Raw genomic sequence first — 70,418 nt, forward strand, 5'->3', positions numbered from 1 at the left:
TGAAGCCTCCCCCCCCCACCGACGCCCCCTCCCCAGGCTCCCAGATGCAGCAGCGCGCACGGCTTCCCAGAGGACCCCTCGCACTGGGCCCCAGGCACCCCCGCCCCTGCACCCGCGGGGCCCGTCTCGGGGCCCAGCCCGCCTACCCGCTCGGCGGCCCTGGCGCTCTCTGCCTGCGGAGCGGAGCCTCCCTGCCGCTCTGCCGCTGGCCAGCTGGGCTCCCTCCTCCGCCACCCCGCGCTCCCGCGCCCGCCCAGTCTGCCGCCGGTGACCGCCCACGGGGACGCTCCCGCCGCCCTGAGACCCAGGCGCCCGCTGCGGGAGCCGCGCCTCGGGCCCCACCGCCCTCCCTGCACGCGGGTCTCCCCCACGCCCACCCCGGCTCTGCACGGCACAGACTGGAACTGCGCTGCTCTCTCCCTGCCTGGGCCTCAGTTTCCTCATGTATGAAATGGGCCTAAGAAGACCTGCTTTTCATAAACTCCTTCACGAATATTAATTGCAGGCTTCCTATGAGCCTGACTCTCCAGGTGGGCACACAGAACTGAAGAAGACGGGGTGCCTGTCCTGGGTCATCCTGGAGCTCCCAGTCCTGAGAGGGAAGACAAACAAGGGACAAGTCAATGAGTTAGTGTGGAGTGACATGCTGTGGGGAAATAGGTCAGCTCAAGATGGGTGGTCCGGGCAGAGGGCACAGCAAGAGCAAAGGCCCTGAGGCTGCAGGCATTTGGCCCCTGGAGACCACAGGAGGCAGTGTGGCTGGAGAATGTTAGCAAGGAGGCTTCCAGAGAGGCACAGGTGATCAGTCGGGAGGGACTTCTAGGTCCTGGAAGAGCCTCCAAGGTTGTTGCAACGAGAATGAACAGAGAAAGTGCTTTTCCGTCAGAACCCAGGTGACACAAGGCTTGGCCAAAATGGAACAGGATTTGTTATAAGGGTTGCTCCTGTTTTAAATACGCTAACTTATAATTTTCTTTCCCAGGGAGGCCACAGGGTAAAATTAAGTATGTGCTTGGAGAATCTCCTGAGAATTAGCAGATCTGCTTCAAGATTTTGGACATGGACCACTCTCCTATAACATGACACACGCCTCCCAGCCACTCTTCCCAAGTAACCCCAGAGGTACTATTCATCTGTGGATATGGCCCTGGAGTTGTGGGCAGTGGCTCTTTCTGGAATGGCAGCTGCCACTCAAGGCACATGTGGACTCTGCAAACACTACCTTATTTGATCGTCACAATAGCTTCAAGAGGTGGGCATTTGTATCCCTGCTTTACTGATGAAGCCAAGTGAGACTCAAAGATTGAGCACCTCCCCCACAGTCACTCAGCCAAGCAACAGACCCAGACCCACGCCTCTGCTCACAAGGACCCTGCAATGACCCTTCTGCTATGATCCATTCCTGCAGCCCTCTGTGCTCTGCGGCAGAGGCAGATGACGCTTGTGGCCCCATCCCCCATCACTAAGTCACCAGTGTCTCCAAAGGAAGGCAGGTATGCATTTAATGGGACCTAATCATAATAGTGGCTTCCTGGAGTCTAAAGCAAAGAATATTGTCTATCCAGAAACTACCCAACTGGCAGGAAGCCCTAGAGACACCTGTTCTCTGTAGAGGCAAGAATTCAGATGCTGTCACCGCCTTCTCGTGGAGCAGCTGTGTAGGCCTTGCTGCTGAGCCCTTTCAGGCAGGCTGCCACATGGCCGCATTTGAGAACCACTGCCCCATGGGTCAGACAAGGGCCGAGGAGCAGAGACAGCAGGCCAGGCAGTGGCTCCTCTGAGAGGGGGAGGGAGCGCCTCAGAGCAGAATTCCTAGTTAGACGGACACTAAGGGAGCTGGCAGTCAGACCCCGCGCCTCTGCTGGAGAAGGAAACAGCGCCCTCTGGCGGCAGAGCTGGGCACCCAGCAGAGCAGGAGCATCTGAAGCTCCCCTCCGAGAAAGCCGAGGCCTCAAGCAAGAAGCTGGCCACTGTACCTCCCCTCTCGTGGGAGCCTGGGGCCAGGACCCCAGACTGGGAGGTCTGGCCGGCCGGGCAGGCTACATTCTGCAGTTTCTGAGGAAGGGGCTCGGTAAGGTTCTCCCTGTGCCACAAAAGTGGCTGGCTTTTGGTCTGACCTCCTAGACGTGGAGTCTCCTTAACAGCCTGGTGATGGACCTCACTTCCTGCTCCCTGAGGTATGTTCCACGTGAATCACCCTGGAGATGAGCGCAAGTACTAATCCATCAGGCATGAGTGGCCCTCAACAGCTTGCAGATTGACCCCTTGGTCCACTGCAAGCTCTCCTTGGTCTGATGAGAAAGCTGAGGGTCAGGAAGGGGGGGGGGGGGAAGGATCCCCACTACTTCCTTGCTGGCAATGCACTGAGACTTGAAATCAGGCCCATTTCACTGTTACTGTCACCACCTTAAGATCCAGTGTGGCGGATGGTCAAGAGCTGGGCCCAGGAGCCAACTCTCCAAGCCTCAAATTCTCTTCTGTAAAATGGAGCTAATAAAATCCACCTCTAGGGCTGTTGCTGGCACAAACGAGATGAGATGTGACCGGCTCCTAGCACAGGAAACATGCCCTAGAGATCTGTGGCTGCCATCATTCCGCCCCGGGCTTCTGTGTGCTCGTCCACCTCCCTGAGCGCCGCCCCCACCCCTCTCCAACCCAGCAGTCTCCAGACCCACACTCCCACCAGAATTAGTCCGACATGGTGCTGACAGGCCCCATGCACATCCATGGCTTTTCACGCCAGTCTGTTTCTCCTTAAACCCTTCCAGGGTGTCTCCCCCAGACTCCTTCTCCACTCACACTCTTCATTTTTAGAGAATATCATGCATTTGACATATCCAGGCTTGTATAGATGTTACTTCCACAGCCGGGACTCACTGAGCTCACTTTTCACTTGGAAAACTCCCACTCATTCTTGGAGACTGAGCCCATACAGCCAGGCCTCTGTGAAATGTTCCTGCCCCACCACGTGCTCATTCTTTTTTTTTTCTTTATTTTTTAAATGTCCTTTTTATTTATTTTGAAAGAGAGAGAGAGAGCACGCAAGCAAGGGAAGGGCAGAGGGAGAGGGAGAGAGAGAATCTGATAGTGCAGAGCCTGATGTGGGGCTCGAACTCGCGAACCGTGAGATCATGACCCGAGCTGAAATCAAGAGTCGGAGAGCCTTAACTGACTGAGCCACCCAGGCGTCCCCACCGCGTGCTCATTCTAATGGCAAGCTGACACAGAGAGCTCCTGGGCAGCTGTCCTGCTTTGCTCCTGGAAGAGCTATAGCAAAAGAAAGCCACAACAGCTATCCAGGAAAATCTGCTTGTTTTCCCATTCTTGTGACAAAACCAAAGAATCCCATACATTTAGGAAATCAATAGCACAGAGGAGACAGGTCAAGATAAATAAACAAAATAACTGACCCCAAATAAAACTGAAGTAACTAGGGGACCAGAAAAGAACTTTAAGAGATCAAACACTTTCATTAATCCTTAGAGATTAAAAAAGTTGCTGGAGTTGTAAAACAGGAGCAGATTGCCAGGAAACAAGAGCGATCTAGAAAACAAGAAAGAACCTTTAGAAATGAACTATATGATGGCTGAAGTTAAAAAAAAACAAAAACATTTTATTGGAAGGGATGGTTGGGACAAGGTAGGGAAATGTCACATAATATGGAGCCAAAACCACAAAAAGATGGAAAACCTAAGAGCAAAAACAAGAGACGTAGATGATTAATGCAGATGATCTATTATCCAATTAATAAAATTTCCAGAAGGGAGAACCAAGAAAATGAAAGCACATCAGTGATAGACTCAGTGGGAAGCCGAATTCACTCCCAGATAGTCAAATGAAGAGACATTATTCGAAAAGTAACTTCTAGAGGTGTGGACAGGGGTAAGGGGAAATACAAGAAGTGGTGAGGCACTCAGAGGTTAGCAAAGGCAGTAACCACCCTCCAGCTAAAAGAATGAGGGGAAGAAAATCGTGTCATCAGAGCCAGGGGACTGTGGAAGAAAGGCCACCCAATGAGCTACTGTACTCTGGAAGCATGCCACTGTCGCCAGAGACTCAGCATTGACACAAAAGGAAGTAGGGCAGAAGTATACCAACTTGTCTCGGTCCACTTCTGCTCTCCTGTGGGTTCCTGCCATTGATCAAAGCCACCCAGAATCCAGCCTCTCTGGGCATAAAGAAGGCCAGAACAATGGTGGAGAATGGACCTGGGTGGAGTGTAAACAGAGAGTACCCAGCACAGGGAATTCTCAGTAATAAAAGAAACTTTCCCAGAGATGCAAATTGAAAAGATCTCCTGGGTGCTGCTCAAAAAAAAAGTAGGGGGGTGGGGGGGCCCGGGTGGCTCAGTCTGTTGGGTGTCCAACTTCAGCTCAGGACATGATCTCATGGTCTGTGGGTTCCAGCCCCATGGGCACTGTGCTGACAGCTCAGAGCCTGGAGCCTGCTTCAGATTCTGTCTCTCTCTCTCTCTCTCTCTCCACCCTGCTCACCTTCTGTCTCCCTCTCTCAAAAATAAATAAATAAATAAGCAATAAAGAAAATTTTTTTAAATAATTTCAAAGCACATGTGTTGTTCTTCTTCCATTCCCTTCCCTTCCGAACACCCATATCCATATCCAAAATTAGTTCCAAATGCCTGAGTGTAGTCCAAAAGCCATTAGGTAGGGCTGAGCAAGATGGTGTCCCATGAGGGAAGGTGAGGCCAGGGTTATGGAGACTGGTGGCCAAGAACAAAGAGTTGGAGCCCAAGCAGAGTGCAAAGATGTCCCCACCCCCCCCCCCAACCAAGGGACATGCCAGTGGGTGTTGGAACCTGGCAGGGGAGGAGTATATCTGCAGAGGGCAGGACAGCAGCCCCAACAGCCCAGCACTGTGGGAGCCAAGCCCATGGAGAACGGCACCCCATGGAGGGGCCTGGCATAGGGTGTCAGAACAGGACAAAGAGAGTGTCCACGTGGGGAGGCGGGGAACCGGCAGCCCAACACAGGGCATCAGAGCTCAAATACAATGTGAGAGAAGAGGACAGCCGAGGTGGAGTGCCAGAGCCCAAGTAGAGTGAAGAGCTGGTGGGAGGGAGTTCTGCTACGGCAGCCTGGCTCCACGCAGGGGGGTCAACCAAGTAAAGGAAGTGTATCAAAGATAATGGAGCCGGGTTTCTCACCGATGGAGAAGGTGGTTACAAACACAGAAGGGGAAAAATAGAATGAGCCCTGTGGCTTGAAATTAGAATTGAAGGTAGCGTATCAACTCACAGCTTTCAACATACAGGTGGTCCCCAACTTATAATGGTTCATCTTAAACGAATTTTCAACCTTACGGTGGTGTGGAAGCCATACACATTCAGTAGAAACAGTACTTCAGATTCCCAATTTTGATCTTTTCCCGGGCTAGCAATATGTGGTACCGTACTCTCTTGTGATGCTGAGCGGTGGGCAGCTCCCGGTCCGTGACGCAATCACAAAACTGAACAACTGATACCCATATAGCCATTCTGTTTTCACTTTCCGCACAGTATCCAATGAATTACATGATATTCCCTTTATTATATCCCTTTATTATAAAATAGGCTTTGTGTCAGATGGTTTTGCCTAACTGTAGACAAATGTTAAGGGTTGTGAGCGTGTAAGCGTCGATGTTTGATTTAGGTGTTAGTTAAATGTATATTCAATTTACGTTATTTTTTTAATGTTTACTTATTTTTGAGAGAGAGAAAGAGTGCGAGTGGGGAAGGGACAGAGAGAGAAGGAGACCCAGAATCTGAAGCAGGCTCCAGGCTCTGAGCTGTCTGACAGCCCACAAACTGCAAAATCATGACCTGAGTCGAAGTCGGACACTTAACCATCTGAGCCACCCAGGTGCCCCAATTTACGTTATTTTTAAATTACAATGGGTTTATCAGGACATAGAACCATTGTAAGTCAAGGAAGATCTGTATATATAAATGAATGAATGTAGTTGTGAGATACACACACACACACACACACACTCATCTCCTTGCTCTGTCCACTGACAGAGCCTTGGAGTGGTGACACCAATAACAATGAGCACTCCTAGCACCCATACATGGCTTCCAATGTCATTCTCCATTAAAAGAATCCAAAGGACAGGGAACGTACAAGAGGAGCCCGAGAGATCCTTGGAAGCTAGAAAGTAACAGAGTGCTCTAAGAATGATGGGGGCATGTTAAAAGGACCCAGAATCCAGCCGGAAGGCACCTTCACTGGCCAAATCTGGGAGACTGTGAGCAGTAAAATAAATAACGATTGTGATAGATAATAGCCCATGGAATAAAATAGGAACCAATGAGTCCACTCCAATATAAATAATTAAATGAATAAAGTGAAAGTTTGATGAATGACAGGATATTTGCACGGCTTCAGTGTCCCTCAGCATAAAATGATCATTAATTACAAACAGAAAATTAGTTGCTTTTCAGTGGAGAAGCCCAGAAGACACCACCCTAATCAAAGCAATCAAAACAACCACCTCACTAATGCTACAAATTGAAATCATGTACCCACGATAGGATACAAAAAGAGCACATCATTGCCTATGATACTCCTGCCAACCGGTGCATAAAAATGACCCCAATCCTGAGGAAACATCAGACTAGCACGAAGCCAGGGATGGGCTACCAGTAACTGGCCTCGTAGTCTGGAACATGTCTCAACCATGAAACTCAAGGAAAGACTGTTCCAGACTAAAGGAGGCCAGATTCAGGAGACCTAAATCTGAACACTTTGGGACCACTGATAGATAAAGCCTAGGGATGAGAGGGTAGTTATATGTCAATGCTAATCTCCTGAATCACAAGGGTTGTGTTTTGGTAAGTAGGAGAATGTCCTTCTCTGTAAGAAATATACAGGGGGCGTCCAGTTGGTTAAGCATCCCATGTTAGCTCAGGTCATGATCTTAGTCTGTGAGTTCGAGCCCCGCGTCGGGCTCTGTGCTGACAGCTCAGAGCCTGGAGCCTGCTTCGGATTCTGCGTCTCCCTCTCTCTCTCTGCCCCTCCTCAGCTCACACTCTGTTTCTTTCTCTCTCAAAAATAAATAAACATTTTAAAAAATGTTAAAGAAATATACAATTAAACCAATCTTTGTGGGAGACGCATCTTGTCGCAGCTTACTTTCACATGGTTCAGAATTTTTTTTTTTAATGTTCTTTATCCTCACTTGTAACTTTTCTCTAGGTTTTAGATTGTTTAAATCAGAAAGTTTTAAAATAATAAAAGAATCTTGCACCTTCATGGAATAAGACAAAAATAAAAGTTGAAAGTAGTAACCTCTAGAAATAATGGGGAGGGGGGTGTTAACATCAGTTATCTAAGCAATAGGAATATAGCCCATTTGTTTGTTGCAGTCTCTCTTTTAAAGAAGAATAATTGTAAGTATTGAAGAAAAGAATAAATCAAAGAAATGAAATAGCATTCCACAGCACAGAGGGTAAAGAAGCTTGGTAACAACCATCCCAGCCTCAGTTTCATCATCTGTGAAACGCAGCCGAGACTGGTTTCCAGCTCATGACAAGCTGGCAAGGATGCAAAGGTTTAAGGGATGGGGATACATTCAAAGCCACCTGAAAGGAAGATATAAACGAGGGACCTCAAGGTCAGGCAGCCCCTAAGGCCTGGTTTTCCACAAAGTGCTTCAGGTAGCAGGCAGGGCTGCTAAAGAAAGCACATCTGCTGTGGGAGGTGGCTCCCTAGACCCTGCAGGATCACTCCTTCTTTGTTTGCCTTTGCTCCCTACTGAGGCCATAAAGAGGCTAGGCTGTAAAATAACCTATACTGGCCGCAGGAAAGAAAGATAAGGGATGCCCGCTGGCAGCCAACACCTTTCCTGTGACCCACCCCAGGCAGCTGGCCTTTCCCTGGCTCTCTCCAGGTTAGGCTGGATGTCCGCTGCCTTTTCCCTGCCTCTCCTTAGCAATGCTTCACTCTTTCTCTACTCCATCTCCAAGAAAGGCAATGCGAGACATCCCCACCAGCCAGAGAGAAAGGAGGAAAAGGGCACAGTTGCCCCCTGTCGCTAAAGCTCCATTTCCCCAATACAATCCATGATCTTGAAGATGACCAACTCAGAACAGCATTTTTTCCTCCTTAGCAGAGATTAAGAAAAAGATGAGGGAAAAGGGACATCATTCCCCTAGAGGCTTATAGTCCTTACCTTTTGCTACCCCAATGGACTTACTAGCCCACAGTGCATCGACTGCCCCTCTGTGGAAGACAGGGGAGAAATTATCAAAGCAGTCCATCCTACACTGTTTACATCAGCCCCCCAATCCCCATCCCTGCCTTCTGGGACCTTCTGGGATTCATTCAAACAGTCCACAGTTATTTAACAAGTATTTTTAAGTAGTTCTACATGTGCTGTATGCTGGACATACAGTTAGCTCCCCAAGACATGTTACAAAAGGGATTTTGAGGGGCGCCTGGGTGGCTCAGTCGGTTGAGCGTCCGACTTCAGCTCAGGTCACGATCTCGCGGTCCATGAGTTCGAGCCCCGCGTCGGGCTCTGGGCTGATGGCTCAGAGCCTGGAGCCTGCTTCCGATTCTGTGTCTCCCTCTCTCTCTCTGCCCCTCCCCCGTTCATGCTCTGTCTCTCTGTCTCAAAAATAAATAAACGTAAAAAAAAAAATTTTTTTTTTTAAAAAAAGGGATTTTGATCCAGAAACTCCCAAAATGGATACAGATGGGATTTTAAGTATAATATCCACCAGATTACCATATGTCTTGGATGAAGAATCCACTCTTTCATCTGAAATTGTGCTCAGCTGTGCTGTCCTAACATGTTTACTTGATACAATGATGTATGGGTCAGCTATTGCTGAGTAACAAATAACCACAAAACTCTCAGTGGCATACAAACTACTACAGGTCACCTGGGGTTTAGCTGACCTAAGATGGGCTCGATGGGGAAGCTCTGCTTTGAGCTGCAGGTCTGACAGGACTTGGTTGCTCACTGAGGTTAAGGCTCCTCCATCTGTGTTCATTCTGGGCCCTCAAGAGATGGGCAAGTTCAAAAGCTTCACTCATGGAGACCACAGAAGGGCAAGGGGATAAGCCCAACTATGCAAGTTCATCTCCAGCCCTATTTGAGTCACATTTGCTAACATCCTTTGGCCAAGCAAGCTGCATGGCTGAGCACAAAGTCAGGGGGCAAGGAACTGTATTCCACCCACTCTAAAGCCAAAACAAGTCACAGAGCTGCCACCAACATTAACAGAACCAGGAACTCTTCTCATGAGATGTGGGGGGGAAAGAGTAAAATATATGAACAATAATTTATATCCCACCCAAACGAGAAGAGAACCATAATGCCAAAGATAAAATTCTTAATCGGGTTATATGTATAGAAATTCTCAGAAGCACATTTTTAATTGAAACTTATTTGAGGGGCACCGGGGTGGCTCAGTCAGTTAAGCATCTGACTCTTGATTTCAGCTCAGGTCATGATCTCATGGTTTGTGAGTTTGAGCCCCACAAGGGGCTCTGTACCGACGGCGCAGAACCTGCTTTGGGATTCTTTCTCTCTCCCTCTCTGTCTGCCCCTCACCTGCTCACTCTTGCTCTCTCTCTCAAAATAAACAAATAACCTTTTTCTTTTTTTAAAAAAAAAGAAACTTTCATTTGAGATAATTATAGAGTCACATGCAGTTCTAAGATACAACACAGAGATCCCTGTGCCCTTTATCTCCATCCATCATGGTGAAACCACAGTGTAATACCACAACCAGAATATCGCCATTGAAGCAGTCAAGGTACAGAATATTTCCACCACCACAAAGATCCCTCTGTTGACCTTTGATAGCCACACCCACTTGTTCCCACCCTCTGCTCCCACCACCTCCTTAACCTCCGACAAGCACCACAGTTCTCCATGTCTACAATTGTGTCATTTCATGAATGCTATATAAATGGAATCATGCAACAGATAAGCTTTTAGGATTGGCTTTTTCATTCAGCATAATTCTCTGGAGATTCACCCAAGTTGTTGCACGTAGCCATAGTTTGTTTCTTTTTATTGCTGAGAAGTATTCCATAGTAAGGATGTACCATGTAACTAACCGTTGACTTGTTTGTTGAAGGACAATGGTTGGTGGGTTGGTACCAATAGTTTGGGTCTACTACAAATAAAGCCACTATAAACATTTGTGTTGCATTTTGGGGTGAAAATGTTTTTATTTCTGGGGTGAATGTACAGTAGTACAGTCCTGGTCCAAATAGTAGTTGCAAGTCTAGCTTGCTTGTTTGTTTGTTTGATTATTTGTTTGTTAAGAAACTGCCAACCTGTTTTCCAGAGTGGCTGCACCATTGTATGTTCCCACCAGCAATGCATGAGTAATCCAATTTTTCCACATCCTTGCCAACATCTAACATTGACACTACTTTAAAAAAAAAAATTTTTTTTTTAATGTTTATTTATTTTTGAGAGTGAGAGACAAAGTGTGAGAGGGAGAGGGGCAGAGAGAGAGGGGGAGACACAGAATCCGAAGCAGGCTCCAGGCTCTGAACTGTCAGCACAGAGCCCAACGTCGGGCTCGAACTCACGGACTGTGAGATCATGACCTGAGCCAAAGTTGGACGCTCAACTGACTGAGCCACCCAGGAGCCCCAACACTACTTTCTTTTTATTTTGCATTTGTTTTTAACTCAAGTTTATATTAAATATGTATAGCCAGGAGAACTAGCAGAAAAAACTATTGCAACTCCCAGCAATAACACCGTAGGAAAACAAAACGTTGAGTGCTAACCTGGAAGGAAGGAAAGGAAGTGAGTCAATTATGTCTGGAGTGATTAACACTAGGTACAATTTTTGAATAACCACTGTCTCCTTTGGTGGTCATGTGTTACAAAATTGACTAAAATGTTTCAAAAGCCTTGAAGTGCATACCATTTGTAAGTTAAGAAATTACACTTTTGATGAGTAAAGACATGCTCAGTAGAAAAACAAGTAGATAACAAGGGACAACTTTATAATGAAGATAATTGTTATATCTTTATATTGAACATCAGGAAACACAGCAGGGAGGATCCATGACTTGTGATAAAGTTAGAGCAGAATAAAATTTCATTTGACTTGAGACCTTGCCATCAATCAGATTTGTCAGCAAATTGATTCTATGTTTTAGTTCACCAAGTCATAAATATACTACATCCTTCCATTTTCATGGTAGCACAGAGAAGGCAACTTACAATATATTGAAGTGATCTGCTTCATAGTTTCCCTTTAATTAAATATGACTCCTCTTTTTTTTTTTTTAATTTTTTAACGTTTATTTATTTTTGAGACAGAGAGAGACAGCATGAACAGGGGAGGGGCAGAGAGAGAGGGAGACACAGAATCTGAAACAGGCTCCAGGCTCTGAGCTGTCAGCACAGAGCCCGACGCGGGGCTCGAACTCACGGACCGTGAGATCATGACCTGAGCTGAAGTCGGACGCTTAACCGACCAAGCCACCCAGGCGCCCCATATGACTCCTCTCTTAAAAAGAGACTTGTGTTTCTGATCTCATATTTTTTCCTTTTTGTAAAAAGGGGGATTACTACTTCCTTTTTTTTTTTTTTTTTTTTTTTTTTTAGTTTTACTTTTTTATTTTGAGAGAGCAGGCAGAGAAACAGAGAGAGAGGAGAGAGAGAATCCAAAGCAGGTTCTGTGCTGACAGCACAGATACAGCCCCGGTGGGGCTCAATCTCACAAACCCCGAGATCATGACCTAAGCCGAAATCAAGAGTCAGACGCTTAACCGACTGAGCCATCCCGGAGCCTCCTATTATAGCCATTTTTAACATGTTTTTATTTTCCTCATCACTTCCCCCCAATGTTGAGGTTATTTAGAATCTTTGTTCCAGATTATTATAATCATAAGCAATATAATCAATACATTATACTGACAGTATCATCAATGATTTGGAATTATTGAGTTTTACTGGTAGCTTTATCCATATATTTCTTGTAATACATTATCTTTTTCTTGGGTTCATACCTCATTTTGCTGAAGTACATCTTGCAGCAACTCTTTCAAATAAATTCACAGATAATAAGATCAGTGGTAAACAGAACTTTCTCCCTTCAGATATCCTTACTTCGCCCTTGCACTTGACTTACCAGACTGGCTGGGTATAGAGAGCCTTATAAATTCAAAGCAGTTTTCCCCAGAATTTCAAATATACTGCTCCAAAACTTTTGTATTCAGTTTTGCCAAGTGAGAAAATTGACGTTAGTTTAATCCTTATTTCTTAAGTTTATTTATTAATTCCTTCCCCTTCTTGGGATGTTCTCCCTATCCTTTGTGTTTTTAAATTTCACAACAAAGATTTAAGTCAGGCTTTCTTTCTCTTTTTCTTTCCTTTCATCCTGCTTGACCCTCAATGGGTCCTTAAATTTAGTGTTGCCTTTCTTCACATCTTGGATATTTTCTTCCATTTTCTACTTGATTATTTCTCCCTTCCCCCCCTCCCCAGGGGGACCAGCAGCAAGGGAGCAGACCCTCAGTCCAGAAGGGGCCCAGCCCCTCCTCTTGCGTCCATTGGACAGAATTTAGTCACGTGGCCACATCAACCCACTGTGAGTACTGGGAAACCTTCCAGCCTGAGCTCTGGAAAAGGGGAGGCTGGAATGCGGTAGACCTCCAATGGTCTCTCTATGATGTTTGCCCTGGGTTCTGGAAATACTTCCTGTCTTGTTCTTCCAGCTAACTAACTCCCTCTTCACTACTGTGGCTAGGAGTCCTTCCCTTTCATTTTTTAAATGTACTTTGACAATCATATTTTTCATTGCCCAAACCTCATTACTTACTTTCAAAATAAAATTGCTTGCTCTCGTTTAATGGGTTAGATAAACCCATCCCTCTTAAATATTTTTTTTCTTTTAAATCTCCTGCTTGCTCATTTAACTCGATTTCTTTGGTGTCTCTATTCAATTGTCATTTTTTTCCCACAAATATTTGGAGGGTGTTGTTTGACGGCCCATCTTAGACTTCAACTAGAAGCCTGCAGTGAGCATTATCAGCTCTGTTGCCTTAAGGGAATGAAGGTGTCCTCCAGGGCTGGGGGCTTATAGAGAGTGTTGTTGGACTGGATGTGCCAATAGTTAGCCTTCTGGCGGGGGGTGCTCCCCACTCCTCCTGGGTGCTGCCCTCATGCTGCCACCCTAGTATCCACTGCCTGCTGTTCAGGGAGGGAGGTGAGAGCCAACAGTCCCAACTCTGGTTCCCAGGCAGCCTGCCTGCTGCTGCTCTAGGGCCCGCTGTTCCCTCTATGAGTGTCCTCCAGCTGGAAGCCGCCCGACAGCCGCTCCTGCCCCTCAGCTGTCCCCCACGACACACAGTGGGTGGTGATTTCTGCTACTCACCAAATCCCACGTTTCATAATTCAGGCAGCCCTCGTACATTCTGGGCCGTCAAAGGTAACATGACATAATTACATCTGGGGACATAGGTGATGAGTCCAGGATGCCCCCGATTCAATCTCATCCCCACCCCATCATAATGTTTAGACCAGCATTCCCACCGCCAGCCAGAGACCTTGGTAAATATTTGGTGCCATTTTGGTAAGAGGTCAGACAGAGGGTATGAAAACAGCTCCTTGGTATCAGCTTCACTAGGGTGCCAGTCAATGCACGACAATTGCCAGGAGCCCACCCACCATCTGTGAGCCTAAAGCTCCAGTGGAAGAAATGTCCTATCGGGAGGAAAACGGTGACACTTTGCCTTTCTTCTGGAGATCACTGTCTCCACTCTTAAAGAGAGTATCTGAAAGGCTCCATTCATGTTAAACAATTTAGAAAAAACAATAGCTCAGAGAAGGTAACTCACTTGCTCAGAGTCATGTAGCTGCAATGAGACAGAACCCAGACTCAAACCTCAGCCTCTTCTGGTTCCTGAGGTAGTGCTCTCTCCACTCACTCTGTCCTCTACATTCAACATCCCATAACAAGACCACGGTGAACCACAGTGCCGGTCACACTCAGGCATCGTCCATCTGTGGTATCTCCTCCAGGGGTTCAGGCCGAGAATACGTAACGACGGCCTCCATCTTGGGTCTGTAAGGTGCCAAGCGCTTCATACTGTATCTCTCACTTAATCTTCACATCATCCTGGGAGTTGATGTTATTACCCCCATTTTACAGGTGAGGAAACAGACTCAGTGAACAGAAGTGATGTGTCCAAGTGCGGTCAGTAAGCGACAGCCTGGAGCTATGGCACTCGGCCCCCCCCACCTCCCCGGCCGACAACACCAATAGTGTGCAACCCCCTGCTGCCTGGACCTCTGCAAACAGCAGAAGCACCCTCCCCTCTCCAAGGTCACTGCTGTTGCTCTCTCTTCTCACCTGGCAGGGAAAATGCTTTGGAAACAGCCAGCATCTCTGCCTCTGCTGTGAGGAGGAAGAGGAGAAGGATGCCGGGAGGGACCCTCAGGGTGATACAAAGAGGAAAGACGGGAGCCCTTCACTCCCACCTACAAGCGTTGATCTCCATGTCCCTGGGGTGCTCCCTTTTCCTTCTCCCTCCCGCCCTTGGCAAGGCACCCTGGCGCTCCTGTCCAGCACTGTGCCCGGCACTGAGGACTCAGAGGGGGGAGGGGGCTCCTAGATGACTCATCCTCTCAAGGCAGAGACCTAGTAATGAACGGTTCACTCTAGAAGGTTCTAAGTGCCCCCAGGAGAGGGGCAGGAGGCCCTCTGGGAACAGGGCCAAGGCTGCTCACAGCCTGCAGAGGCGAGAGGCAGCCTCTGGGAGGAAGACACATTTGTGCAGGGCAGTTAACTCAAGTAGATGCAGGGGGACAACTGCTCAAAAGAGGGACAGCTAACGAGCAGTTAACGTATCTGTCAAATGAGCCTCCATGATGTTCAAACCTGCAGACAAAAGGGATTCCTCCTGTTCTGCAGCTCTGTCAGCACGGACAGGTAAGAACTTCCTCCTGCCCTACACAAACCCTGGGAATACACCACGTCTGCCACGTTCTGTCACCGCAGCGGAGGGCGGCCCGGCCCCTGGCCCCTGGCTTCAGTCGCTCCTCCCTCCCACTCTTGCTGCCTCTTTCCTCTCCCAAGCCCCAGCCCGCCTCACCGCACAAAGGCTTCTTTCCTGCATTCCTCTCATTTCCCCTATTAAGTAGCATTTTCTCTGCAAGTAAACTACACTCAGAGGAGCCAGGGGAAGACCAGTCTGACTCTCAGAATGTATGTGTATAGAAACACTGAAATCCAGCCCCTCGCTCAGAAACCACAGCTTTGGGAGGGTCCCAAAGAGACTGCTCCAATCAATAGACGGTGATGTGCTTTAATCACCACCTAGGACTTTCCACCCCACATGATTTCTCCGCTGTGGCCATGAGCTCCTTGTGGGTGAGGCCTGCTCTGAGTCATTTCCAGGCGGCCAGGCACACAATAAATGTTTGCTGAATGAGTAGTTCACAAATAGGTCAATTGATTATTTTATGAATAAATGTTTTGGAAATAGAAGCTGTCATCAGCTTCCTCATGTTCCACTTTTTTATTTATTTCTTTTAATGTTTATTTATTTTTGAGAGAGAGAGACAGATCAAGAGCAGAGGAGGGGCAGGGAGAGGGGGAGACACAGAATCCAAAGCAGGCTCCAGGCTCTGACCTGTCAGCACAGAGCCCAACGCGGGGCTTGAACTCACGAACAGGGAGATCATGACCTGAGCCGAAGTCGGACACTTAACCGACTGAGGCACCCAGGCGCCCTGTCACATGGAAATTCAAATGCAGGGACTTTACTGATAAGTGACAGGTAAAGTGGACATTCCGAGGCCGGTGGTCACTATAACCATGGCTCTTCTGTGGAGCTGAGTTGTCGGATTCTTGGCAAAGCTGGCTCTGGAGTGTAAGAGCCTAGGGGCTGCCCTGGACAGAGCCAGGCTCCCACGGGCCAGCCCTGTGGACCCCAATGCATTTACACCTCATGCTTTGCCTACTTGCTCTGTGCCTTTGGACCTGTGCCCAGTGCCCCAGGCTTCCTTCCCTGTCCCGCCCCACCCAACGCAAAGCCTCTTGTTTTTGAATTAGGCCCCACACGTTCTACTTTTAAACGACCTGCCCTTTAGTGTATCTGGTATATGGTCTTGCCTCTGCCTGATTCAGACTTTCGCTCACAGCTGTGGGAGGGGATGGGGGTGTTGAGTTCTACTTGGCCCAGCCCATCCAGACTGAAGACCTCCACGTCTGTATAGCTGTATTTGTCCATTATTCCAGTGCTTTATTTCTTTTCCCCTGGTTTTATTAAAATAATGGAAAACTCTGGGGGCACCTGGGTGGCTCAGTTGGTTGAGTATCCGACTCTTGATTTTGGCTCAGGTCATAATCCAAGGGTCGTGGGATCGAGCCTCATGTCAACATGGAGCCTGCTTAGGATTCTCTCTCTCTCTCTCTCTCTCTCTCTCTCTCTCTCTGCCTTTCTCTCTCAAATAAAAAGATTTTAATAAAATATTAAAAATAAATAAATAATAAAATAAAATAGTGGAAAACTCTAAATTAAAGTGCTCAGGACTCAGGAAGGATGCATTCAACTGAGATGAGAGTATAGGTCTTCAGGCATGCCAGAGCAGAAGTCCACAGGCCACACGTGAAGGAAAAGAGTAAAATTAAACTGTACGTATGAAATGCTAGCAATGCAGCCGGGAGTCCTGTATCCAGATGTGGAGGAAGAAGCAGGGACTGTACCATCGTTCATCTCTTCCTTACCTCCCTGAAAGGGTCCCCCTCACCCCCACACACATCGGTCTGTTCTAGGCCTCCACGCATTCCACTCCCTGCCCACTCCATGTTTGAAGATTGTTCATGCCTAGGGAACACATTACACATGGCTGGCTGTGCAGTACTGTATACATTCTTCACTTACTCGGTAAACTCTTTGTTTCTGAGGAACAAAGGTCATTGGCAGCCCAACCTCTGTCTGGACAAGCAGAAGGGCAGAGGCCGGAAGAGCCCAGGAAAACAGCCGTAGTGCGGAGTCCTGGTTCTGCCCCCAGGAGCTCGGGGATCTCGGGTGATATGTTCCAATTCTCCAAACCTAGGTTTTTTCCAGCCTACAAAATGATTACACAAATAACATCCTCTGTGGCTATTATAGGGATTAGATGAGATAACAAATGTGAAGCACTTTGGAACCCATAAAGTGTTGTATCAATATTAGTTGATCCTGCTGCTATTAGGGCTATCCTTCTATTAATAAATCATTGCCAATAACATATTTATGGAGAATGAGCTTGCACCTCCATTGGGCCAGCCGTTCTCCAGGTATGGAAGCCAGAAAGATCTCATGGGGAAGCTGGTCCTCAAACATCCCTGGGCGCTGAGCATGGTCTGAGCAGGCCTCTCCCAGAGGGCACACAGCTCTCTCACACTGCCCCCAGGCACGATGACCCCAAGAGCAACCCTCAGAATCGGCAGCAGGCCTGGCCAGCCCAACCAGAGACGGTCATGAGCTTGTCCATGGCCATTTCCCAGACTCCACTCTAGTGATTCTCATGTCTTGCACCCTGGCCATGCACTAAGACATGCGCACCGATTTCTCCCAGCACCGACTTACTCACCGGTTCTTAAATTATTAATTGCCACATGTTTACTGAGCACCTTTTCGACACCATGCACCACACCACCTGAGTACCTGCTGCATGTAAAACCCAGACAGGGGCGCCTGGGTGGCTCAGTCAGTTGAGCATCCGACTTTGGCTCAGGTCATGATCTCGTGGTTTGTGAGTTGGAGCCCTACATGGGGCTCTGTACTGACAGATGGGAGCCTGGGGCCTGCTTTGGATTCTGTGTCCTCCTCTCTCTCTCCCCCTCCCCCACTCACTCTGTTTCTCTCTCTCTCTCTCTCTCAAAAATAAACAAAACATTAACAACAAAAAGTAAAAATAAAATCCAGACAGACATGGAACCAGATCACCTCTTGAACAATCATGACCTGTGCCCTGGTATCTACAAATGAGGAGGAGAAGGTGACCTGAGGTTGGGAGGGTGGGGGGACTAACCTGGTCTTGGCGGGGTCTCTCTCTCAATTTCCTTATGTTTATCCTGTTCAGCATCCTGTGCATGCTTTTACTCTGAAGTCATGTCTTTCTTAAATTATAGAAGATTCTCAGTCATTCCCTCTTCTACTCCTCTGTCACTTCTGCCCTACCTGCCTCTTAAATTCTTTCCCATCTTTTCATCTCCTTGTACCTGTGAGTGGTTGTCACTAATTCTATCTTTGACTCTTTCATCTATTGATTTGAATAGCATGGCTTTTATACCCAGATTTCTAATCAGTTCTTTCCCAAAGCCAATCTGTTCTGGATTCATAGCTTTCTGGCTTCCTTTTATCAGTTCTTGTTATTTTTGTAAACACTCTTTCCTCTTTGAAGGTCTCAAAATGCTTTTTTTCCCCCATTTCCATTTCCCTGCAGTGAATTCATCTCCTCATTGTTGATTTTATTTCTCACTCTTCTTATGATTAGTTTTCCTGTGTGCTTTGGAATTTTAGTTGGCAATAGAAGTTCTGTTTTCTTGGGGCGCCTGGGTGGCGCAGTCGGTTGAGCGGCCGACTTCAGCCAGGTCACGATCTCGCGGTCCGTGAGTTCGAGCCCCGCGTCAGGCTCTGGGCTGATGGCTCGGAGCCTGGAGCCTGTTTCCGATTCTGTGTCTCCCTCTCTCTCTGCCCCTCCCCTGTTCATGCTCTGTCTCTCTCTGTCCCAAAAATAAATAAAAAATGTTGAAAGAAAAAAAAAAAAAAAAAAAAGAAGTTCTGTTTTCTTTACTGTTCTCACTACATTCACCTCCCGTGCCCACACACATCTTCCCAGATCTTCTCATTGCTCCCATCTGGCCTTCCAGAGTACTCATCCCCAAACCAACTTTTGCAATGGCAAGTTAGAGCTTCCAAAATGCCAATATTGGAGGACAAGACTGATCCAGTCATTGGCCCAGGGCCTGACCCAAGAGCTGTCTTCCCAGCTCTTCCTCTGGACCACTTGCCCTCTTACGGATGCAGGCTTTTCAAGCCTTAACCCCAAGTAGCAGTTCCAGTTTGTTCCAGACTCCCTGCACAGGTGGCTCCCAGTTCCTGACATCCCCACCACAAACAAGCTGCCTTTAGTTCCTGGTCCTGCCCATGTCAGAGCCCAGAGCCAGTAAATCCATGGTCTCACTGCTCATGCTGTGGAACCCCAGAGGACAGAAGCACTAACTGTCCAAGGGAGTCAAAAGGGGCAGAGGAGAGAAGACAGGTTAGTGTAAAGGTCCCTACTCTGAGCCATGACCAAAGCAGTTGTGACCTGTGGAATGGACCTATTAGAAGCCTATCAAGTGAAAAGACGTGAAAACCAGAAGCGCCTCTCCATCTTTGGATGGGGAAACAGCATGAGCTGTTTGACACTCCAGAGTTGGAAGTGGGAGGTTCATACAGGCTCCTTAGCCAATCATCTGCCCTGAGGCAGGAAGACAAGAAAAAAACTACACTTTGTGAAAGCGCCAGAAACGGACTGGTGACACTATGAGGCCAAACCACAGAACTGCACCCAGGAGGCTGCCCTTCTGCTGACCTGAGACCTCCCATCATCACCTGCCACATCATCTTGGGCAGGTCCCTTGTCCCAGGTATGTCATGACATCTGGGCTAGTCACCCAGGTCATTAAAATCTTTAAATAACATCCATTGACCCGTTGACATTTGGATGAACACTTTTTCTGTAATACGTGTGGGCCATCCCCCATCTGGGACGGACCTGAAGGATACACAGGAGCTCTTTGGGTTTGGGATGGTGCATTTCAGGAAGACAGAACACCAGGAGTTGGAGTACTGGACAAATGATGGGATCAGAGAGGAGCAGTGCGGGTAATGGGGCTGACACCAAAAAGGCAGACAAGATTCAGAATTCTAAGATTTATCCTGCATTGTTGAGAAGATTTGGAGCCTTTTTAGCAGAGAAGCAACCAGACAATATTTACATCTTAGAAATAAAACTGCAAGGTGCATGGGTGAGCTGTCAGAGGTGGGAGGTGAGAGGCAGGGCAGTTGCTACAGTCTAGATGAAAGTTGCTGAGAACCCCCCATTCTGGGGAGTTGGGGAGAGAAGGAAGAAAAGGAGGGAAGGGGAAGGAGAAGTAGGAAGAAGAGGAGGAGGAAGAGAAGGGAGGAGAGGAGAGACTTAGTAGAAAGTGTCTGATCCTATACCAACCCAAGCAGGAGACATCGTGTCTGCTTTCCCTTCCTAACCACGCCCTATTTCTCCCCATCATCTGTCTCTTGGCTCCTAGCCCAGCCCTCATCAGGAAGTGGCCTGTCACATGCCTCCCCCCAGAATCTGGATCTGGGTCACAGAGTCAGGGCTGGAAAGGGTTGGCTTTCTTCCAGCCACTCCTTCTAGCATCCTCACCTGCTGACGAGACTGCTCATGAATGAGGCCATTCCCCACATTGCCTTCTGTAGTGCCTTGGTTCCGACCCAGGGCCCAGTTGGCCCATCTCCCTGCTGAGTCTGTGAGCTAAATTCCTTCCTAAATTCATCAACATTTCCATGGCTTGAACTCAAAGTGGTCTAACAGACCCCATCCTTTATGTATATTATCCCCCTTAACTGTCACATCTTCACAAAGGGGGAACTGAAGCTGGAGAGAGCAAGTCGCTTGCCCAAGGACACCGCTGTCAGAGGGATGTCTGGGATTGTGAATTGCTGCATTATTCCTCCCTCTTCCTGATGCAGATGCTGAGGACAGCAAGGCGAGGGTGGGGGGTGGGGGCTTCAAGTGGTGATGCGATACTCCTGCTGCAGCCTAAGGTCAGGTTCCCCTCCAGATCCTGATGCTGATTCAAAACCTAGGACAACTAGAGAGGCCCTGGTCAGCCTCCTCTCCATCACGCCCTTCCAGTCCTGTGCCCCTCCCCTCCCCCAGCCCAGCCAGCAGTCACTGAGACCACGTATCTCCATCCCTCGGCTTTGCCTGAGTCTCCTGTCTAGGCTGTCCTCCCCACGTATCTGCCTGGAGGACTCCTGAAGACACAACTTCTGTTTTCAGACTCCAGAGTGGGGAGGTAGATGCTACACATGTGGCCTCCATCTGAGTTGGGATCCTGGTTCAGCCTCCATCCAGGGAATGCGGTCATGGTCACGTGACTTCACCTCTCTGAACCTCAACTGTTTCATCTGTAAAAGGAGAACAGCAGAAGCTCTCCTAAAGTGGTTTTAAGCTGCTGCAAAGCGCTCTGTATTTGCTAAGAACTACTGGCATCTGCGAAGTCCTGAGTCAGGGTTAACAGCTTTGGTGAGCATTCATTGTTTGCGCACCCTCCCCCCATCCGCCTGTGCCTTCTTCGGAAATAGCAACCACGTTTGATTGACACTTGCGAGGCACACCCCAGATCTGCTCATTAAACAAATCAAGAAAGGCACGAATACATGATCAGAACTCTCTTTACCAAACACATCACCAATGGAAGCACTGACAGCTATGCCCTTGGGAAAACTGATAGCAATATGGTGAGTTTCATCAGGCATAGGAACAAGTAGGCGTTGCTTCCTTCTGTGCTTTGGTGGGTGAAGAAAAAACCAAGGCAGAGCAGGACAGTGAGGACCGTTCCAGTCCACAGCTCCTGTCAGGAGCCCTTCCTTCTCTCCTGACTAGAACTTTGGGAGCGTGCACTCTGAGAAGGTTCCAGGCTTCTCCTCCTCCCCAGCTGCTCCAGAGTGACCAGGCTCTGGGCTGACCCTCCCCCAGCTCCCACCTGTGGCGTTGTAACTGGCTCCCAACCAAGGTTGACTCTGAGGCAGGAGCATTGCCCAGGCTGGACCCTGACAGTCTCTGCCCTTGACCAAACTCTAGTCAGTCTCCCCTAAGCCCTCAGGGCCTGGACCTTGGCATGTGTCCTTCCAGCCTGCATTGCCCAGTTTCAGCCAAGAGCCTTGCCAAGTCAGCTCAGTGAGAATTCCCAACCCTTGATATCTGATCACCCTCAATGTCTGATCAAATTCTTGCTGCCCCATGTTGCTATCTGCTCACCCTGGCCTGCCTTCAGCAGAATCCTGTCAGGTAGGTTTAGTGGAACCCCCACCCTCACCCCTAAGGCTTCCTCTCCATAACTTTCCATCCACTGACCCCCACCCTGCTCCTTGGCAGTAAATTCCACTTGTCCATGCTGTATTTGCAAGTGAGCTCACTTCTATTTACTAAGTTCTCTTATCCCCAATTGCAATAGTTCATGAACCAAATCTATCTTTTTAACTGCTGTCCAGCTCTGGTTTTCTCTAACAGCCCCCACAAGCCCTGCCCAGGAGGTCCTTCTGACAAAAGCACAACTATCTCCTGGCGTGGGACACCCAGCTTATGGCCAGGGCAACTACGTTCCACTGAGGACCCAGGTGAAGGCAGCCCTACCCTGCGTACCAGGCACCTTGGTTCTTGCAAAAGGGGCTGGCCTCTCCATCAGGACAACTGAGCCATGTTCCCTACTTATCCAGTCACAAGTGCCCAGAGCAACACCCTCTTAGTGGCCCGCCTCCCACTCTGGCCCCATCTCCCAGCATCCATCCCTCCCCCAGGTGCCCAACAGCCCACATGTGCCTCCTTTTCACCCACCAGCCCACACCACCAACATGCTGCACCCTCACTGGCCCCCAAGACTTTGCATTTTCTAGGCTGTTACTCTGAAACTCTCCTCAGCCTGTCCCTTCAGTCTGCAAGCCTCCGTCTCCTCCTAAAAGCTCCCTTTCATCAGCAGGATCGGGACCTGTTTTCCATGGGTCACAGCCTCCCTGGCATTGTCAGAGCAGAGACACATTTCAGTGTTCATCAGGTGAGACTTGTCACCTTGTCTTCCTCTCTGGAAGTCACCCATGGATTCAAACACCAGCAGCCTCCCTTTACCCCTGAGTGCCACAACTGTAGCCAGAGCACCGTGGAAAAGCCATAAAATATGTTTACACAGAGATTCCCTCTCTGCAATCTCAATAATCCTGTACATTCCCAGCCGGTGGGAGGTTGCCACAGCCCGCAGGAGTCTGGACCTTCCTCTTAATCTTGGGGCTGTGACCATCACACCTGCTTCACCTAGGCATCCCACCTGAACAGGCCACCTGGATATCTCACCTAGACATCCCACCTGGGCTTGGCAGTCTTTTATGGAAAATGTTAGCCATTGCTGTCATTTGCAGGTGTCATTTGCATTGCATTGAAATGAGACCCCCTCTCATGCCTTCCATTTCTCTCTTCCCTCATCTAAATGATTAACCTCACAAACCAAGTGCCAGCAGGCCCAACCCCAAGCTGGCAAGGTGCCCCCTTCTGTGTCCTCCCAAACCCTGTTCACACCACATATATCACTCCTGCGTGAGATCAGTCACGTGCACAGCTGCCCACAGCTGTGAGACCATGCCTGACTCACCCCCAATGTCTTCAGCACCATCCCACGGCCCAGCCACCAGAGGCACCGACAAACAGCTTTAAATAAGTAAAAGAATAACTTGAATGAACTTTTACATAGTGCATCCATGCTCCCAGGCCTGACAACATAAAAACTCAGGACCTGTCCCTGTGGAAAAATATCCATCTCCAGAGCTGAAAGTTGTAGGAGTTTCCTGTTGCTGCTGTAATAAAACTGTCACAGACTTAATGGCTTAAAACAGCACAAGTCCATTATCTTACAGTTCTTGAGGTCAGAATCTAAGATGGGTCTGCAGGGCTGCACCTCCATGAGGGGCTTGGGGGCACCCCAAGTTTCCTTGCCTTTCTCGCATCCCCTGGCTCCTGGCCCCTGGACCCATCTTCAACCCAGCAACGCAGCATCTTCAAATTTCCATTTCTCCCCCCTCTGTTTCTATCCTGGCATCTTCTCGCTCTGACCCTGACTCTCCTGACTCCCTCTTACAAAGACCCTGGTGATCACATTGGACCCATCGGGATCATCCAGGATAATCTCCCCATTGTAAGATCTTTCACTGAACCACATCTGCAAAGTCCCTTTGCCAGGCATGGGAGGGGACCCTTCACGGAGTCTAGGGATTAGGAGATGAACACCTTCAGGGAGCCATTACTCAGCTGACCAGAAGTTCTGAGTCAGGAAGCCCTAAAGATGGCAAAGGAAGGTTGGCATGCTATCTTCTTGTGCTAGGAATGTCTTTGCATGGGGTTCCCTGCACCAGACTCTCCCCTCTGCCCCTACTCACCCACACGCTCCTAGGAGGGAATGGGGGGAAAAGCCCCAAGGGACTTCTACTTGGCAGGTGTGTTCATACGTGTTGCCCTCAAAACCACTGTCTGAAGAACCTGCCAGGAGTTCCCCTGACACCCCACCTGGCCCAACCTCAGCTGGCTTGCCTGAAACCAGCCCCCATGCACCCCAATAGGCCACCCATCAGCACCTGGCCTCCTCAGTGAACATCATACCCAAGAGTAGAAGAGGTACCAAAATGCCAAGCAAGCATGGGCGCCCTCATTAAGGACCTGCCCCACCCAACCCCACATAGGATGCCTGCCTCAACACCACAGTCCTAGGTTGTGCTTTCCAGCAGTCAGCATGGACCCCATTTTGCCCCCCCCCAGACCCCATCTTCTGGGTGTTCTGGGCCTGAGAGCATCCATCATGGCCTGAAAGCCCCACCCACAAGGGGTGTTCTGGCCTGAACTTGCTTTCCTGGCTTCTGGGAGCCCAAAACCAAGCCTGGCCACACCCTAGGAATAGCAGAGTCTGGAGCCCACAGAGACAGAACTTTGCTGAAGCCCGAGAACTTGGCTTTGAACCCAGCTCTAACTGGCATGTCACCTTGGGCAACTTGCTGAAGCTTTGAGAGGCTCAGTGTCCCTTTATCTAAAGTAGAAATAGTACGTGCTGCTGCTTTCTGGGCACTTATCATGTCTCAGGACAGCAGTCTCATTATTGCTAATCTGCCACTGCCTTCTTCTTGAGCTCGGGTCCTGGGTTTTGGAGGATCCCTGAGCACAGGGAGCCCAGCCATGTAGGAAGAGCTGAAGAGAGAGACGAGAAGGGGGAAGGAAAGGAGGGATGGGGGCCACTGGGGTCTCTGACACAGAAACTTGATGGAGATTGGAGAGAAAGGATTTCACGTGGGCGGCAGAAGAGGGAGAAGAAATGGGCAAGTGGCAGGTGGTGAGGCAATTTCCATGGAGGGTACGGCATAACCCACTCGGGTCCCTACAGCATTTTCAATGAAGCCAAGATTTCTCACCAGTGCTTTGGAGAGAGGAGCTCCTTCTGGAGACTGTGAGGAGAGGAAGAAGCTGATGCAGAGCCAGGCAGAAACTGCCCAGGGAGACATGGGGACCATGCCGCACTGGCTCCTTAATGTATCCTCAGCCCCTAGGAGGTACATGCATTTAGACCTATTTTACAGAATGGCAACTGAGGCTCGCAGAGGCCCAGTGACTCATCCAGTTTTGCACAGCAGTTGCAGAAGTGGGGGAGGGAGGCAGGATCCAAGCCCAAGTCAATCGGGCTCCAAAGCCTATGTCCCCAGCCCTGCACGGTGCTGCCTGGCTGGACTGTTAGAAAAAATGTTTGTACAAACACATCTAGCAGGGCAGGTAAAAAGCTTGGGACCCAGGGATCCCTGTACCCAGCTCTGCCATTGCCTTGGGCCCCCACCTACAGGTATAAGGTCCCACCAGAATATATCCAGCCCTCAGGAGGTACCTCGGAGCCCCCAGACCAGCAGACACAGGACACCGGGGCCAGGCTGGGGACAACGGATCCTACAGTAGCCAGGGGGCTGTTTTAGGGGGTTGCCACGCTACACCTGGACCACATCCCGGGCTAGACCCTGGGGATGGAAGTGAATGCTTTGTGGGGAGAGACAGTCAGAAAGCAGACAGTGACAAGAGGGCAAGAACCCGACTGAACTACAGGAGGGTAGGAAGCCCTTCCCCCAAGGTCACAGAAGAAACTCCACGGCAGCCCCTCCACCATTCCCTGAGAGAGGCAGCGGGAGCCCCTCAGGCAACATACTGACACAGGGGTGCTTGAGTCCCCCATTCCCCCCAGCCTTTGGGGAACTGGGGACTGGCCTCAAGAAGCCTTCATGTCAGCGGTGAGACGACCCGTCCCGGAGAGGAAGTCAGAGGCGCCAGCAGACTGAGAGAGAACCCTGGACTACCCACCAGGGTTTACCGGTGCCAGGATCTCCAGGGAGATGGCTGAGCTCGACACGGCGTGGGCTCACAACCACTCAAATCACAGACCCCTGTGAACAGTCCCTGCCACCTCCATGTGCCAAGCATCAGGACCTACTCCTGCCCTCTGACCCCAGCACTCCCTCAGGCCTGGGCGTGGGACCCCAGATTTCAGCTGTGGGTGGGCTGGGCTCTTGCTGCCTGAGACCCCGCCTGGGTGGCCTCTTGGCTGCTGGCAGTAGTTCCACTGAAGCCCACAGGGGCCCCTTTGTCATGCTGACAGAAACACTGCCCGCCAACCTCTATCTTACCAGCAGAATCCTCCCTACCCACAGTCAGCTCTAACTGGGCCCCAGGACTCCATCTGAGGCTGGAGTCACTGATCCACTTTCCTACCGAGACCCTAGCTCCCCCGGGGGCCAGCCCCTTCCTCGCTGGTACCTGCCACCCCCATACCAAGGGCTGATCTTCCTGGCGGCCTGGTGTGGGCCCCGGCACCTCCACCTCAGGCTTGCTCCTTCTCCACCCCACTGCCAGAATGATCCTCCAAAGCCCAAACCTGACTGAGGTCCTCCTCTTCTTCATAGTCTTCGGTGACTCCCCATGTCCATGGAATGAAGCCCGGCATTCAAGACACCCCTGATCTGGCCCCTATCTACCTCCAAAGCTTCAGCCTCCAGAGATTCCTTATTCCACCTCCCACACCCTGGCCCCACTAGACATCTCCCTGCTCCCTGGAATCCCCTGCATCATCCGCACATTTGCACATGCAATTCCTCAGCCTGGAATGTGTATTCTCCCCTCCCGACACACACCCCCAGTCACCACCCATTCATTTTCTCTATGACCAACTCCCATTTATCTTTCAATGTCCTAGTCAAATGTCACCTCCTCTGAAACTTTCCCCAATAGCCTTAGAAATTTAGTGATTTTTCCCTCGCTCTGGGTTCCCACAGTACCCTGCTGGATTTACTGCTGTTGCAGTGCTTTAGAGTACTGTTTCATTTTGTTTTCATTTCATCTCCTTCCTTACAAGACTTAAGACCTTCCCTGTCATATTACCAAAATATAGAGCATACTTGCTGAATGGATAAATGGAGAGCTGGGACAGATGGGAGAGGATGGATGGTGGGGGGTGGGTGGGTGGATGGGAGAACAGTCAGTGATGGATGGTGGATGGAGATATAGATGAATGGATAGATGGATAATGGTAGTTAGATGGGGATGGGTTGTTAAGTGATGAAGGTGTATAAATAAATGAATATCTGGATTGTGGTGAATGATGAAAAATGGATAGGTAGGAAGATGTATAGATGAATGATTAATGGATGGATTGTGAATAAATTAACATGTGGAGAGATAACGGGTGGATGCATGGATGGATGGATGGATGGATGGATGGATGGATTATTGATGGATGGGAAGGTGGTGAATGATGGGTAATGGAATGCAAGTGGATGGATGAGAATATCCATGGATAAACTGAGTGGTTGGGAGAGAAAACAGCAATAACAAAGAGGGAGGAGACAACAGAGAAACTTTTGCTGGAGCCAGAGAATCCATCTATCGTTGCCAAGATCCTCAGGCTAAACAGAATGAAACTCAGCACTAAGGCTTGGTGTTAGACCAAACCCCACCTCGCAGCCAATAGTTCAGAAACTGACTGTAAGCATGCTGAGTACTCCCCAACACCTGTGAACAAAGTCAGAGAAGCTGCGCAAGACCTGTAGGTTGGAATGGTTTGTTTGTTTTGTTTTGTTTGGGATTACAAATCAGCTGGTAAGTGAATCCCAGCAGACCAGATTACATTGCCCATAACACGACTAGGTCTGAAAGTGGGAGGTAGGGTGGGGGTGGAAATGACAAAAATGTCGGACCACAAATGCCCTGAGAAGAATGAGGTTCCAAGTCCGGTGGCCCAGGGGGATAGATGGTCCCTGGCGGCACCCCGTGGGACGGGGAGTAGCAGGCCTTGCCCAGGAGCAGTTCTGCAGGCCAGAGATGGCCGTGTAGGATGGCATGCCATAGCCCATGGGCTCAGAGAAGCTGCAGAGGGACAGAGGTGGCACTGAGGCTCTGCGGGGGCCACTACTCCTTGCACTTGGAACTGGGGGTGGGACCATACCCCACGTGGAGTCTGCAGTGCGATGACACAAGGCTCCGGGGAGGGCCCTGGGCTGGGATGGAGAGTGGAGGCAGGACGTAACTGGGAGAGATATAGACCATGGACAGAAGCCAACTGTCAGGAGAAGAAACTGGTTGTGGTGGGTGGTCACTCCCGGTCCTCGGTCCCCTCACTGTCACCCACCACTCTCCTCCCTCTGTGCCCCCTGGCCTCTGGGTGTCTCTCTCTGACTTCCCATCAGGTACAAGCTGAACTGTGTCCCCCAAATTCATTTGCTGAAGTCCTAGCCCCCAGTACCTCAGAATGCATCCTTCTATGGAGACAGGATCTTTACAGAGAAAATCAGGTTAAAGTGAGGTCATTAGGGTGGCTTCTAATCCAATTTGACTGGTGTCCTTACAAACGGGAAATCTGGGCTCGGAGACAGACATGCACAGAGGGAAGACGATGTGAGGACACAGGAAAAAGCCACCTATGAGCCAAGGAGAGAGGCCTGGAATAGATCCTTCCCTCCTGGTCCCCGGAACGAACCAGCCCAGCTGACACTTTGATCTTTAACCTCTCACTTCTAAAACTGAGACAGTTAGCGTCTGTTGTTTAAATCACTCAGTGTGTGGTGCTCAGTTACAGGAGCCCTAGCAGGGGGTACACCATCTCTCCGCGTCTGTCTCTTTGCTCTCTGTTCCTCGTTCTGTCTCTCCCTCATTGTCCTCCTTTAGGGTGGCTAACAATTTCAGGTTCCCAAGCCTATAGGGCTCTCCAGGCCATGGGTCTTGGAGGCGAAAACCAGGAAAACCAGGACAAATTAACCATCCTTTCTCCTCCTCACTGTCTCTGTTTCTCCCTCTTTTTCCCTTTCTCTCTCTTCCTTCTCTCCAGTTCTTTCTCTCCCTGTCTCTCTGTGAGATCTGCCTTGTTCTATTAAAGCCTCTCATAAACATTTGTTCTACACACAGTATCCAGGCCTGTGTGTGGTGTCTGGGATTATCAGTCAGGTGGGTGCACCTGGAAGGCAGCAAGCTGGCCAGGGCAGACATCTTTATGCCCCGGTGACCATAGCGCTGCTCAAAGTGGGCAGGGCCCCCAGCATGCCTGGACGGCCAACCCAAATCCCTGCCCAGGACAGGCCTCCTTCACGCCGCAACTCGTAAAATGCTCTCCAATGCTGGTATTAGCAAACACTGTCCCCAGTTGAAGGTGACAAGATGTGCCTGGTATCTTAAGCTGCTGCCACTGTTTGCAAGGCATGAGCTTGACATACCAAAAAGTGTTTATTTAATGAATGGATGAATGGGTCCATTAGCTCACTGAATTAATTAAGAATATGGGAATCTGGGTACTTTTTTCTCAATTTAGCTGTGAACCTAAAATTGCTCTCAACAATAAAGTCGATTAGAAGGCAAACAAAAATACTTGTAATACACGTAAAAGGAGGTTTTTGTTATTGATATACAAAGAGCTCTAATAAATCAATAAGGAAAAAAGAATCCAGTGAAAATGGAAAACAGATATGAATAGGCAAATCATAAGCAGACTCAAATTGTCAGTAAATATATGACATAATAATAATAATAATAATAATAATAATACCAAACATTTACTTAGCCCTTGTTTTGAGCTAGGAACTCTGCTAGCAATTTATATGTATGACACCATTAAATCCTGAAAACCAACTAATAAGGCTAGTACCATTACTGTCCCCATTTTACAGATGAGGAAACTGAGGTTCAGAGAAGTACAGCAATTTGCCCAACATCACACAGCTTGAGAACACCGGAGAGGAATTCTCACCCAAGCAGCCTGGCTAAACACAACCTTACTCACAGTAAAGGAAGTGCAAATCAAAATAACCATTAAGATATTAGTTTTCCATTTATCAAATTAGCCAAAATATTAAAGTGTGGTAACATTCAAATTTGGCACAGGTATGAGAAAATAAGGATTTCCATGTGTTATTTGTACAATATTTTTGGAGGACAGTTTGCCAATATCCATAGACATTTTGTATATACAATCTGATAAAAACTTCATCCAAAGATATTCTCACATATGGACACAAAACTATATATACAAGGAAATTTACTTTTCCATGGTTGTTATAAACACAAAAAATATGAGAAATGACATAAAGACCAGCAGAAGAGAACTGGAACAATATCAGTAATAATTCTTGTATTCTATGCAATACAATACACCCAAGAGAACGAAAGAGGTAGACTCTATTATATAGCAATATTACTAGTAAGATGTATTAATATTCTTTCATTTTCTAAATGTCTTATTTATTTATTTTCAGAGAGAGACAGAGAGTGTGAACCAAGGAGGGACAGAGAGAGAAAGACACAGAATCCGAAGCAGGCTCCAGGCTCTGAGCCATCAGCACAGAGCCTGATGCAGGTCTCAAGCCCACGAACCGCGAGATCATGATCTGAGCCAAAGTTGGATGCTCAACTGACTGAGCCCAGGCACCTCACAAGATGCACTAATTTTTAAAATGAGTGCAGAATAGTATCAGAGTTGATCTCATTTGTATAAAATATTTAGAAGTCTGAGCTTGTGACCACAGAGGAAATCTGGAAGATTCACTGAAATTACAGCGGGAACTACAAAGAGGGGCGAGAGGCAGATCTTCACTATGCCCTTTACACTACTTGAAATTCTTATCATGAACATATACTGTTTCAAAGCAAAAAGCCAAGGTCTGCATTGTTTGAAATTCTTATCATAAATATGTATTTCTTTCATTTTTAAAGAGTCAAATGAAAAGCCAGGCCTAGAGTCACACAGACTGGAGTTTGAATTCCAGCACTGTCAGTTGCTGGCATAAAACAGGGCAAGTTACTGGTCTTCTCCAAACCTCAGTTGTCATTGTGAAGTGAAGTAATCGTGAGCAGTGAAAAGATAATGTATGCAAAACATAGTCAGTGCTTCTGCCATTTGTTTAGTGTCAAACTGCGACAGACTTCACTCATCTGCGAGCTATGAAAAGCTGACATTTTCAATCAGTTGACTATGCCAATAACCTTTTGTGGCAGATTTTTGGTTTCTTCCTTCCCATCATAATGCGATATCTGGAGGTGCAGCAACCATCTTGTGACCATGAGGACAGCCCTCATTAATACTGTAAAGATGACAGAGCAGAATTAAGAGAAGAACCTGAATCCTTGATGTCTCCATTGAGCCACAGAGACTACTCTAAAAGTGACTCAGTCAACTCTGAAATGAAGTTAAGAATTAAGTGGGAAATTGTGGCGCCTGCATGGGTCAGTCAGTTAAGTGTCCAATTCTTGATTTTGGCTCAGGTCATGATCTCATGTTTGTGGGTTCGAGCCCCAAATCAGGCTCTGTGCTGACAGTGTGGAGCCTGCTTGAGATTCTCTCTCTCTTTCTCTCTCTCTCTCTCTCTGCCCCTCCCCTCCCTCCAAATAAATAAATAAACTTAAAAAAATTAAGTGGGAAATTAAACATCCTAATTGTTCAGATACCTTTGGTTCATAATTCAGTTACTTGCAGCCAAAAATGTCCTAAGAGAGATATCACCTTGGAGAGGTTGTGTGGGCATGGAATGAGATAGGAACACCTGCCTGGCACAGCCACTTCCCTTCTCTCCCTCCCACCCTCGTGCCACCAAAGAAGAGAAGAACTCCCCCCCCCCCTCAACTCCCTCTTTTAGTCCCAGGCACACCTCTCAGCCACACTTCACATGTGAGGTTCTCTCTCCAACCTCTCTCTTGGCTCGCATGACCTCTAACATGTTCAGCTGGCCTTGGGGACCACAGGGAGTCAGTGAAGACAAGGAATAACAGGAATAAAGGCTCTCAGGACAGCCCCCACCGCAACAAACTTTAGACCCCAGTCCCTCTCTGACAGTCAACTCCAGCTCAGAACCCCCCTTCTCAGCCCGCTGCCCCCCATCCTCCCTCCGCCAACAAAGTCAGTGACTCATGAGGGAAGACACAATCCTGGCTGTCTACGCCTGCTCTCCCCAAGGCCCAGGAAGAGGACTCCCTTGGGGTGGGACCACCCTGTGTTTAAAGGCTCCAGGTAAATTTTAAGACAAAGGCAAGTCAAAGAAGGGTTATAAAAACACACCCAAGTTCAGGGTGGAATGACAAAGGGTCCCACATCCAGCCCCCTTGGAGAGTATAGCTCACAATTGGAATCCAAAGGTTTGTAAAATGAGGCTGTATTCCCCTCAGGGCTTCGGGTGCCTCCCCACCTCCGCCTGGACTCCACTCCCTCCACCTTCTTCATCGCTATCCTCCCGTCGGAAATCTTCAGCCCCCGTCCTGGAGCATCTGGAGGAGGAGAAGAGCCGGGAGCAGAGCGCAGGCACGGGGCGAGATGGCTGGAGGTAGCTTGAGGCTGCTGGGGAGGGGACAAAGTCATTGGTTCCCAGCCTGCGCCCCCAGGTGTCTCTGAAGGAGCGGCTCTGAGGCCACTAGGGGGCGACCGAGCTCCTCCCGCGGGCGGCACCTCTGGCTTTCCTTCTCCGCACTAGAGTCCTGGGGGGGAGGGGGGGGGGGCTGGGTGCCCAGGGGACCTAAAGCTCTAGGAGAGGAGGGTGCCAGGCAGGGACAAGGCACAAAATGTAAGGGGATGGCAAAAGGCTCGGTAATCAAGATAAATAATGTTTTAGTGAATACTTTAAAATCAGAATAAATGCAAAAAAATAAATGACAAAATATCAAAAAGCCAAATAAAGGCAGGATCCCACTTTGCACCTTCAGCAAGACTCAGGCAATGTTCCTGGTGCCTCCAGTAGTGCCCAGTTGTGTGTCCAAGCTCTCCTGGGCCCAGAGCCCTGCTGGTTCCTGCCCACTCCCTCCCCAGCCCAGGGGTGTGACCTAGTGGGAGTCTGAACCACACCCTGAGTTGCACCAGGGCAGAAGGGAGTTTAGGGGTTGGAAACTTCTCAGGAAACCCCTTCCCCTCTCCCTGAACTGCCTCAACTCTGAAGGGAAAGAAAATCAGACCGCATAGTCTTCCTCAAGGGACACAGGCTGGGCTTACAAAAGCCACAAAGCCTGAATACAAAATGGCACCCTTGGCCAACACCTCCCCGGACCTTGACTGCTAACAATGAGAAGTGGACAGAGGTAGGGCAAAGCAGAAGGTTACAGGTAAGGGGCCAAGTGGACATGGGTGAGGAACTCCAGTCCTCCCTAGCAGGGCTCCAGCACCCCAAATTTAGTTCCATGATGAGTCACAGAAAATACCAGACCCAACAGAGGCTACCTACTTGGGCTTGCTCAGGCTTTCTCAGTGGGCATTTTCTCAGGTGCCTACTTGGTGTCAAAGACAGAAATCTTGTCCCCCTGTCCCCAGCCCTGGCTCCTAGACACAAACCAGTCCCACACAAGAGAGAGGCACAGAGATGGGACAGCACGCTGTGTCCCCAATGAGGCCCAGGACATGCCCCAATCTCCCAATCTAATTACAAGCCAAGCAAGAAGAGTTTGAAAGCACGAAAGAGGAGATGGCCTGCCTAAAACTAGCAGATGGAGACCACACATCCAGTATGCCCCTCAGGTGACCTAACCAGCCAGGCGCCAATAAGGGCCACCAAAACTGAAGATTGATGGGATACCAAAGTTCCTGCACTTACCCGGCAGGACAACTGATTTCCCTTTTGGAGGCAAAAAGGATGGAAACTTGACAATGTGATCCCAGGTTAGCCCAAGGAAGCCTCCTTCTCTAGGGAGATGCTCAGAAGCTCTTTGGCACGCTCAGATGTTTTGGTTTTTACCGAGACAGAGAACAGACAGGTGGATAGGAAGAGCCCAGACTTGTGAAAAGCAGGAATGCTGAAACCCAGACCCAGCCATGGCTGGGGGAGAAGTGGCCACGAGAAGAGCAAGCAGCTGCTTGCAGCAGGAGGATTAGGGCAAGGCAGACCCTCGGCAGCAGGGGCAAGGACTGTGGGACAGTGCAGAGACACAAGACTTCTGGAGGGCACAGAGGACCAGATACAGAAGAGGAGAAGGGAAAGACTGAGATTAAAGAGAAACAGGGGTTGGGGAGAAAAACACCAAGAGCAGAGCCTTCCCACTGGGCCCTGTCTGGACATCCGGGGAGGCACTGCACTCCCATGACCACATTCTTGGGTGCCTGGTGTCTCTTCTCAGGAGTGTTTCAGAAATGGAAAGCTCCAGGCCAGGACAGATTGGGTGAAGCGTACATGGCTAAGAGCCACATACCTTAAAATGGGACACGCTCACCAGCCCTGAGCCCCTCAGATGTGGACTGCCATGTTCGCTCAATTCCCACATTCTGTCCTATAAAGTGGGGCCATAAAACATGAATTCTAGGACACCCATTTGGGAGCACATGTTTCAGGGTACAGACCTGCCTCCTTGCTGAGCTACCCCACGCTTGGAGAGGGAGAAATGACGAATGAGTCATGGAGGGTCACCACGGAAGGGAGCAAAGGCAATGTTTACCCAACTCTTGGAGCAAGAGAGTCAGACCCTACCTGTCCACCTCCAGTCCTAAAGGCCAATGCAACTCTGATTTGGTTTGGTTTTCTTTAACCAACATCAACTTTCCTGAGGTATTTTTCATGGCTTATTATCTTTACATAACCACAGCAACAGAACTAGCCCCATGTCTATCCATTAGAGAGACCTCCACCCAGCTTCAGAAAGACTCTTATCAAAAAAGGGTGAGCAGCCCCACGGAAAGGCCCATTGAAGAAGGTGCTAGATAGAGGCCAGCCGTGATGAGTGTCATGCTCCTCACAGCCACCCCCCAGGAACCTCGAGGTGAGCCCTGATGTGCCCGGGGCTGGGGAGGGGGGGATGAAAAGGAGGTGTGCCAGCACACAGTGGGGTGGCTTCCCATCTCCAAAAAGGTTACAAGGGAGAGTCTGTGAATCTTAGCTTGCTGCAGATCTCAAACTTCTAGAACAGCTTGTTAAACAGAAGTAAGATGTTAGAAAGGGAAGCAGCGATCACCAGAACCAGAACCGGCTATGTGGACAGCGAGGACTCCAGTCAAGCCCCTACCCCCCTTCCTTGTTTGGATGGGAGGGTCCCTGGGCCGGGACTTGGGTCAGAAGAGTGCTACTGATGTTGAAGACCCAGATTTGCACAAATTCACCTTAAACGGACTTGCCCATGATGACTGTTGATTCACAGGGACCTGGGGACCAGTGCTGACCTATAAGATGACTCAGTGACAGGCCGTGGGCTCTGTGTGGCCCTGCTCTGCCTGACAAGTTGGTTGGAAACTGATAAAGGACTAGTCATAGCTTCAGATGACCAAACTAGGCCAGGCCAGAACGACAACCAAGAAGGAATTTAGCATCGGCAAATGCAAAGCTCTGCAGTTGAGTGACCAAGGTCACTCAGCATGAACACAAAGGAGACAACTTTTTCCGAGCTGCTCACGGGGAGAAGTTCTGGGCACTCTGCAGGCTGTGGACTCCATACACGTCTACTGGGTGAGAGGGCTGCTCAGGGCACGAGTGCAACCGTTCATGAGTGTGCCCCCCAGACCCCACAGATGCCCTTGGTTTCTGTGCACACCTCCCCTGGGATAAGGGGCCTACAACGCCATGCAGAGACCTTCCCCAGGGCTCCTGGAGCCTCATAGCCTGCCTGCCACAGCCAGGATGCCTGGAACTACCCACACACATGCACAGACCCCTGGCCCCCATGGCAGGCATGCCCCAGGTCTCCCCTACGGGACCTGGCCAAGGCCAGGACTCTACCTGAAATCACACCCTTGTTGACTTGCACTCCCCACTCCCTTTTCCTTAGTCAATCCAGAATCCTCATCCTAGCATGAGCTTCTGGGAGCCCAGCCCCAGACCAGCCTCCTCAGCATGGCTCCAGGAACCACAATCAGAAAGCCAAGGCCAGAGTACATGTGACCTAAGCAGGGTATGAAGCACAGGGTAAAGGACCTTGAAGGAGGCTCTAAATGAGGAATGGCCAAGACGGGATGTGGACCTTGATCAGAGCCAAGTTGGCCAGGCAAGAGCTAGCCCCTGCCTGTGGCCATGGAGGTAGGCCAAAGGAACACTGGCACACGTGGTGAATGCCAGCTCGGTGCCAAGCACTTTACGTGGGTTATTCCATGTAATCCTCAGAGCAAGCCAAAGAAGGAGGCACAATTATCATATCATCGTGAGGAAGTCGAGGATCAGTGAGGTCAGCAACTTACCCAACATGGCTACAGGTGAGATCCGGGATTCAAACTCAAATTTTAGACCACTAAACTGTAGTGCCCACCCTCCCCACAATGCCCAAAGTGCCAGGATCTGCACTGGGAAGGCCCCGTGCACCTGTCAAATAAGAATCCAGCACTTCTGGGGACAGAGACCCAATCCAGCTGACACAGGAGGTGATGTCACAGTGGGACAGGCCCATTCTCTGCTTTTCCAGCCCCACCCCATACACACATCGTGACCTCAGGCGGGTAGTAGCCTATACTCTGGGAGCAACGCCTTCTCCCTTAGGGTGGACTAGTGATTCCCTGTGAAGGTATCAGCAGGGATACCTTGGGGCTTGACAAAAGATGCCTGCTCTGTGACCTGGCCACGCCCAGAGGTGATAAGCTCCCGGAAGCCGGGCTTCAGCTGTTGGGGGCCCGGAAGGCTGCCAGAAAGGAGCGAACAGTGGACAGAAGGGAGGAGTCCCTGGAGAAGAAAGAGGGGGGCTGCTGCCTGGACACGGAAGCTCAGAATCTAGGGCGGATGTTCTGAAGGACAAAATCTGTCAGAAAAAAACAAGACCAGCCAGGACCATGGACCCTTCCCTAGCAAAGCTCTGACCTCCAATACTTTATTCCAAATTCAAAACAAAACAAATGTACAAATAATGAAATCCATCACCTGCCAGAGCAGGGCCTGAAGGGGACCCAGAAAGTCTGGTCAGAAATCTGGAATCTGAAGGGAGATCTGTAAACTAAGCTGGTGGCCATGTCTTGAGACCCTAAACCACTGCTGGTCAGGCCCAGCCAGGGAGGGGCCACAGCAAGGGGATGGGGCCAGGGTTCGTTCTCCAGGTCAAACTCAGATTTAAGCTGCAGCCAGTCCAGGTGGACCCACTGGCCGAGGCTGTGCAGTCTGGCTAGTGGGGCCACGGCTAGGGCAGCAAGCTTAACCAGGAAGTTACGATGGGGCCCCCAGCCATGCACAGCCCCAAGGCTGGACACAGGCCAGACTGGATTCCAGCACCACCTTGCAAACATTTATCTTGGTCACGATGAGTTGGGTGGAAGGACTGGCTAGGCCTTCCCACTTGGGGCCCAGCCCAGCCTGCCATCCTGGCACACCAGGTACAGCCAGGAAGGGGTACTGATTGGCACACAGCAGCCAAACAGAGAATGAACTCAAGGGAATTTGCATGTGACAGAGAAAGTCTCTAAGGGTTTCAGCCAAATATCCTGGCATGTGGCCCTTCACCTGCCTCTCCTTTTCCCAGGTAGTGGCCTCACCTCCTTTTGCTCAACTGGAAACCTCAGCCTCCTAAAACTCTTCCTCCTTCCTGAAGCCACTGCAGGCCGTGTGCACCCGTGCGTGCATGTGTGTGTGCATGTATGTGCATGAATGCCCAACCCCCAGCTCCCTTTCCATCTCCCCGACAGGCCTCTCCTTGGCTCGCATACCCATATCCCCCTGGGCCCCAGCCTCCCACCTCTCCCACACTAATCTCTCCAATGGCAACCAAAGGGATGTTTCCAAAATGAAATCTGGCCCCGTCACCCTTTCCGCAGCTCCCCGAAGTCCGCTTCCTTAGTCACACAGGGATCCTCACTACAGGGACCCCTTGCCAGCCTCCCAACCCAACAAACACCCAGCCCAACGTGCATTGCGGTGACTCACCACGGCGAGGGCAGGACAGGGGCCTCCATGCGTCTGACCAGGCTGTCCTTTCTGCCTGGTACGCCCCTCCCCACTGCCACCTGTCTAGCCTGTGTCAAGACCCCGCTCAGTTGTGGCCTTGTGTGCTGGTGCCCTCCCCACTCTGTTTCATCACCTGTCACCTCATGGCCCCACAGCTGGGGCTCCCACAGCCCACGCCAGGCACGTGGGCAGCCTGGTACGCACGTGTCATCGCCCAGAGTGTGATGGCCTGCCTCGCAGAACACCCAGAGGCACAGACGCACTGCGCAGTAGCCAGAGCCTACGCGTGCATGAAAACCTGCTTGTGCACATTTTCACCACTCACCACGCCAAACCCCTCTGCCCCAGCCCCACCCTCAGCAGTTCTGATGTGCTGTCATTTTTTTTTAAGCAGAGCGGGAAGGGTGCGTTTGGGGGTAAGAAAGCCCCACCTCAGGGCCATGGGAGGCATTCAGACCTCATGCATGCCTTCCTCACCTTGTTCCTTTGGCCCGTTAGAATGCCAGCCCTGCTTTCCAACTCAACCTGCTTTTGGAGGAGTCCTTTCCGCCACAGTGAGTACAGGGTCCTTGAGGTGGGGAAAGCTAAGCCAGCTGCCAGGTCCAGGGTTCCTAAGTGCAGGAGGCCCAGGAACAGGGTCAGGTCACGGGCAGGGCTGCACATGGGCCCTTACTCCACCCTCCCAAGCCAGGGGACCCTGAGCAGCACACTAACCTGGCTCCCTCTTTAGGGCAGGCTGGCGGATTGTCCCAGGAGCTTAGGATCTTCAGCGCTAAGCCCCAGGATGAGAACACAGGCCCACTCCCAAACTCCACAGGTCTTGGGAGGTCCTTGGGCAATGAAGCCAGGCTGTGCCAAGCCTGTGCCCTGGGTTCCTCACCGCATGACCCCAGCCCCCTGTTCCTGTCCCATGTCAGCTCACATGGGCAGGGCTGGGAGGACAGGCCCACAGGCCTCCCACCTCCCCACGGCCTCACAGCTCTGGCCATTTCCCACCAGGTGAAAAACCCCACCCCAGGCTCCTTCCCTCCTCCTATCCATTTCTGCCTTCTCTCCTTCCAAGAACCACACTGGCCGGGAATAAGTCCTTAAGCCAAAGGAATGAGGTGATAATGGTGTCGTTTCAGGCACTGCAACGTATTTGGGGACAAGTGGCCACCTTTTCTCCCCTTCCTGAGGCCAGCCCCTGACCCAATGACCAACAAGGAGGGCTGGCTCTTAGCAGCAGCCCCGGGCCCTTCTGGGATGCCCGGTGCCCTGGTACGGATGTAGACCCCGCCTCCCCAACCCTGTCAGCTCAGTGAGGGTGCAGACAGCCCATCTCATTCCCCAAGGATTCCACAGAACTTAGCACAGGATACAGACTCAATAAATCCTTCTGGTTCATGACTACACTGCACTGACCACCAGTGTGCTGCGGGAAAGCAGCCCAGGCTTCAGCCAGCCCTGGCTCTGAATCTCGGCCCACCACCTCCAGCAGTCCAACGGGCATGTCAGCCACGGCCTTGCCAAATGCCTGTGGTTTCACCCATAAATCGGGCAAAGAGGCAAAGACTCAACAAGGGAAGGTGACAAGCACAGTGTGCGGCACATAGGAGGTCTTAAACAGTGTCGGTGGCCATCCCCAAAGACCCAGCCAGTCCCTGTGTCACGTGAGGCCCCAACTTTCATGTCAGGAATTGGTTGTATCTGAGCCCTGCTTTAAAATACAGCCACCAAGAGTCCCAGGGGAAATCATGGCAGAGTTCTGAGGAGACACTAAACAGAACGTCGAGAATTTTTACAGAAAAATCAGGATCTCCCTTATGCACAGTGCTGAAAGTCTGTCCCAAAGTTCAGAGCCTGGATGTGCAGGGATGTGGCTCTCAGGAATGAAGCCCTTAAAAACCAGCCCAGCTGCAAGGAGCAGGAAGTCCCCAGGCTGCAGTCCTGTGCCCTGCGGTCAGCCAACAGCAGAGACACATCCACGGCTGCCAGGAGGTCCAAGGAGCCCAGGGCCCCCACTGTCCCTGGCCTGGGGCTGAGTCCACAGGCCCAGGATAGCTCTGAGGGCCACAGCTCCTCACTCGGGAGCTGCACTGGAGCAGCCACAGCAGCTGGGGCGCCTCAAGGACTGCATGACAGCACGCAGAGGCCCCCTCCGGCCCTCCGCAGACAGGCTGTCCTCGCTGGTGGGTGCCCGCTGCAGCTGCTCAAACTGCATCTCCAGATGCTTCTGGATGGCCACGCCAAGTACCTCAGGGTCCACTGCAGCTCCATACACCTCCCAGGTCATGCCCTCGGCATCCCATCGCACATCCCGCACAGGGGATGGTGCCTCCTCCAGGCCGGACCCCAGAGTTACCTCCGGGAATGTGTGCAGGGCCACGGGGGCTTCCAGGGGTGGGCTGGTGGCCACAGCCTTGCAAACCGCCATGGGGGCTGCCTGTACACCAGCATCTTGGGCTGACAGAGAGGATGCCAACACAGGGGCCAAGTCACTGGCTGAGGTCATGGTCCATACATCCTTGGTCCTGGTACCAGGCTCCGTGACTAACCCGGTGGGACCCCAAGGGTGGGCACAGCAGTGGGAATGCCCAGGGAGCCCCCCAGGCAACCTGCACTGGAACCTCACCCCATGCTGAGCCTGCAGCCCAGACTCACTTACCGATGCCACTAGTTTGGGAAAGGCCAGGATCCCCGGGGCTGGCAGGGCATGACAGCAGCCACCGGTCCCCACCTCTCTCATATTGCAGAGGAGAGTTGCTGGGGACAGGGCATGGCAGGAGGTTGTGGCTGGCTGCCCGGTGGCTTTGGGCCCAGCCTGGGGGCTGCTGCTGTGGGTGGTTGTCCCTCCCAGGTCTAATGGCGCCACCCACACCTGACTGTCTCCCAGTGTCCAGGCTGAGTTCGAAGTCCCTTCCTCTGGAGCCAGGTCCCTCTCTAGGCCTGCAGGGGCCCAGCCTCCCTGGCCAGAAGTACTACTGGGCTGCAGCTGAGCCCTGTGGACCGGTGAGCTGCCAAGGGCCGAGCAGCTGAGGCTGGCTTTATGGGCACCACTGTGGCCCCGGGTCTGGGTGCTGCGCACCAGGTCCGAGTGGCTCCTCTGCATGGCAGCGGCACCGGGGGCCCTCAGGCGACCCAGGTCACCACCACCCACGGTAGACACATTGCCCACAGTGCTGCTCCGCCAGTGGCCCACAGCACGGGGCCGGGGCCGGGGGCTGGAGGCCTGCGTCTGCTCCGTGCTCTCAGCATGGTGCTCCTCTTCCTCCAGGACCTGCGGACTGGCGCTGGCCTCGCCTGGCTGGGCCTGCCATACAGTGCTGCTGGCGCTCTTGCGGAGCTCTGGTCTCTGCCCCTGGCCTTCCAACAGGCTGGAAGAGCTCCGGGACAGGGGCTGCGGGCAGGGACTCCGGGGTGGCCGGGCACCCTGGTCAGCGTGGCTGGTGCTCATGATGCCTGCAGGAGAGAGAGGGAGGGAAGGGAGTTGAATGGACTCTGCTCTCGGCTCACACGGTACAAGGCACACAGCAGGGCACAGCTTCAGCGCTAGCCTGGATGATGGCTCAGAGCCAGGAGCCAAACAGTGATAGGACACCAGACACTCCAAATCAAGATCATCACACATCATACACAATATGACCCTGCAAATATCTAATAACCGGTACCAAGTGATTAGAACCAGCCCTAGGGTAGGGTCCTGGATTATGTGGAGGGAGGAGAATCCAGGGGAGAGGCCAAGGCTGCCAGGACACTGGAGGCGGGCGCTTTGGGACAATAACTCTTAGTCAACCAGCACAGGAGTATCGCAGTATTTTAATAACCAGTAAAGCTTGACTGGCAAATACTAGCTGGGTTCCTCCCAGAACTGTCCGTATCCATCTTGGTTTGGACTGGGGCCTCCTGGGTACAGAGTTGTCGTTCAAAAGAGGTTTGTGAGATAAATGAACAATGAATAGAGGGCACATAGAGGACACGCCCTGGGTTCTCCCCTGGCCCCCTCCCCACCCTCTCAGGCCTAGCCTGGTTGGGCGATCATGTCTCTGGGACTCAGTCTTGGAAGCTGTGAAGAGGAAGGGGTTTTCTGACCCCCTTGTCTGGCTCCAGGGTAGGGAGAGACCCCACGCACCAGCCCTTTACACACAGGACACTTGGCAAATGCTCACTCATTCCACAGCCATCTTCAGAGCACACACTGCATGCCCGGCCTTGGAGTTAGGGGACATGGAACTAAGATCCTGTGCCTCCAAGAATGTGGTCTAATATCACCAATCAGAAATGCCCTCCATCAAATTTAAATGACCTCTTGCCAAGTGTGCTTGCACCCACCTTGCCTCCCTCCTTCCCTGCCTTTCCTGTCTCTTCCCAGCCACACAGACCCCTCTGGACCTGCTCACTGACTCTGGCCCTTCAACATCAGCACCTCCTCCCAGAGAAGCTCTCCCAGGCTGGGCCGGCTCCATCTCTGGTTGAGCACTGTCTCGCCTGGATGCAATAACCTGGCCACCCCACCAATCCAAAGCTGTCAAAGCAGGCCTGCGCCCCGTCCCCCTCTATCTGTCCAGCACCTAGCGCTGCCCTGACACACAGGTGGCCCTCAGAGAATGTCTGCCATGTGCCTGGCCGAGAGAACAAGAGAATACAAGAGTAAACCCACAGAGGAAAGTGCTGAGCACCAAAACGGGGTCTGAGAAAGGGCATTTCCAGGAGAGCTCACTTTGTGTGACGGATCAGGAAAGGCCTTCTGGAGGTCGGGACTGGAGGGAGAGGAAGGAGAGGTGTCAGGAGAGGAGGAACAGGATGAGCAGAAGGCAGGAGGCACATGAGGGGAGCAGCGGGCTGAAGGCCGGGCAGGGCCCGAGGGGGAGGAAGTGGGGTCAGGGCATGTGGGCCAGCCTGGCCCTGGCCAAAGCTGTGAATGAGGAATATCTCCCAGAGACTCCCTGCCAGGCAGGACCAGCTGCAGAAACAGGGTGGGGGAAGAAGCAACAGCCGCAGTTTGGGCAATCCCGGTCCTGCCCTCCCACCCCTGGGGCTGATAAGAACCGCCAGGAAACCAGCCACCTTGACCAGGGGAGAAAGGCCACCTGAAAGGGAATTCGGAAAGGGCTCTCGGAAACTCCGTTTCTGTATAATGACAAACTTCTTCTGCCCCAGCACTCAGGAGACAGCTGCTGGCTATTCAAGCCAACAGTGAGGATGCTTCTGGAGCTGCAGTCCCCTGAGAGCTCGAGGCCTCCTGTGGAGTCCAGTTCAGCACAGCTTCTGGGCCAATGGAAAGATCTGCACTGTCCGATTAGATCAGCACTGGCCACATGTGGCTACTGAGCACCTGACAGACGGCTAGTGTGACTGAGAAACTGGCTTTCTAATTTTACTTAAATTGAAGTAATTTAAATGGAAATGGCCACATGTGCTTAATGACTACCATACTGGACCGTGCAGCTCTAGACACAGCTCCTGCCTGGACAGGAGTGTCCCATCCCTGCTGCTCCTTGGGGCTGAAGCCAGACTGGTCCCTGGAACAGCCAAGAAAAGGATGAGTAGCCAAGAGAGGACTAGAACCCAGTCCCCATTCTCAAGGAGCTCTAAGATGGATGTATAAAGGGCAACAAAGCCATTAACCATCACAGTGATGATAATAACAGCTCCCAGTACCTACTCACCTTGCGCCAGGCATGTGCCACATCCTTTGACACACTGTCTCATTTAAGTGTCAGAGCAGGCTCATGAGATACATCAACCCCATTCTACAGATGAAGAGGCCAAAGCTTAGAGAGGTTTACTGACTTGCCCATAGGCACAGTGAGTGCTAAGTCAGGAAGCAAAGCCAGGAGTGCCTGAGGTTCTCTGTGCCCACTCTGAGCCCTGTGCAGATCTCCACTGTGGCCATCTTTTTACTTGTCTGTTGCCCTGACTCAGCTGAAGCCCCAGCACCCAACACAGCATCTGGCACTTGCAGTGGCTTCCATGACATGCCAGTGGGACTGGCTGAGTCCCGACTCAGTCCATGACTGAATGAGTGGGAACAAAGCCTGGACCCCCACCCACCTGGAGTCAGGAGAGCAGAGGATATACCTGCTAGCTGGGAAAGCTGTGGTCACCAGCAGCTCCCGGCAGGCGACAAGCACCCAGTTACAGGTCCAAGAACACCAAGAAAGCCCTATCTGGACAGCCTACACAGCCGCTGGCTGAGCCCCACCTACCCCAAACCCTCCTAGGGAGCAGGGCCATGAAGAGCCAGGCCAGGCCCTGCCCCCTGCCCTGAGGAAACAGGTGGGATGAGGCTGGGGGTGCCCTCAGACCCCCCCAGGGGCTAGTGAGAAGCCACCAGTGACAAGGGTCCCACTGTCCCTGCCTCACCAGATGGCTGTCCAGTGACCAGGACTAGCCATGACCCAGAGAGAGCAGTGATCACAGAGACCCCAGTTGGGTGGGTATCTGTGGCTTCCCTTCCTCACCTCACCTCCACAAGTGGCAGGTGACAAATCTGAGGCCCAGAGAAGCTCAGAAATTTCAGAGAGCCCACAGCTGAACCCCAACAGGATATTTCTCCTACCATCTGGCCTTCCCAGCTCTGAAGAAGGGAAGTACTCTGAGGAACGCCACTCAAGTCATCCCAGGGAAAGGAGGTTTCCCACACCCCCTATCACTAAGAACAGGGCCCCCAGGGAGTGAGGGGAGCTGACCAAATGACCTTGGGAGTTGTGGGTAAGCAGGAGGGACAGGGGTCTGCTTCTAACGCTGACTCTTCCCCTTCCTGTGAAAGCACCCGCAGGTGCACACCTCCCTCCCTGAGCCTCAGTTCCCCAGTCTACAGAACGGAAGTAAGTCTCCACTGCAAGGTTTCTGTGAATCCTAATATGATGGAACAGCAATTGCTAATAATAACCTTCTCTTTCCTCCTCCCATCAGGAGTGGCCTGTGCTCAAGGTATCACAGGGACTAGTACTGGTGGACAGAAAGGCCTTTTTAGGAAGCCACTGAGACACCCAACAGGTTAGCCCAGTCTTGCTTCCCAACCCTTCCTGTCTTCGTCTCATCCTAGAACCCAGTCACCACCCGTGTCCCCAGGTCTCCATCACCATACGAAGCTTCCCAAGCCTTACTTTGGGAGGATATACATTCACATGCTTACACATGCATGCACACAGACACACACATGTGGAAACACACAAGTGTGAAGTCTGCCTTCCAACTGGCTTGAGTGGCATGCCCACCTGCCTTACAAATCATCTAAAAGGCTCTGGGTTCACCCCAAAGAGACCCTAGGAAGATGTTTTAGCACCAGATAAATGACAGGTACATGGAGGTAGCCAAGACCCCTGGTGTTCTTTGACACCTTATTGTTCTCTCTCCTGCCCCATTTGATGCCAAAGTTGCAATGTGGCCGTGCCTTGTGGCCAATATAGGACTCTCCTGGTGCCTCAGTTCTGCTGGTCAGTAAATGGAAGAACAGCCAGTTTCACATGCAGCAATCAACCAATGTTATTTTGAGTAAAACCTCCCAGTTCTGCAGAAACTTTCAAACTGGCCCAACCAAAGAAACTGTTAGGTTGACTTGGTCAGAGATTCTAGCTCCCACCATATCACCCAGGCCTTCTGGGGTGTGCCCAGGGGGACCACCAAAGCCACTGCAAGCAGGCCTTGTCTCAGACCACACTGTGGCATCCATATACATCTCTTGTTAAGCGACAGGCATTTGGATGATGACTTCTGCTTCCAGCAAAACCAAAACCGGAAAAGCAAATCCAGGTGGTCAGGAGGGGAAACAGCTCCAATGTTAAAATATGGACTTTAACCCTCAAGGACCAGGTAGGGCACCACACAAAATCCTCATTGGATATTGGGGCATGGCAACCTCCAGCAGGTGGTCTGGTCCATCCCAGCGGCAAAAGGGGGCCTGACAGGACCTCTCAAGGCCAAAGTTGGGCAATGCAGCAAGAAGCATTCCTGAGCTACCAAGTAGGACTGTTTGAAGGGGACAAAATCTGCTCACCACAGAGAAGACAAAGGGGCCTTAAGTACAAAATGCCCAGGTCACAAGTTGTGCTAGTAAAGGGTTCTGGGATAACTGTGAGGCAAAGGCCCAAAGGACCCCGCTCTGCTCACTAGAGAGAGGCCAAGGCCCCCACCAGCCCCAGAGCTTTCTCCCCTGAGGAGGATTTGCCCACACTTCCCAAGTGGTGTCTGGGGTGGAGAAGGTAAGCCTCCAGGCCCAGGTGCCCCAAAACAAAGGCAGCCCCAGGAAGCTAGTGTCTCCCTACCTGCGTGCTCCCAGGCACCCGTGCACCCATGCACCAGCATGGGCCGGAGCCCCACCCGTGGCCACATCAGAGGCCGACGACGCACAGGCCCATTTACTGTGGGAGCCGGCAGGAAACAGCATCTCCACGGCTGCACGCAGGCCGCCTCTGGCTGTGGGGCCAAAGGCCTGAACACACCACACCATACACTCTCTCCCAGGACAGGGTTCCCTTCCCCGCCCCTCCACACCAAGCCCACCCGACTCGGGGAGAAGGTCCTAAACACAATCCCCCAAACTAGGCTACAGATCTTCCCAGGAGCTAAGGCAATGACTGAGGAAAGATGAGGCTATGGGGCAATGGGGTAGGGATGGGGGGCAGAAGGAAGGAGAGGGAAGGGAGGTCTGGGGCTGGGGGCAGCAGGGAAGGGTGGAGAGAGGGGTGGGGGTGGAAAAGGGAAGAGGAATGGGAGGGGACGGCGACAGCAGCGGGGGTGGAGGCAGAAGACGACGGGGTCCTAGGCAGAGCGCTGGAAATGGGAGGATGGGCAGACGAGACGTGGAAGAGGGGATGGGATAGGCAATGAGAGGAGAGATGAGAGGAGGGACGCGGCCATGGGGGGCGCTGAGCACTAGGCGGGGCCTGGGATGCGGAGGGTCTGAGCGCACGACGAGGTGAGGAGTGGGGTTCTGGGGCGCAGGAAAGGAAGGCGCCGCCCATCCCACCACCCTCCCCTACCCCCCACCGCGGGCACGCACACAGCCGGCCTCTCACCCACTCGCCCGCCCGGAGCCGCGCAGGCCTGCGGAAGCGCTGCTCCTGCGGCCGCCACAGGTGCCCGGCGCAGCGGCCCAAGATGGAGCCGGAGCCGGACCCGGCCCGGGCCGAAGACGCCACCCGCCGCCGCCCGCCTGGCCCGCGGAACCAGCGTCGGGGTGGCGCCCGGGGGCGGCTAGGGGACCCGGGAGGAGGGGCGGGGGGGGGGGGCGGTGGCCCTGCTCACCTGGGCCCGCCCCCGCGCTTCAACGCCCGCGTAGGCGTCCCGGCCCCGCCCCCTGCCCGCGGCCACGCCCCCGGACACGAACGGCCCCTCCGCTCCCCGCACTGCCCCTGGCCCACTGCGCCGGAGCCCCACCCCTCTGTCCGCGAGCCCCCGGTCCTCCTTCCCGTGCTCAGGACATGTCCCCACTGTCCCGTCTCTGCGGCCCCGCCCCCACCACGATCCCTTGTTTTACCGGGCTGCCCAACAAACCCCCAAGATACCCATCTTCCCGACCTGCCCCCACTCCCCGGGTCTTATAGGCTTGGCTCCCCACAGCCCTCCAGCCTCCGACCCAGCCCCCAAGTACACTTCCTCATTGCCTCGCCCCCTCGATCCCTGTTTACCTTCACCACACCCCTCACCGAAGTCCACGGGTCCTCCGTCGACCCCCTTCCTCACGGCCCCGCCCCGTGTCCTTCGTCATCCTGGCCCCGCCCTTCACAAGTTTCCGGCCTCCGACCCCACCTTCGAGCCCCCATTGCTCCAGGGCCACCCACCCTCGGATACCAAGCCGCGTTCCCCATCGTCCCGCCGCTATGCACCCCGTTCTCCCAGACTGAACTCCACAGTCCCATCCTCCCAGATCCACATTCGCGGACTCCAAGACTGACCCCGGTCTTTTGAGCTCCGCCTGCACGGCCCCTCCACGCAGCCAGCCTTGTCCCCAGAGCCCACTGCCCAGCTCCCAGAAGCCCAGCCTGGTAGACTCCATTTCTAGAATTGCGTCCCTGGCCCCGTCCCCAAAGCCTGTATTTTCCCACCCTTTTCTCCCCGCCCGTGTCCCCATCCCCACCTTTGCCCCCCAACCCAACCTCACTCCAGGCATTCAGTCGCCAGCCCGGCCGCCATGGACCCCAACAGCTGGCATGTGCAATGACCGTGAGTGAGAAGGTGAGTCAACCCCACCCAAGCCCACACCCCATCTTGCCGCTTCCTCTAGCTGGCAGTATGCCCTCCCACCGTCCCTCCCTCCCTCCCTCCCTCCCAACCTCTCTGCCCCGCTCCAGAAAGCGTCCAGGCCCTGGGAACACCTGGTTTTGCCTCCGTTCCCTCTATGTCCCCCAGTATCTGGCAGAGCTTGGGGTTCACAGACTCACAACAGGTAGCCCCCCACACAGGCCTCCCCATGACACCTTCAGCTCTTGAGCGGTTCCTGCCACGCACCCCCAGAGCCACACAGTAAGAAGAGTGTGACCTGTCTCAGGGCCCCCGTCTCTGAGAATTGGGTCCCAATGTTGTATCCAACTCCAGGAACCCCTGATTTGCTTGCCCAACCTCTTGCTGAGGGGGTCTGCATCCCTTTGGTCCAGTGCCCCCAGAAGCCAATGTCTCTCTGCCCCCCCTCCAGTTTGGGAAGACCCCGGACCCCAGCCTCACCTTTCCAGCCTCTCCCAGCCCTGCTCTGAGGCCAGAGCATCAGGAGAGGGTCAGCAGAAAGCCCCTCAGCCCCTGGATTGAGGTGGAGAGTAGAAAGCCGAGGCAGGAAGGTGCACCATTCACTACCCTTCCCCCAGCCCCTAGCCTGGCACCTAGTCCAGAACAGGGGTGTGCAGCTCTATGCAACAGGTGTGGCTGGTACCTCACACCCAGCTACCCCCACCCCACGCCACCCCGGGTATATTCCCTGCATGCGGGACCCCTCCCAGCCTCAGTATCCCTGTCTGTAGTTCTGAACTGCCCCTCATCAGATTATCTCATGGACCAAAGGAGACAACGATACCACCCTGTCACACACAGCCTTTGGGCCCACAGGTCATACCCTCACACTTTTCCACCTGGCTTTTAACACAGGCATCCGTGCCTCCCCAGGCTCCTCCTCTCTCACCTGGAATCCTGCTGCTTAGGGCCTGGCTGGAAGCCTTGGCCCTACCTCCTCTGCCCCTCTCACCACAGTCAGTTACAGCTTCCAGTCAGGGCTCACTCACTGGTGGAGTCGGTGACATTCTGCTCAGAAAGACTCAGACTGCCCTAAGCGCCCCTTTCCAGTGGGGTCTTAGAGCATTGACCCAGAGTCTCGCACAGAGCTATGGAGGGGGCAGTAAGCACTGAGGGGTAACAGGAATGTCCAAGTGGAGGCCCCAGGCCCTGTCCTCCCACCACACACAGATGGGCAGAGGGATCTTGCCCAAAGGAGGCAAATGAGAGATTTGTTTGGTGAGATCACCAACCCGCTCCTGCTCCCGCCTAGCAATTAGGGCACCTCCTTTCATATCTCAGGAATCTTACTCATATTCCCCATTTAGGGAAATAAGCTGAGCTCCAAGAAGGGATGAGCTGCCTGGGGTTACACTGAGAATTGGTGCCAGTCCCTGGGACTTCCTGCTCCCTGGTTATATGAGAGCCATCTGAGAACCTCAAGACGGATGTTTCAGGGAGGTGGCTCGGAGTTGGGTGTCCATCTGCAGATGCAACCTGGCTGGACCTGCCACCGGGGTCTCTGAGAATCACCCTGGCCTTGGCATCTTGTCCAGCTCGTCCTCTTCTTCCAATTGTGGCTTGGCCAAGAAGCTTCTCTGGCTGCAGTGGCTGCCCAGGGAGAGTCAGCCATGAATTGCAATCCTAACCACCCCCACATATTCACTTGCTCTGCGATCCCACACCCAGGCAAAACTGTTCACCTTTCTGGGCATCGATTTCCTCATCTGCACAGTGACAGTAATTGTACCTCCTCCCAGGGTTGTGGGAGAGACAGGGTTTGTGAAAGTATTCTGCAGAATGCTCTTGCTGTCGTCAATATTTATCAAGCTCCTCCTGTGTCAGGTTCAGGAGATAAAAAGCCAGGACTGCATGGTGTAGGACAGGAGTGGGGTTTGTTGACTGCTTTAGTAGAGAGGGGAGGCTCTGGTTTAGGACCCCATGGGCCAAGTGCCATTTCCTGAGACTTGGAATCTGGCAGAAGAGAAGCAAATATGGCGTACTCAGGAGTTCTGTGGGGGTATGGGCGACACCAGATGGAAAGGCGAGTTGCACATGAGGAACTGGAGTCTCCCAGAAGGTCTGGGCATCACGGGCACAGGGGTCCCTGAAGTCACAGGAGTGGGTAAGGTCTTCAGGAAGAGTGTAGCAAAGAGCACCTAGGACCCAGCTATGAGTAACCAGGTAGCAAAGAACTGAGAAGGAGTGGCCAGAAAGGAAAGAGGGAAACTGGGACACTGCTGTGACATGGGGCACTTAGAACAAGCAGCTTCAGCAAGGTGCTGGAGGCAGAACCCAAGGAGTGCACTGAGGGAGGAGTCAGAGGGGAAAACTCTTTTCAGCAGGGCCATAAAAGGGAGAAGAAAAGAAAGGTATTACTTGGGAAGGGATATGGGGTCATGAGAGAGATTTGGGGGACTTGGTTATGGGTTGTTTTTTTTTTTCTGGTTTGCTTTTTAATACACTGCATCATGGAATAGGATTCCTTGATTCCAAGCAACACAGAACAACTCAGGCTAAGTTGGGCACAAAGGGAAAGGGTTGGAAGACTGCAGGGAGCTCAGAATGGAATCTAATGTGGAGAGCTAGCCTTGGTCCTTTAGGATGGGAGCCAAGTGACTCCAGACCTCAACAACAGGAGCCACGCCACAGTCTTGCCCTGTCATCGCCACAAAGGAAGGATTCTGGTTGTTTGTCCTTTGCCTCTCAGCTCAAGATTCAAAGTCTCAGGGAAGCAGGAGCTCTTTTGGGCGAGCCATGGCCATATGCCTTCTGTCCTTGGACAATAGAGGAATACCTGTCTGAGTGTATCTCTAGGAGTACCTACAGCCTACCAGGATATTTTCCCCCAGAGAGAGCAATGGAGTCCAGGTCGCCAGATAGACCCACTGCACGTTGTAACAAACTGAGCACGCTTGACAGTGGAGTGGGGGCAGGGTGGTGATGGTAAAGGAGCCATAAAGAGGGAGCAGATGAAGAGGTGGAAAGAGTGGGAGCCGCTGCTGGTATAAGGTCTCTATGTAACCAGAAAGCAAGCAGAAATGACAGGGGTAGTACCTAGGTAGGTTACTAGGCTTGGAAATCTAAGTTTGATGGTTTCCATCTTCTCTGTGAAAGAACAGGCAGGCTCTTGTTCTGAGACAGAAAGGGGAAGATGGAAAGATCGGAAGGGGTGAGAAGAGCAGAGGAGGTATGAAATAGAGATTGCAGAGGGGAGACGAGCCTCTGTGGGCCAAAGAAAGCAGTAGAAGATTGCCAGGCAGTACTGGGGCCCAAGCAAGATTCGTGACCAGCACTAACATCCCCCAGAAAGAATCATCAAAGAAAAACAAACTCTAATCAGGACTCACAGTTGTAAGGGTGAAAAAGGGAGTCGGAGACCACAGCATTTTGGAAGCTGGTGGCCAGAAGGATACAGCTGAGCCGGCTGGCCCTTCTGCCATCAGTGGTGGAGACGTTGGCTTACCAAGAGTCAGCTGAGTTCATATCCAAGTTACTTACTCTAACTGTACATGCTGTCATTATGCAATTACATAAATAATTAAATCTAATTCAATTAAATAGCACATGAATGGATGGACTATGCATAGAAGAAGAAAGTTCTGTTCCTATGAAAACTAGGTTAAACGCTTTGGAAAGTGAGTCACAAAAACTGCTGACAGTCGAGTGTGGGAAGGGCAACTTGAAACAGAACAGGAGGAAAACCATAACAATCTAGAAAATTCTTGAATCGGATTGCTTCCCAGGTGTCTTGAAGTTGACTGACTTGCCTATGAACCAATCATTTATTAGACCTGAACGCTGGATAAGAGGGCTAATCCTGTATAGTTTAGGCAAATAAGAGAATTTTTTGAATACAGCTTCAGGCAATTGCTGAAGTCAAAGACTCAAATGATGTGGGCAGGGCCCTCCATCACCTGCTCCTTCCCCCTGATTCCCTCTGGATTGGATTCATTTCTTTTTTAAAAAATTTTTAAGTTTATTTATTTATTTAGAGAGAGAGAAAGACAGCACGAGCGAGGTAGGAGCAGAGAGAGAGAATCCCAAGCAGGCTCTGTACTGCCAGCACAGAGCCCAACGCAAGGTTCGAAACCACGAACCGCAAGATTTTGACCCGAGCTGAAATCAGTCAGACATTCACCCAGCTTAGCCACCCAGGCACCCCACTCTGGGTTAGATTCATCCTTACATAGACTCTCTCCTCTTGTGAAACAAGAAAGCCAGCAGCCCCAAATCTACGTCCTCACATCTCTGGATCCACAAACCGAATCTTACTGACCCTGCCTGACAATCCCGGGCCAGAGGGAAAGAGCTTTTTGATTGGCCAGCCTGTGTCATGCACTCTACCCAGGACAGTGGGGGCACTGTCCTATAACTGGCAGCCCCTCAAGGGTCACAGAGAGTGGTGGGCCGGCAAGATGCTGTCGCCAGACTACAGGGAAAGTGACACTGAGCTGTCCCAAAGCGCAGATGACCACAGGCAGCAGGGTCTCTGGGAGTCTCAGAAAAGGAGCCACTGGGAGCCCAAATGTGTCAGTGTGTCATCAATGCCTAAGGAAGGGAGAGCATTGACTAAATTCAACAGTGTCTGTTTTTCAGACAAGAAAATCCCTAGAGTATGAGAGACTCCTGTACCCATAAGATCCATGAGTGAAAAGACTGTGTCTTTTTGTCTGACAAAAGACACTGACTTCCCAGGACCTGTCATATAATAGATGCTGAAAGAAAGGGAGGGAGGAAAGAAGGAGGGGGGGAAGGAAGGGAGGGAGGGAGGAACTAGTTTACCAAGATATACCTATTACCTATTACCTATTAATTACCACCTCAGTTTCATCCACAAACATTTTACTGAGTCCCTAGTAAGTGCCAGTCCTACATGATGAGCTGGGAAGGCAGGCTGTATCAATGGTGCCTTGACCTCAGAGACTGTGTGATGGGGCATTCAGGGACAGCCCTGATAGACACACAGACAATTAGATCAGAGTGGTAAAAGGAGACAGATGGGGCTGGGGCACACAGAGAAGAGGCCCTGTGGTAGACACCTGTTACTTTTTAGCTCCCCACAGTCCGCAACCCCACTTCATTTAAGGGATCACCCACTACAGAGACTGCCAGTTGCCCCCCAGTACTTATTCTCCCCTTCTGTAGGCATAGAACTGCCCTAGCCAGGAACATGCCTGCCCAGAGCGGAGAGCACATTCGTCAGACACCGTGCAGCAAGGCATGCTGTGTGACTGACTGGGCTCTGTCCAGGGAGATGTTAACAGAAGTGATGCATGAAGTTTCAGGGATGTGCCCCTCAGCAAGAATGTGCTTCGTTCTTTCTCTCTCCCCTGGTTGGCATGAAGTCAATATTGCTAGGCAATATTGGGTCCCATGCAAGATTTGTGACCAGCAGTAATATCCCCCAGAAAGAACCATCAAGGAAAACCGAGTTTTAATTCTGACTTACAGTTGCAAGAGAGAAAAAAAGAGAGTCAAAGGCCACAGTATTCTGGATGCTGGTGGCAGGAGGATACAGTCTAGGTGGCCAGGACTTCTGTTCTCAGGAGTCAAGTCAACTGGGGTTAGGCCAGTTTGGACCATTCAGATGAGGGCAAGGCCCCAGAGACATCACTACAACAGGATAGAAGGGCCTAAATCTCAACACTATACAGTTGTCTATCAGCCCGGGACCATTTACGACCGAGCTTTGCATGAAAGAGAAATTAGCCTGTAGTCTATTTTAAGCTGCCGTTTGGAGTGAGGTTCTCTTACCGAAGGAAAGCCTATATACTAATTGAGACAGAATTTTGTGCCTGGAAGAGAGGTACACGAGGTAACAAAACTTCAAATGTGTTCTCAACACATAGATGTTGTAGGCTGGAAAGCTGGAAACCCTTGCTGTAACATGCTGAAGCAGCTGATAAGCTGATTCCCTGCGTACCCTGGAAAGTCGTCTGTAGCTGTAAGAACACGGTGGAATATTTTACAGTACTTGTGTCTGCTGCCTGTATCTTGCCACTCTCAGCAAAGCCCTACGTGAGCCAGAAGAAGTTGACCAGAGCTAGCCAGCATGCTGGCAGAGATGGGAGGGAATGCAGGGGGGCTAGGAGGAGCTCTCTTTCTATGACCACAACCTAAGTCACAAAGTTTTCTGCAGTTGGAAACTTCAACTGCTTCTATACCCCAAACTGAAGCAGGTATAGAAGATGTTTTTGAAGTAGCATTAGCAGGAGACAAGACTATGGACACTAGTCTTTGTCAAGCACTTTGAGTTAAGAGTTCTCAGCCTGACAATGACAGCCAGCTCCACGGCAAAGACCAGACCAAGGATGTTGCCTTCCAATCTAAGCTGAACGTCTTTGCTGATGCAAGTTCAGAGGGAGGTGGTCAGGTGTCTGCTAAATGAAAGACCAAAGCTTTTAGGCTTAAATCTTAAATGTGTGCCCATGAGAACAGCTGGGAGCAAACAGGCAGAAAGCCAACTAAGATTTTGAGGGACGTGTATTACCAAAGAAAGCATGAGCCTGGCCAGTACAATGCCTTCATTGTTGACTCCATAAAACAACCAACCTCCACAGGGTAATGTATGGAACTGTTGAATTACTATATTGTACACCGAAATATAACACTGTATGTTAACTAAGTGGAATTAAAATAAAAACTATTAAAAAAAAAAAAACCCAGCCACCAACCTCTTGCCACCAAACCCATACCAGGAGGAAGTGGGCTACATAACCGTATAGCCCCAAGAGGTGTACATCTTCAATGCCAGCTTTGGATTTGGCCACAGACGGCAGTAGACAAAGAGGGGACCACCAGGGCCCAGAGGGACAGTCATAGAGAAAGGGCTGTCATTCAAGGAATTTGCTCTACTCCCTGCCCAATTTCTGCCCAGCAGCCAACGAGTGGCTTCAGTGGGTTCCCATTTTTCCTTCATCTGGACGGGGGTTCCTACTATGTTACCCTATTCTTACCTGTTGTATATTGGGTATGATGGGACAGTTTGTATATGAGTTTACAGGACACTGCACTATGATGAACCATACCCATACCTGGCACTGTGTGGTCCATGCCCAGATGCTAGTCTAAGAGTTGTGTGCCTGCCCTGGATGCACTTGGGAGAGGGCATTCCAAACTTTGAAGAATGGGGGACACTGATATTTGGATGGCTAAAGGAACAGATTGCTATATAGACTGCTAACTGCCCCTAGTAGTCACGATCCCCTCATTTGTTTAAAGAATCCCTGCCTTTTACCTGGCAACAGGAAATCCAGGGGGAAAAGCTATATTTGGCCAAGTAACTGACCAGTAGACCTGAAGTGGGGAGAGGTGATGTCTTTAACCAGAAGTGGTGGGGGGGCATGCCCTCCTCTTTTCTCTTTTCTGTTTCCACTGGCTGGGTGGTAGAGATCGTGCAATATCTCAAACCACACAAATACACCATACTTGCGAGTACTGAATAAACAAGATAGGAAGAAATCTGGGCTCCCAGGCTGCTTACCTGCAGACAGGTGAGAGAGAAAGAAACTTCTGTCTTGTTTAAGCCAACTTTATGTGAAGTGTCTCTTCCAGCAGTTCAACCTATATTCTAAAAATTACTCACCCTCTCCTTTACGCCCATGTGCTTTGGGTGCGTCTCAGAAGAGGAGCATATGACTAGGCCCAAGCCAATCACTGTATCACATTACTCTGGCTCCAGATATCGTTCAGGATAAGCATGTGTCCCACTTAGAGCCAATGATGTGCCATAAAGAATTTCTCTGGGAGTCCGAAGAAACTCACTCTTTTCCCTAAGGAGATGTGGGGACTAAAGCCACCACCTGACAAGGTAAAGATGTGAAGAAAAGCAATGTCCCAGGTATATCATCTGAGCTTTGAATGCAGTTTAGGCTAAGACTGGTCTCATTCCCTGACTTCTCAACTAAGGAAGCCAATAATTATCCTTTTTATTTAAACTAGTTTGGGTTAAATTTCCATCCTTTTCTACCAAAAGTAGCCTCAGTGATAGTCTTCAGCCAAGCCTTGGAGTATTATGGAGGCAACATGGAAGGCAGCTACCTGAGTTCAGTCTTATAAGGGAAGTCAGAGACCACCTGAAATTTGCTTGGGAAAACACGGATCCATTATAAGAATACATCTGAACTTTAATTGGGAAGTCTTTAGGAACTAGCAAGACAGATCCAGAAATATCCATTGTTGCATTGCTTTCTTCCTGGAGCCTGGGAGCACCATCTTCCTCCTGACTTTCCTCTGCTCTGTGCTCTCTGCCAACTAGTGCCCTCTACTGATGCAGAATTTCTGTTGCTTGAATACCTTGAATCGCCAAGGCCCCAGCTCCTCCTGGTGGCATCTCTTAATGCATCCTTCTCACTCATCCTGCTAGCTGCCTCACTCCTGCCATCTCCCCCAACTCCCAGTTCAAACAAGAGAAAGCTGATAGACAGAGGTCATCTTTCATGCCAAAGGAACACACAAGTCCTGGCCAGCTGATGGATTCAGCACCTAGGTCAGGGGCCTCCTCCCACCCAAAGGTCACATGGTCTAAAACACGTCCACCTACTGGCTGTCCTCCCTGCTAGGGCTATGGGCATGGCAGGTACCACTACTGATGTGTCTTGCATGTCTACACAGAAATATTGTGTTAGCCAGTACTCTTTTGACTTTGAGAAGCAGGAACCCAACTCAAATCGGCTGAACCAGCCAAAAAACATTGCTTGGGCTCTTGTAAGTCAAGAGTCCAAGGCAGTGAGTTTGGCTGGATCTAGGTGTAAGGGATGTCATCAGAACCTGGCACCTCACCATCTCTTTTAGCCAGACTTCCCATAAATATTTGGCTCTCAGTAGCTCCTGGATTTTATCCTCACACCTATAAGTCTATGGAAAAGAATTTAAAGAGTTGAGAACGATGCCAAGTTATTGTATTGCTATTATTGTTGTTATCCCTCCCTACAGTTCCCCCAAAATTCTAGGTTTGAGTTACAGTAAACTAATGTGAGTCACCACCCAGCTCTTAACCCATCACTGTAGCCTAAGAAATGTGAGGCTCTCTGACTGACCAGTTCCAGATCAAGTTGAACTCTGGAGTTAAGAAGTCAGCCCACCCTATCACATAGTCTGAGATTAGGTTGAATCAAGCACCAACTCTTAAAGCTTCCATTAGAGAGTGATACATGTCACTTCTGCTCATATTTCATTGGCCAAAGTTAATCACACATCCATGTCTAAGCCCAAGGGGGACTTCGTACCACCTGCATGAAAAGAAGAAAGTCAGATATACACTGCACTAATGATAACCACTACCCAGTTTCTCTCTCTTCCTCCTTCCTAAAAGAGTCACAGTTTTGTCCAGGGTGACAGTGTGCCCAGCTAACTGTACCTTTCCAGACTCCCTTGTAACTAGAGATAGCCATGTGACCTTGTTCTGACCAATGAGATGTAAAAGGGAACCACTGGGAAAGAAAGATGCCATGATGCCTCTGAGATACGGTGGCCATGCTGTGAACATAAGGACGGAAGCCACATGATAAGGAAGGTGAAGGAAGGGGATGGGGGAGCCTGGAATCTTGATAAAATCTCTGAGCAGCTGCCTTGTCCTGGGCTACTAGTCTGTGGGCTGCTTGTTACATAAGAACAAGAAACCCATATCTCTTTGATCCACTGATAGCAGGGTTGTATGGGATCTGCATTCCTTACTCTTTACCCTTTCTGTGTTTGAAATTTCTCAAAATTTCAGTTTTGTTCAGTTAAAGACTGTGTGTTCAGTCTTTAACATTCAGATGGTTCACGGTGCAGTGGAAAGAACATGGGCTTTGGATCAGTCAGTGAAGGCTTCAATTCTAGGGCCAGCCAATTTCCAGTTATGTGGCCTTGAATGGATAACTAAGGACATATAACTAGGCTCTTTGAGCCTTACTTTCCTCATCTGTAAAATGGGAATAAAAATCCTGTGACATAGGCATTTCCCTTACTTACCTCCCACTGTAAGACTGAAAAGATCAGATGCCCACTTTCTTGACCCCCTTGAAACCAGCTTGGCTATGTGTGGGTCTAGCCAATGATGTATAAGAGTCAACGTGCCGGGAGCTTTCTTATGAAAGGAGAGAAGTGAGTGAGGAAAGCAGCACTATTCCCACCCAATGTTCCTTTCCTTCTTTTCTGCCTTTGAACTTGGTGCCAGAGGACACCAAGTTTGGTACTGTGGTAACTATCTTGCAACTTTAAGGTGTACATGTTGAGATGGCAGAGCAGAAAGACACAAGGAGCCTGGGTCTTGGATGATAACCTTCAGCTGCCCAACCAAATGTGAAGCCATCTAACTACAAATTTCTTGTTAATACTACATTTCGCCAGTCCTAAGACCCACATTCTCTTTTACATTTAACACCTCTGAAATCAAGTCACATCTTACAGCTGATTTGATAGTAAGGTATTGCTTCATAGTTTCTTTTTTTAATGTTTATTTTTGAGAGAGAGAGATAGAGTGAGAGCAGGGGAGGGGCAGAGAGAGAGGGAGACACAGAATCCGAAGCAGGCTCCAGGCTCTGAGCTGTCAGCACAGAGCCCGACGCAGGACTCAAGCCCACGAACCGTGAGATCATGATTTGAGCCGAAGTCAGAAGCTTAACTAACTGAGCCACCCATGCGCCCCAAGAATTGCTTCATAGTTTGACATCATTTTTTCTAATGCAAGGAAAGTGATACAATAGTGGTACATTTTACAATCAAAAGCATCTTAGAGTTAAGTATGATAATAAATCTCCTTATTGTTTAAGTCACATTAGGTCAGGTTTTATGTAAGCTGTAGCCAAAAGAATTCTTAACTGAGAAAAAAATGTCTACTATAGAGGGTGGTTGTGAAGAATGAATGAATAAAATAATGTAAGTAAAGTACTTGATGTAGATTATTTTAAAGGGAAGGTATTTTTGTCAGGGGCTCAATATCTAGTTATATAAATTATTTTTTCTACCATGTCCAACTGTAAACACACACATACACACCTCTAAGAGAGGTATATATCCAAAAAATAAGTCCAAGGTAAGCACTGAGTTACAAATCTGGGCAACAGAGAACTCAAAGCAAGTGGCACTCTTGTATCATTTGAGACTTTTGATTATGAATGGTAGATATCTACTCAAACCTGCTTAAGTACAAATGTGAATTTGTTGACTCACCTAGGGGAAAAGTCTGGTCATGCTCTGGCTTCAGACACAGCCTGATTCATCTGTTACTAAGACCCAGTAATTCCCTTTCTTCCCTGGGCACCAACTGCCCTTAGCTGATGCTGATTCTGTTCTTAGTTAGGCTTTTTTTTTTTTTTTTTTTTTTGGTTAATAAAATTTTATTGACACAAACCACACCTATTCATTTACATATCGACTATGGTTGTCTTGCACTAGAATAATAAGAGTGGCAACTAAGATAACGTGTGGCTCTCAAAGCTTAAAATATACATTATCTGACTCCTTACATGTAAAAGCTTGCCAACCACTGTAATAAGTCATGGTATTCTGTTCGGTTGTGCTCAGATCTATGAAAGACTTGCCTGCCATATTGGTACAGAAATTTAAGACAGCATCCCTTAGTACCACAACTAATTTTCTGAGGCTATTATCATTTGCAGTGGTAACTGCTTTTATATTTATTTGTTAGTCCTATCTGCCTTGGCTCACAGAAAGTACGTAATAAATATTACATTGATCTCAAGAAAATCTTATTAGGCTTACTTCTATCTACAGAATTAAGTTCAAAATAATTTCTGTGTCATACAAAGCTTTCCATGATTTGGGCCCAGACTTCTTTTCCAGTATCACCTATGGCTACTTTCATTCATATGGAGTCAGGCTCTTTTCTCATGCAAGGTTCCCTGGTGCAAGGCCCATGCAAGGCCCTCTGGGAGGCTTCTGGCCCAGCATTGTCAGGAAAACTGCCCCTGGTCAGTCCCTGTGTCTGTGTCTCCCTGGACCCATTACTACAGCAGGAGAAGGAGCTTCAGAGGAATCAAGGCAGAGGGATGAGTCAACCACACCTGAGCCATTGGCACTGACAGGAGAAAGGTGCTCTCCCAGAACACACTGGGGTACCATTCTACCAGAAGGAAAAAGGATGCTGTGCTACAACAACCCCAGATGTCCTCCCCAAGCCCTCTTCTCTCTCTCCCCTAAGCCCACTACCACCACCCAGGCCTCAGCACTTTATCACTCCCTCGACAATGAAAGCTGATCCAGAGAAGACCAAAGTCAGCCAGTAAGGAGAAGTGGCAAGTCCATCCACCCCAGGGCCCCAACTTCAAGAACTGTGGAAGAGGAGATAGAGTATAGCCCTCCAGAAGTGAGCCCTGCTCAGCTCATCACTCTGGTTTCATTCTAGTAAACAAAAAGAGTGTATTTCAGTCAACTTTTGCCGCTTACAGAATCTCTATGGCAATCATCCACGAGCGTTTGTATCTCCCGCCCATGTCTGCGGGGTTGGCTGGGGTCAGCTGGTGTAGGGTGGGCCCATTGACTCCAGGCTCCCACTTGGGTTTGGAGCCACCCCACAGATCTTTCACTGGCCTGCAGCCAGCAGCTACCTGGGGCATGCTCTCCTTACCACAGTGCCAGAAGCTCAAGAGGACAAGGCATTTCCAGCCTTGCATCATCTCTGCTAACATTCTATCAGCCTAAGCTCGTCTCATGGCTAAGCTCAAAGTCAAGTGGTAGGGAAGTATGCTTCCCCACCATGTTGCAGGGATGGGGAAGTGCAACACTAGTAACCAGGAAGAGAGGGCCTGCGACCAACAATTTACTTTTTTTTAAGTTTATTTATTTTGAGAAAGAGAGATTGGGGGAGGGGCAGAGAGAGGGAGGGAGAGACAGAATCCCAAGCAGGCTCCAAGCTGTCAGCGAGGAGCCCCACATAGGGCTCAATCTCATGAACCGTGAGATCAGGACCTGAGCCAAAATCAGGAGTCGGACGCTTAACTGACTGAGCCACCCAGGCACCCTGGGACCAAAAATTTAATCTGCCACACAAGGTCGCCAAGGAACAGCCTTCCCCCCAGGCTCAGCACTTTTAATTGATTTCCTTGTCATAGCGAAAGCCCAACTGCAAGCACTGAAGCCAAATAAAATGGCCTTGTCCATGGTCACGTGATCTCTCTGCGAGAAGGGAGGAGGGGAGGGGGAGGATAGAGGAGAGCCCTAAACTCCACATGGAGGTCACACCTGGAATGGAGCAACATCCAACAGAGGTTACCCCTCCCCCCCTCATTCTGTCCCTCAACAGTCTGGGCCCAGTCCTCAGAAGGCCCAGCCCGGATAGTCATCATACCTGACAACTTGGTTAGAGTTAAGTCTTCCTCCCTCCCACAGCAAAGGCCAGCTTCAGACAAGCCCCTGGTCTCTGACACAGCGGCATGGTCTGCACCTTCTCTCCTCCTGCACCTTGCCTACACGGACTCCTGAGGTCAGAGCATGTGGAGAGAGGAAAGGGAAGAAATATGGAAAGTTCTTTCTTGATGGTCCCATAAGATGGCTTTATGCTTTCTGGATCTCAAAGAGGCTTACTGCCATCATGGGCACTTTCAAAAGTCTCTTACAGACCGTCCCCTGCCACTGACACTCCCCACCCCGCCGTCCCCACCCCCAGCTCCAGCTGTAGTCCCTGATCCCAGCATATGAATCTGAAGCCACCTGCTCCCTCTTCAGCCCCTAGAAAGCTCACCTCCTCCTCCCCTCTGCTGTGGTCCCATCAGCTCCGGGCAGGCTTGGGGCAGGGTCTGAGACAATGGCACAGTGGCTCTTTCGATCACATGGCTCACCTCTAGTCATGGGGAACGTGCCACACATTCCCCATCCTGACAAGTACCTGGATCAGGCTGATGGCAATTCCCCAGGCCCACACTCCCACCATGAGTGGCTGATCTGACCCCTAAGGTCAACAAGTCTTTGGCCCGCCCCCCCCCCCCCCATCAGAGGGAGGGCACCTGCCTCCCAATACAGCAGCAACGCACCTGTCACTCTGCCTGCACCACCTCAAGCCAAAAGCCACAAATGCCTGTGTGCATCAGCCGCCGGTCAGGCTCTTTTCTTTCAAACAGACTCCCTGGCAAGACTCAAGGCCCTCGGGAAGAGCCTCTGGCCCAACACTGTAGGAACACTGATGTTGCCACTCATTGGCCCTGGTCAGTCCCTATGCCTGTGTCTCCCCGAACCCATCACTGCAGTGGGAGAGGAAGCTTCAGAGGAATCCCAAATTTCTGGGGACGCAAACCAAGCTCTCAGAGTGGTCCTGTTCAGGTACGCATTCTCTGGGCTTGAGGGGGATATGTCCACCCACCCCGTCCCCCGTGCTGGGGGTCCCCTTCTCAGCTCCAACCTTTGCCAAAGTCCTGTCTCTCCCCTCCACTCGCTCAGCTTGTCTTTCCCCCAGTGGGACAGCTGGGTGGCTGGTTCTCAGCCACCTTTGAAAATCTGCATCTCTATCACCCCTCTTTGGAGTTGATAGCAAACTTCTTCGTATCTTCGCCAAAACATCAACACCTTGACACATCAAAATAAAAAAAAAAATTTAAAGTATTTCCCAACAGCCCCCTGAAAGATGTCCTCACGTGTCTCATTGGCTAGAACACTGCCACGGGGCCACCCGTAGCTGCAAAGATGGCTCATCGAGTCAGAACCCAGCAAAGGGGGCCGAGAGCACTGTGAATATGGCCCAGACCATTCAGATTCATCCCCGGGCCCCACTGTGTTGCTGCCCTGACAGAGTGTGGGTTCTGGTGTTGGCAACAAAGCTGGAGGAGGTGGGGTGGGCACCGGGGGCTGAGGAATAAATTCACTGCTATTGGCCACAACAGCCCTGACTGATTAGACCCCGCCCCCGAGAGGCCAACAATCCTTGGGACAGCAGCAGGGCCAGAGGTGACAATTCAGAAATGACAAGCCTTGCCTCCATCCCTGCCTTCTGCATCGTCTGAGGGCCAATGCTGGTGGTCAGGAGACAGAGCAGCTGGTGTCAAGACTGGCCAGTCACTTCCTGGCTCGGTGGCCTCAGGCAACTCATCACCCCCGAGTCTCACTTTCCACCTGACTGAGATGGGAATGAGGCTCACAGACCTTGCCCACCCATTCGTGGCCTGCCTCTGTTAACGATTAATTACGACTCTTAATTGCAAGTGGCAGAAATCACCTCATACGGGCTTAAGAAAAAAAAATTTTTTTTTAATTTAATTTATTGAACCATCTGGGGAGAGATGGCCGCCAGGGTTCCAGGACCAGGGGTCAGACAGCATCATGAAACCTCCCACCCTACTCTGTGCTCCTGTGCTGACTCTGGTCTCACACACCCTCCTCCACACAAGTGCTCCCAACCACCCCGGACTGAGCTCCTCCAGCTCCACGGGGCCTGCAAAGAAGGAAGTGTCCACAAATGCTGATTCCACAAAAATTCCAGAGTGAAACATCTCATTGCCCCAGGGAACGAAGCACACTGGGTGGCCTGGCCTGGGTCATGTGCAAGGCCCCGGAACAAGGGTGAGCCCGTGATGTGGGCAAAGGGAAGAGACCGTCTTCCCTCAGCTACCATGTGAGCAAAGAGGGGAGAGGGTAGTTCCTGAGAAGAAAAGGCAGGCTATTGTTGCCAGTAGAGAGAAAAGCTGCCAAGCAGGGGCAGCAAGGAGGGAGAACCGCGCAGGGCAGCAGAGAAAACTCCCAGGAGGCAGGAGTGAGCCAGGGGTTCTGGGCCCCATACTAGGACTCCGAGTGGTTGTCCACAGGACAGGACATATTTGAAACAAGCATGGTAGAGTGGGGGACAAGGCAGAAGCTTATGACCCGATATGGAAAGTTATTTCCTCCAATCTCCTCAAAAATAGGAAAGTAAGGCCAATGTAGTGGAACCAGAGAAAATCTATGATGCTGGTGTGGGGAGAACGCTTCCACACCTCACAGAGAGAGATCTGGGCTGACCAGGGTGGAATTTACATAACTGTGAGAAACACAGTCTTCCACATGCTTCTCAGAGTGGCCTTTATCCTGCTCTGGTCTCTCTCTCTGTTCCTAGGTGACAAGAGATGACACTTCCTCAGACGGGCCGATTCTTAAGGTTAATTGAAAGTGGCCTTTCTCTTGAATCATCCATTGCACTGAATTATTAATCACCTGCAGGCATTTGCAGGCCTTTAAACACTTGGACTTCCTGCAACCCTCCTTGGGAATGCTTTCACCAATTGAAATATGGTTTCCTTTTGGCCACGGCAAAAAGAAACCTTGTCTGCCACTGTTTCCAGATTTCCCAGCTCCCAGAGACCTAGGGAGGAGAAAGATCTGAAAACAGGAAGCAGGGCCACGGCTGCAGCTAGATCTGGAGGCCATTGTTATGTGAGCAGGCTCCAGGCCAGCAGGGCTCAGAGCCCCTGTGGGCCAGTGGAGAGAGGGGATACTGGCCACGGTGCCTGTGGCTTTTGGCCTAAGTTCACAGTCATCTCCACAGGAAGTAGTTTCCTGGGGCCTTGCTTGGGCCCCTCAGCTGGCCAGTGGGGGGAAAGGAATGAGGGGGTCCAGGAGCTGAGTCTAGCCTACCACTTACTGGGTAGTCCATGGAACCTCTTTGATGTGGTTTCCTCATCTGAAGCAGCGGCCCCAGCTCTGCAGGGCTGACACAATGGAGGCCTCAACGGGTCATGTACGCTGAGCCTGCATTGTGATGCCCAAAACATAAGAAGCAGCAAAAAGGTGAGCTTCTCCCCTGACACTTGCTCTCATCTTCCTGTGGAGGAACAAAGACTCAAAATTCGGAGGGCTGGGTGCACACATAAGGTGCTTGCAGGCTGAGCTAGCAATGTGAGTGCAGGACCCAGCAGCTGGTCTCCAGGGCAAGGGAAAGAGATCCTGGTGGGCCCTGAAGTGTGGGCCCAGGGTGTGTGCGATGCATGGATAACACTGGCAGAAATCAGAAGGCAGCTCATCCTGAGGGTGCAAGCCTTTCATCCACCATTCAGCACAGCTTGGCCCTGGAGGCAGATATTGGGACGCTGAGCTGAATAAGGCATGGCTCCCTGCCTTCATGAGGTCCTGGTCTGCTGGGGAGAGTGGGGTGGGGTAATCGTCACAGGCTGTGAGCACTGCAGAGGGATGGCAGTGGGGAGGCATCCAGGTGAGACTAGGGAGGGGAGCCTGGAAGACATAAGCTGAGGAGAGGGTTTAGGGATGAGTCTGAAGAGCAGGGAGGAAGCTGGTGCAGTGCTCCAGGTTAGAGATGGCGGAGACCTGGGAGAAGGTTTTGGTGTTGATGGAGACGGACTGAGGAAGAAGAGCTGGCAGGAGCGAGCCAAGGCTTGGAGGTAGGTGGTGAGGAAAGGAAACAGATAGGAAGCCAGGAGGCCTTGGAAAAGCACAGCATGGGCCTGGGGGGGAGGATGGCCAGCTCCGGACCTGGCCAGAGTGGCCACAAGGCATTCGCTTTTCCAGAAGTACCCACTCACTCAGGTTGGGGCCAATCATGGAGGTGGTTGGGTGTGGATGGGTGCCATGCCCTGTCAGGGGTAACCAGGACAGGCGAAGCAGCCAGGAAGAGGCTCATGGCAACTGGAAAGTTACCACGCAAGGGGGTATGTGGGCTTTGCTAGCTGCCTGGTCCTAGCGCTCGGGCCCACTGAGAGCTTTAAGCAGCAGGGGGAGAGAGAATGTAAACCATCCCTTCCCAGAGGGCTCTGTGGACACTCTGGCTCCAATGATGTCCATGTCCTCATTCTTGAAAGCTGGGAATGGGTTATCTTCCATGGCAAAGGGGACTTTGCAGAGGCAATTAAGGTAAAGATCTTGAGATGGGATAATTATCCTGGATTATCAGGGTGGACCCCACAAAATCACAAAGGTCCTTATAAGATGGAGGCAGGGGGGTGTCTGGGTGGCTCAGTCAGTTAAGTGTCTGACTTCAGCTCAGGTCACGGTCTTGTGGTCCGTGGGTTCGAGCCCAGCGTTGGGCTCTGGGCTGATGGCTCAGAGCCTGGAGCCTGCTTCCGATTCTGTATCTCCTCTCTCCCTGCCCCTCCCCCGTTCATGCTTTGTCTCTCTCTGTCTCAAAAATAAATAAACGTTAAAAAAAAAAAAAAAAAGATGGAGGCAGGAAAGTTGATGTGAACATGACTTGGATTCAGAGAGGTTAGAAAATGCTGCTGTTGGCTTTGAAGATAAAGGAAGCAGCCACACATAGGCAGCCTCTAGAAGCTGGGAAAGGATGCGAAGTGGATTTGCCTCCAGCCTCCAGAAGGAATACAGCCCTGCAGACCCATTTCAGCCTTCTGACTTCGGACTGTAAGAGACTACATTTGTGTTTTTAGCTACTACATTTGTGGTCATCTGTTACAGCAGCAACAGGAAACTAACAGACATTCAACTCAGAGGTGAGGGCAAAGATGAGGAGGTTTTGAGGCAGACCCAGACTCCATTTCCTGAGATATCACCAGCCCAGCAGAAGCAAAGGTCAGAGTCCCAGGTCTCCAGACACTCCAGCCAAAATGGTATGCAGGAGGGGGCAGGCTGGTGGAGGAAAATGCCCTGCCTCCACCAGGTTCCCAGCAGACTCCCAGCAGGCTTCCGGGGTGGAGTGGAGAGGCATGCCCTACTGGACAGAGATGCAGGGACCCGCCTTCTCACCAGACCCTGGAAAGAAAAGAGCCACTCTTCCCCCTGCCCCTGCGAGATGAGGGGGACCCAGGCTCACCTCACCATCCCGCCTCGCCTCGGGTCAAGCAGTGCTTGGGCAGGGTGGAACTGCACACTGACAGCCTGGTGGGCTGTCCGTCTTGTCTAGTCAGCCTCCTCCCTACCGGGATGGGCACAGATGCCAGGCTGGAGCAGGGCCCAGAGTGGGTCTTTGGTCAAAACCTTCAAGGCTATAAAACAAGACCGACCCTCCCCCCACCCCACCTTACCAACACACACATATTCATTTCGGTCCCCATCTCCAGACGCCCCCTCAAGGTCTCAGATGCTCCCACCAGAGCACCCCGCAGGGACACTGCATGGGACGCCAAGAGGGTGCGCGTCCTCCAATGGGATGCACGCCGGGTGGAAGCTGGCAGAGGACCGGAGCCTCTGGTCAAGGCTCTGGCTGCCTTCACTAGTCCCGACTGGCACTGCCCCCGCGGTCTGATAATAAGCATTTCAGTAATAGGGGCTGCGGGTGTCCAGGGGATCCAGGCGACGTCACCCTGAGTCAGATAATCACCATAGCGGTGGCTGGCGCGCACTGTGCACCACCCACTCCCCCCCCACCCCCCCGCCCCGCGCACCGTGGGGCCAAGTCACCTCCATTCTAAGCCGTGTCCATTACATACTTTAACCCCAGAGAGATTACTATTACTAACCCAATTGAGGACAGGGAGCCCAGAAGGAAATTTTCCCCAGTGTCACAACTGGCTAGTGGGGAGCCAGGGTAGGAACCCAGGTGGTCCCGCTGCAGAACCCGGGCTGTCCAACGCCTCATTACTTTGTGTGCTGCCATGGCGGACCTGTGAATTTCAGCCCGGCACCCCTCGCCCCCCGCGGTCAGGCAGGCGGCGCCGGGGCCCGGGACCGCGCGCGGAGAGTCCAACCTGGAAGCCCGGCAGGCCTCGGGAGCAGGAGTGGGCGCAGGCCCGGGGTGGGGGGGAAAGAGATATGGGGGGAGCCGGGAGGGGGGGCGGGGGGCGCAGCCACAGCCTGCAGAGGATCGCGGAAGATGGAGTGGCACTCCTAGACCCGCGTGTCGCGTGTCCAGGCGGCCGGGCGTGAAGGGCCAGGTGCCGAGCCCTCCCTCAGACTCGGCGGCCAAGGCGTTGCCGCTGCCCTCCCAGAGCGGGGCGCCCTCGCACCCCACCCCGCCCCAGCCGCGCAGCCCAGAGTCCTGCACTTTCCTGGAGCTCACCGGCGGCTCCCCCTTCGTCGGCGACCCGGGCCTGGCCGGGGCGGAGCTGCGGCCTCCGGGGGCGGGCTCCCTTCCCCCCCGACTGCCGCCAGCACCCGACGAGGGACCGCCCCCGCGCCCGCCGACGGCCCCGCCGCGCTTTAAAAGGCTGCCCCGCGGCGAGTGGAGGCGCGGAGACCAGTGCGCCCCAGCCCCGGCAGCCCGCCGAGCAGTGTCATGGCGGGTAAGTGCCCCCTTCCCCACCCGCGCCCCCAGCGCGGCGTCGGGGGCCCTCGGCCCCCAATTCCCCCCGCCCCCCCCCCTGCCCCGGTGGGGCGCCGCCCGCACCTGCCTGTGGCTCCTAGCGCGGGAAGAGGTGGAGAGGGAGGCCTGCCCCTCGAGGACCTTTGGGGGTCAGGAAGGTGGGGGGGAGTGTCTCCTCACCACTCCCCTCGTCCAGACCCCAGAGCCCCGGAAGCCCCGTGTCCGCACGTGACCCGAAGGAGGCCCCTTCTTTGTCAGGGAAGGCAGCAGGCGCCTGGGAGCGAGCGTCCCAGAGAGGGCGCTGAAACGGGAGTGGATCCTGCCAGGTCCCCGCAATTGTAGGGGTGCAAGCAGCAAAGGGTACTTGTGTCTCCGTTTCTCACGTCCACTGCCCTTTTCTTCATCCACACTCCCATTGTCTCCAGCGGACTCCCCTAAGAGGGTTCATCTTGATAGAGGGTTGAACAAGGGATTGGGTTGTAGAGACAGTTACAGAATTCAAACGTGAGTTCGACCTCTCAGCGGGTTCCAGGACCCCAAAGGATAGGGCTGGGAATGCAAACCAGGACATCACCCCTTCCTGGGCTTTCCTTACGTACATGATGCCCACACTCGGGTTTGCTCTCAAGCCTGAATAGGAGTCCAGGGAAGATAAAGGTTCTGGTAAGAACGGATTTAATTTCTACTCAGAAGCACAAGAAAATGGTTCATTTCAGCCAGAATCTCAAGTCCAGGGCCAGCTGCTTTCCAAGGGAACAGGAAGCCTGCTTCTATGTCGCTCCTGGGGTCCAACTCAGGGCATGTGGTTGCTGCCCAAATCCTGCCCCCAGCAGGTCCGTGGTGTGAAGGGGAGTGGCTTTCTCCAGGCATCACAGTCCTAGTGGTCTTTGCCCCCAGAGCAGGTGGCCCTGGTAATCGGGGGCCTCGCTGGGGGGCTGCTGCTGCTACTGCTATTGATCTGGGTGAGCTGCTGTCTCTGGAAGAGGCTTTGTGCCATATTCACCTATGAGGAGCTGTCAGGGACCACAGCTGCGTCCAGCACACAAGAGGACAAGCCCTGCCCGCCATATGCCACCAGGACCCAGACAAGCAGGTAAGGCAGGGTGTGGGGCCAAGCAAGCCCCTGACCTTGCTTAGGGCCCTCCCTGTGGCATTGCCCTTGGAGTAGGGTGGGAAAGGAAAGGTCTGTTTAGGGGGTGCCTCCTGTATGCGGTCATCATGCTGGGAGCGATCATGAAGAAACCCCAGAATTGTCACCACAAGCTATGAGGCAAGCATTATGAAGCTCGTTTTCCAGAATGAGCTTATTTCCTATAGGTTCAGAGGACGTAAGTAACGGGTCCAGGGAACACCACTAGTAAGTGGCTGAGGCAGTGCTGGCCCCACTGGCTGCAGACAGGCAGAGGTATTGGCTGCGGGTGAGGGTGGGGGGCAGGCGGGGGCAGGTGTGGGCCCAGAAAATGGTGCTCTTGCCTCCTCCCGGCTCCTGCTGGCTTTTCCTCCCCCAGCCTCTGGCACTCAACCCCTATGGGCTGTGGGAGCCACACCTTCCACCTGCCACCAACATGTCATCTTCCCGCCTCGGGACAGGCCACCAGGTGTGCCATTTGTGGTGCCCCCTTCCTTCCAAGACCGAGACTGGGTACCCCTGAACAGTGGAGAGTGGGCTCAGGTCCCACGGGACCCCTGCCCAGCCCCGGAGCTCCTGCCCCACACCTCCAGCAGCAACCTTGGTGAGTGCTCCCGCCAGAGCCTGCCTGGGGTCGGGGTCTGCTCTGGCCGGGGTAGAACCATTTGGTTTCATGGGCCTGACCCTGGAAAACAGCCTGGACCAGCAGCCCTCCAGTGATGCCCCCAATTACCAGGTCCACTTGTTCTGGGGGCAGAGACCACCAGGATTGTGGTGCCTGGGGAAAGCCCACACCACTGGCCTCCTGGGGGCAGAATTTGGGCAGCAGCCCCACCCCCTGGGTTGGACCCCAGGAGTGAAACAGAAGCAGGGGTGCTGCTGGC

General features: G+C 51.6%; 2 protein-coding genes and 2 long non-coding RNA genes across 5 annotated transcripts in view; 2 read left to right on the plus strand and 2 right to left on the minus strand.

Moving 5' to 3' along the window:
- Window positions 1-16,847: 16,847 nt before the first annotated feature.
- LOC132685204 (uncharacterized) lies at window positions 16,848-36,513 on the minus strand. 2 transcript variants are annotated; one of them, XR_009612995.3, is made up of 3 exons: window positions 36,424-36,513; window positions 32,474-32,622; window positions 16,848-17,057 (listed from the first exon to the last, which is right to left on the minus strand). It is a non-coding gene; the product is annotated as an uncharacterized LOC132685204 (long non-coding RNA). The 2 variants fall into 2 exon arrangements; XR_009612996.3 differs by lacking the exon at window positions 16,848-17,057 and adding an exon at window positions 29,835-31,375.
- A 627-nt stretch (window positions 36,514-37,140) lies between these two features.
- On the plus strand, window positions 37,141-43,446 carry LOC145712501 (uncharacterized). The gene is made up of 3 exons (XR_014135373.1): window positions 37,141-37,253; window positions 37,300-38,661; window positions 43,247-43,446. It is a non-coding gene; the product is annotated as an uncharacterized LOC145712501 (long non-coding RNA).
- Window positions 38,660-47,269, minus strand: GPRIN2 (G protein regulated inducer of neurite outgrowth 2). Its single transcript, XM_060642254.3, has 2 exons — window positions 47,110-47,269; window positions 38,660-41,548 (listed from the first exon to the last, which is right to left on the minus strand). Exon 2 carries the CDS (start codon window positions 41,541-41,543, stop codon window positions 40,170-40,172), a length of 1,374 nt encoding a protein of 457 aa, XP_060498237.3. The 5' UTR covers window positions 41,544-41,548; window positions 47,110-47,269; the 3' UTR covers window positions 38,660-40,169.
- A 21,029-nt stretch (window positions 47,270-68,298) lies between these two features.
- The window catches only part of LOC132685208 (synaptotagmin-15), a 10,467-nt gene continuing 8,347 nt past the window's right edge, over window positions 68,299-70,418 (plus strand). The window contains exons 1-3 of the mRNA XM_060642268.3: window positions 68,299-68,385; window positions 69,303-69,498; window positions 69,996-70,138. Of these exons, the coding sequence (XP_060498251.1) occupies window positions 68,379-68,385; window positions 69,303-69,498; window positions 69,996-70,138 (346 nt within the window). The 5' untranslated portion in view covers window positions 68,299-68,378. The remainder of the gene's footprint in view (window positions 68,386-69,302; window positions 69,499-69,995; window positions 70,139-70,418) is intronic.

Source organism: Panthera onca, chromosome D2 (genome assembly GCF_046562875.1).
Source record: "Panthera onca isolate mPanOnc1 chromosome D2, mPanOnc1 haplotype 2, whole genome shotgun sequence".
Taxonomy (NCBI): Eukaryota; Metazoa; Chordata; class Mammalia; order Carnivora; family Felidae; genus Panthera; species Panthera onca.

What these genes read in the sequence shown, in the direction of transcription:
- GPRIN2 (XM_060642254.3), bottom strand. Translation starts at nt 41,543, where the DNA reads ATGAGCACCAGCCACGCTGACCAGGGTGCCCGGCCACCCCGGAGTCCC.